We start from the raw sequence: 60948 nt of genomic DNA on the forward strand, positions 1-60948 counted from the left end.
ATGACATCGACCATGCCTCGATATGATCGATATTTGAATATCGATTTATCCAAGAATGACAACCTGAAAAACTTGGTGGATAGAAATGTGTTCCAATCCGATATCGTCTAAGGGCTTCTGATATCATCAAGATTTAAATTCCGAGGATATCTATGAGCTCATCGATATATCGAGGATTACATGATTTGCCTTAACAAAAGTTTGGACATATAGACCTGATATCGATTTTATCGAGTCTACTTCGATAGACTCGAGATTCAAATTTAGATGATATCAAACCGTCTATCGATACATCGATAATTTCGTCCAGAGATCTTTGTGGTTGCTGGACATTTTATGTCCTCATTTCAATAATATCGAGTGAGCTTTGAGGACATCGACAACTGGGTTTGATTTCATCGAACCACTTGTCAATAAATCGACAAAGGTAGAAAGCTTAAAGATTTTCCTATTTTTGAAAAAAGTTTTCTAGCGAAAAACCTTAGGTGTTCTATTCAATTTTTAGGGGTTTTAATTACCTAGTGTTTTGGGACATGGGATGTGAGGTTAAGATTTACCTATGACGAGTTCGGGCACACATCTAGTTAAGGCAAACGCTTGATCAATTCTTCTTATGGGGCTCCTCTGTCTGGCTGACTCAACACTCATGCTAATTGACAAATCAGGGCACTTTCAATTTCCCCCTTTGTCAATTGCGTGACAAAACACCAAAACACCCTAGAACAACTTCTAGACAAACACCCTAAATTGTGTGTACATGAATTTTACCCAATTTTACAAAGTTATCTAGTTTGCACATACACACATTCAGTAGATGCTCCCCCTAACAGCAATCTCCCCCTGTCAGCTTGCAGCTGCTCCCCCTAACACCTACACCACCATCCATAAGCAGATATGCACAATTTTCCTTCGTGGTGTGAATTTGTTCTCCCCCTTTTTATCAGTCATTGGCAAAGGATAGTGTAACAGTGAATATTGACTGAAGTTAAAGTATATGGAAGAACCAAAAGTTAGATAGAATGAGCATAACAGATAGATGTAAAAGAACATCTCATTACAGAAAACATGTACGCATATCAGGGCAAAGAAGAACAGTAAAATAAGAGATAATATGGAGATAAAGATCAAGCATCACAAACCATAGTCGATATAAGCCAGATAAAATAGGAAAACATCATTTGAAGTAGCTCACAGAAATAGGGCAGGAAGTATAGATGAATTATAAACAGCCATAACCCAAAATATCCTAAATATGTACTACTCAAGTTTAGTAGTAGCATAACCGTCATCCCAAAACAAAACAAAAAAAATCTAGCCTATCCATGGGCAAAAAGAAAGTATGTTCCTCACTCAGAGGATATCACAACCAAAAAGAACTTGTCCGACTTTGCAAGTTAGTAATTCATCACATACACTTATATGAGCGTAGGGCATTTAAAAAGATATTTTTGCCCTAAGCATTCCATGGAGACTTCAGGTATGTGATGAAAGGAAGGACGCACTACAGATAACGAAAGCATGGGTATGCTTAGAGATCAGGTAGGGAATCCAAAATTTGTTTTGTAGTACGTTACAGAGGCATCATCATGTGCTTAATCTCTGAAAGACAGGCTTCACAGTCGTCAAATTGTTTCATCGTGTGAGGTTGTCCATCCAGAAGGTGTTACACAATGTCTTGTTCTGTGAAAGCCTTAATGATATTGACGGAGTCGACGCTGTGCCCAGGATTGCCCTTGCCTAAGGTTGGATTGGTTTTTCCACCACGAAACACGCTGTCAATGATATTCAAGTTGCAAATGTCTTCATAGTTGAAACAGGCACACGGGTGCGAGAGATCATTAGTAGGAGGCGGCCTAATCTGTCGGGAAAGCTTGGACATAAGACATGGGAACGGAAGTGTAGTGATGTATTCTTCTGTAGTCACACGAATTAACTGTTGTAGAAGAAGAGTGGGTAGACACACTTAAATACCTTGATGAACATCATACAAAATATTGAGAATGTATGGAGAAAGCTTGTTGCTAGAAACTTCACAAGGATATACATTTGTGCTGAAGATGTTGTGAAGAATTTTATAGACAGAATTGAGATGCTTAACATGAAGAACATTCTTTGCATTTCTGGGTATTGTAGCACCATAATATAATGCTCGAGTAACTTCTCCCCATACTCCAAGACTGTTCATATTCTGTTCCGATATAGGTATCCGAGTGACTTCTACACCAACCAGATGACTTATCAGTCCAGGGGTGATGTGCTTAGTCCAATTTATGATAGCGACTGAAATGAGTGGTGGATTATTTTCAACGTTGTAGATTATGTTCAGAAACTGGTGCATAAGATCATACTGAAATCCTCCTCCAAAATTCATGATATTGCCCCTCCCAATTAGTTCCAAGAGATTGATGATCCCAAAGGGTTCAATGCACTTCCTATGAACAGCTCGTTCTGCCACGATTTCTAAGTTTAAAAATAAAGATGAGCCAATTGCATTTTTCTTACCTTTCTTACTCTCAGTTGAGGCACTTGGTAGAAGAACTAGACCTTTGTCTTTAGACATTTCTTCTTGGGAAGAAAGGAGATTTGGATTCTAGATATTGATAACTAGCCAAGATAAGGAAAACTATTTTGGGAGATGCAATGCCAAAATGAGGTCAACAAGTGAAACCGTTTTTCCGCTCTTCCGACTTTTATTGAGCAGTAACCTTCGATATCATCGAACATTGGTTCGATGATATCGATATACCCTAAACGATGTTTTTAATGAAGAGATTGAGCCAGACCAACTGACACGTCGTTTCAGATTCTCAAGAGGTCGTCGATGGAATCGAGTATTTGTCGATGTGATCGATAAATCATTTGATTCAACAAATTACTTATCGAGGAGAAAGATGGAATATGTTGACAATCTTCCATATATGTATAATTCAGTAAACATGCATATCATGTAACACCTGGTCCATTCGGTACTATTTTCCATACATATGTGTATGATGATCGATGTCTTTAGCTAGACCTGGATTGACGGTTCATAATACACACCCAACTGACCGGAACCCCAAGACCTCGAAACCTATCTCATATTGACTGCCCCGTCGCCATGATCGTAGAGGTACCACCCGTGCGTCGGTATGATACTCCGTTAGTGAGATACGCCGTGAAGAATAATAAGTGTATCATGTGCGCATGGCACCATGTATTTCATTCCACACATGTGCACAACACATGTCATGCACACATGTACATGCCACACATGGGTGAGAGAATCTCTACCCATGTGTGTAATGTCACATACCCATACCTCTTCTCTCTCATGTGCATGAAAGTCAACCTTTCTCCATGCCATACACTGTGCATGACATCACCACACCATGCCATCCCATGCTCCTTTAATCCACCATTAATTGCAAAGCATGAATTAAGTACCATAATCCTAGCCTAAGCTAATATTAATCACATTAGCTTAACTTAACCAAAATTTTATCCATTTCTTTATAAATACCCCTCCATCCCTTAGCATTTCACCATTTTTTTCCATAAGAAAGAGAGAGAGAGAGGAGTGATCTTGGTGGGCCATCAACTCCATCAATCCCATACCTTTCATCCATCTCAACCATCAATTTCATCCCTTCTATACATCTCAACCATCCATCTAATTCATCAAGGTGAGTACACCCACCCTACTCATTCTTATTTTATTTTTGTTGTGTTTATGTATGGTGGAGATGATGTTGATGATGATGTGATTAATGGTGTGGATGATGAAGATAGTATGATTGATGGTGATGATAATTGCAATAAATGTTAGGAATGGTGTGGATGATGAAAATAGTATGATTGATGGTAAAGAAAATTGTAATAATGATAAGATGTTATTGACGGTGTGGATGGATAGGAGAAAACATATAAAAATAAAATAAAATTTATTTATTATAGAGTTCATGTGGGACCCATTAATAGTGGGCCCCACAAAAATGTTTGTATGACATTCAAATCATCTAAGTGTGGCCATTAGGCTGGCCACACACTCTCACACACACACCCCCATGCACACATGTGCACAAATATATATATATATAAGGAAATAAATAAATAAATAAATTTAAAAAGAAAAATATACATAGGGAGTGAGACGCTACTGCCAGCGTCCAGCGGACGCTCTGCATTGTAAAGGGGCAGGGGCTGTGGGTCCACAACGGGCCTCACCCATAATGTATGTATCAAATCCACGCCGTCCATTCAATTCTTTAGATCATTTTAGGCGTTGAGCCAAAAAATGAAGCCAATCTAGTTCTCTGGTAGGCCACACCATCATAACTCATGTGAAAACATGCTAAAACATATAAAAGTACTTTCTGGGAGCCCATCTGAAATTTTGATATATCTGAAACTTGGAATGACCCCCTTAACCTAGTGGGACACACGCAATAGACTGACTGGATCGTCCCGTTGTGGGCCCCAAATATGAAAAACAAAAAAAAAAAGCAAAACAACACTGAAGCTGCTTGCTGCAGCGTCAGCGTCTGACGCTGGAAAGAGGTGGCCCCCACCACAAGCCCCACCATGATGTGTGTCGAACATCAGTCGCATGCACTTGATGAGTCCCGTTTAACAATGGGCCACCCCCAAATTTTAGCCATACACGGAACTCAGGTGGCCCACACCATCAAAAATCATGTAAAGACATGCTAAAATATACAAAAGTACTTGATGGGGCCCACCTAAAACTTTGATGCATCTAAAACTTGGACTCACCCCTCCATCAAGTGAGACACACACAATGGATGGACTGGATCTCTCAAGTGACCCACTTTGATGAGAAAATATACAAATAATAATAACAATAATATCAAAATAAAATAATGGTGTGAGGAAGTGACGTCCACATTTGGGGTAAAAAATTTTAGGCCGATCATGGCCACACCACAATGTATGTGCTAAATCCACACCATTCATCCATCTTACTAGTACCATTTATTGTATGGTCCCAAAAATCAAGCTGATTAGAAGTTCATGTAGGCCATGCCACTTGGACAGTGGAAATTGTACACAAAATACTTAGATTTTTTTTCTGGGGCCCACCCTGGTGATGAATGGTATATCTGGGCCATTCATTCACTCCTTTAGACCATTTTAAGTCATGAGTAAAAGAATGAGGTAGATTCACAACTTAGGTGGACCACACTATAAGAAACAGTAGGAATAAAATTCCCTACTATTAAATCATTTGAGTTCTACTGTGACGTGTGACTGCCACTAAAGTTGAGTTAGCCATTAGATCATGGAGCCAACTCGTTACATGTATTTTACATCCCAGTCATTCATCATTTAGACCATCCATGTGTCATAAGTCCCACTCGACGTATGTACCTTATATCCATGTCATTCATCTAGTGGGTGGTATCAGCTATGATGTTATTTGTTATATGAACTGTTCATGGGGTGAACCCCACCATGTCAATGAGACCCACAATTATACAAAATAATAATAATAATAAGGAAAGGGAATTGTATACTTACCAATGAAAGCTTCCCTAGACATAATGTGAAGCATGTGAAGCCCACCTAGGTGCATGTGTTGTATACCCGACACTGCCTATGTATTTTCCAGTCGCTTAGGAAGTGAGCCCACCTCTTGCCCGTACACATAAGATGAAGTAGAACTCAATTTTAGGTGGGCCAGGCCATGCTACAAGTAGAAAGTGTAATAACCATTAGAAATTCTTAGGCTCTAGTATGCCCTTATATGCTGGGATGCTTCCTTGGCCATGGACTCCACTTTGTAGTATGATGTAGATATATGCCTTTCATCGGTTTATCCTCATCATTTTAGGGTATGGTTCCATAGACTAGTCAGATCCAAATCTCATGCCACAGGAGCAATATTGATCACTTGTCCACCGTTAAATATTTCTTAGAGTTACAGTAATGTTTGTGAGAAATCTATCCATCTATTCCTTTTAATTGATCATGGACCACCTAATATACATGTTTTACCAGCCATTCATCTATTTTGATGAGATCATTTTAGAGTGTGGGGCTCCCTATATATTTGCGGCAATCTAAGTCATTTTCATGGTGCCTATTGTAATATTTATTTCTCATTTAGTTCGCCAATTGGTAGGAATCATGTCGATCACTACACTATAGGAATTTAGGATATTGGGTGGCCCAATTAGTAGTGTGGATTGGTGGAAGTTATGTGGACCACCACATGTGAGTGCTTGATTTTTTATAGCCCACCTAACTGTATGAAAATTGGGGCAATCGTGTGACTACTTGTTTAAGTAGATTTATGATTGTTGTGGTCATTAACCATATGATCACTGACGGGATGAGTGATAACTAGATTTGATAAAATGGTGTTAAATATGTAGCTCATAAATCTTGTGATCATGTGTGACGTGGATAGCCGTAAATCATGTGGGTATGTGGGGAATGTGTAACCCAACCATATGATCAAGTAGTGCTTCGGTGACTACTAAACTATGTGAAATTGTGGTACTGGCCGCCCGGCTACGTGAAAATTTAGTAAAGCGGTTGCCCCATTATGCGAAATATGGTATAATAATAATAATAATAATAATAAGTAACCATCTCACCTTAAGTCCCTTATTATGACAAGTAGAGTGACATTTGTGTGGCCACTCAACCATACGGACTTCTGATAATGGAGTGGCCATAAGACCATGTGGGCATATGAGAAATTGTGTGATTACTCAGACTCATGGACTATGCCGATGGTGTAACTTCCTGGGTACATGAACTTAGGACTTGTGACAAATTGATCATGGGCCCATTGAGATATATTTTCGGCCCATATGATGAGGCTCATTATGATGTATTTCCTGCCCATGTGATGTGGCCCTTGGTGATGTGAATTAGGCCCAGGTATGTGGCCTACTTGTGAAATAGATTTAAGGCTACTTGCAATGTATTTGAGACCCATGGGCATGGCTCATTGAGATGTATTTTAGGCCCATGGGCTGTGGCTCATTGTGATGTATTTGAGGCCCACGTTCACCTCTTGTGTGTTTCAAGCCCATGGGTCGTGAAGCCTGATGTGGTGTATTCATGGCCCATGTGACGAGGTCCATTGCGATATGTAAGGCCCATATGATACGGCCCAATATGATGTATATGCGGCCCATGAGTGAGGCCCAATGTGATGAATGTGCGGCCCTTGTGTGAGACCCAAAGCAATGTATCTAAGGACTGATGTGATTTGTGATTTCACCATGATGTATGTATTGATGTTTATGTGGGTCATTCCTTGTTGGTTAAATGTCCACATTGTCGAAGCCAATTGTTGAGGCCGGTTATTGATACTGATTATGAGTATGTGACAGCATAGCATCATTATACATGCCCATACGCATCATCTGATGCTTGTTATGAGATGTGGTTGACCATTGCATATGTCGTTGGGCAGATTGTTATGAGACTCCCTGATAGGCGGAAGTTATCTTACATGAGTGCATGGTATGCGCAGGATTGATGCATGACTGTATTGTATGACTCATGCATCTTGCATTGTGTGCCCTAGCGACATCAGGGCGGTAGCCTCCACAGGCATATTGTGGATGGCCAGATGGGATACCGAAAATATTTAGTTTTAGCATATAGGCGCCATAGATGTCCTTGGGTGAAAATCCCTAAACCTCCGAGGCCAAGAGACGCCCCAACGTCGAGACCGAGTGGATACATGAGTGCCCGAGTGCCGAATACCAGGAGGCCGCGTCTCCCACTGTGTCGTGGTCGGTTGGGAGGGGGTGTGGCCTTACCCGCCCGAGGGTAGGGGGTATTACTAGGCCGAGTTTGACTAGCTCGTAAATGGGTCCGCTATCGACGTGCCGGATAGGTATTGGCAGACTATTGGTCAGGCGGATAGTGAGGTTTCTTACGCTCACTTAGACTGTGCTGCTGGAGAGAGACAGTGCCATTTGGAGTGTACTAAACCCCAGTGATGATCCCAGAGATAAACTGTACTGATATGTGGACTTATTGAGTAGGAGTTGCATACTCATTCATTCATTCATTCACCATCCACTCGGGCTGGTGGTGCGCAACTATTTGTTACGTGTACCTTCGCAATGGCCAGGATTTCGGTTGGGGTGCGTGACTAACCTAAGATCAGGAGTTTACCACATTGAGTCTGACTATCCAAATTAGGTATGGGACTAGTTTGGATAAAAGTCCTTTGTGATAGACCCCATAGTCTGCGATACTACGTACTACCATCCCGACTTCACTCCAGCATAGTCATTTCATTCGCATCACATGTTGCATTGCATTAGTAACATTTAGCATTTTGGGTTACTATGTTTCAGTATTTAGATACGGCTGATGGTATTCTTGAACTCATCAGGAACTGTATATTGCATTGCATCCTCGATATTTGATATTTAGCTCTTTATCACTCCTTATTTACATGCTGATTTATATTGTGTACTCTAATATTGTATGACTCATGGACTTCTCAGTATTTTCGATATTGTATAATTATGGCATGACAATATGATAATGATGATGTGATTACGGATACATGTAATATGGTTATGGCTGTGGTATGATTTCCCTGTAGCATATTTATCTTGCCTGCATGTAAGATACACTGCACACACGTGTGTACTCACTAGGCTTTTTGTCTAAGCCTCCTATTTTCCATTTTTTTAGGGCAGGAGTAGCTTGGAAGACTTAGCTTTCTCGATGCATTGTATCTATTTTTCGATTTGGCAATGTTAACGTCGTGTACCCTTGGAAAGCATGGTACTTGTAACTATCAGGATTTATAATGGAGAGTTTTGCTTGGTATTTTGATCATGGATCTTCATGCTCAGGTATTATTACATGTATATACAAAAAAAAAATCAGTAAAAAATCTTCCTTGTGGTGCGCCGAACTCGGGACTTGTTGTATAGAAGTCGAGTGCCGGATTCGGGGCATCACGGAAGCTGTCCGTCCCCGGGTTTAGGGCGTGACATATCAGTCTGTAAGCACATCAAAATTTGTACCATCCAAACTTATAAACAACAGAATGTTTATAAAAAAAATTGAGGAGAGAGACCTCAAATATATCATGAAAATTCATCAAAATTGCATCATTTCAAACAACCTCCAGCTCTAGATGTATGACCTGGACATGTTTTCTATACTCAAATGTTACTAAGCATAAGGATCAACCTTTCCGTTGCCTTTAATGATATAGCAGTGGTCACTTGTACGATACCCTTTCATCACTGGTTTGCCTGATAGGTCTAGGATCTCACACTCTTGCTTGTTAAAGGTAACCATATGTTTGCTGTCACATATTTAAGAGATGCTTAAAAGATTATGAGCCAATCCTTTTATGCAAAAAGCATTCTCATTTTTGAGTAGTTCCATTCCTTTTATGGTTCCACATCCTATGACCTTAGCAGTGCTTCCATCTCCATAGGTACTATCTCATCATCAAGATTTGAATAACTTGTGAGGAGAGATTTGTCATCTGTGACATGTCTAGAGCATCCACTATCCAAGTACCACTTAGTATTATTGCCTGTTATCTGATTTGAGTGAGCAACGAGGCAATTATTCTTCTCTTTCACTACCTATTTCGTGACAGGATTTCGGACTTCGGTAGTCTGTGTTCCATTAATCAAGTTGGGTAACTGAATCATGTTTCCTTATTTTACAAATTCATTTGTTCTCTGATTCAATTCAGCTAACTGATTCAATAATTCCTTTATTCTTGGTGGTGATGAATGCATATTACTACTACCCATATTTTTAGGCGAACTCCTGACATTTTGTATTGTTCTTCTGGTTGGTCTGTATTTACCAGTATGTTTTGACTAGAATCGAGTTGAATCCTTGTAAAAGATATGCATTCAAATTCATAATGGTCACAATCTCCACATGAATGACAGACAGGAGTTGTCTTTGTTTTCCTTCTTGATGCAGCTGATTTTTCAAGTATTGGTGCTGCATTTCTGAATTTTTTCTTGGACTTGTTATATCCTAAACCACTCTTGTCTTTTCCAGGTCTTCCTCTTCCTATCCCTATGAGTTTTTTTAGTTTTTCACTACTCTGGGAGAATTTGTAACTTAGTTCAACTGACTTCCTGGATTGTTCTACATCAAACTTAAGTGTGTGATTTTCATTCTTTAGATGCTCAATTTCTTTTTCTAATAGATCAATCCGTTTAGTATGTTTTGATGATTTAGATTTTAGAGACTGAGTGATCCTTTCCAAATTATCATTTTCAGAGTGGTATTGCTGTAAATCATTTATCAAGTGTGTATTGATATCCAATGTTTTATCCAGATCTTTTTGCAACAATTCATTTTTATTTTCAGTTATTCCAAGTCTTTTAAGGATATTGATGCTATGAATGTAGAGTTGATTGTAAGCATCCTTTAGTTTATCCTATTCTTCTTCTTCGTTCTTAGTTTCCTCATCATCGGATGGAAATGATTTAGTGGCTTGTAGTTCTTCAACGTTCTCGGTTTCAATGGGAATGGTTGAGGCAGTGGAGACCATAAGAATTTTCAGAGATTTCTAGTCTCCATCGCTCTCTGAGTCGCTACATTCTGAGTTTAACTCTTCCGTGTCATCCCATGTGGCTGCCATGGCTTTTCCTTTGGTTTTTCTATTCGGGCATTCGGTAGACAGGTGTCCAAACTTTCGACAAGTATAACATTGTGGTTCCTTGGATATTTTACCAGATTTACCTGTGAAATGTTTGTTGTCCACTTGTCTTCCTTTAAATGGACAGCCTCAATTTTTCTAAAATAACTTTCTGAACCGTTGTGCCAACAAGGCCACTTTCTCATCTTCGTTTTCTCTTTCACTTTCAATGTCCTCATTTGTTGTATTCTTTAAAGTTTTGAGGACAATAGTTTTGGATTTAGGAGTTTGTTTGAAGTGTAGTTCAAATGTTTGTAGGGAACCTACTAGTTCTTTTACTTTCATTTCATCTATGTTTCTACACTCTTTAATGGTTATTACTTTAGGATTAAACCGTTTCGGTAATGATCTTAGTATTTTCCTACAGATTTTTGGGACTGGAACTTTCTCACCTAATCCACTCATGGAGTTGCAAATGATGTTCAGTTTTGTGAAAAACTCCATGAAGGTCTCATGCTCTTCCATTCTGAGACTTTCAAACTGTGATGTTAGAAGTTGCAATTTGGATCTCTTTACAGTACTTGTTCCTTCATGGGTTGTTTCCAACAGATCCCATGCTTCCTTGGCTGTCCCACACATACTGATTTGGTTGAAGACTTCTTGGAACACAACACAGTAGATTGCATTCATTGCTTTAGCCTCAGCAGTTTGGTTTTCTTTATCGAATGCTGTCCACTTTTCTTTGACTTTTGGTTTAGTGATAGTTGTGCCATTTTTAAGGACTATTTGATCAGTTGGTGGCGCATATCCTCTTTCTACAATATCCCAAATATCATGATCCAAAGATCTCAGAAAGTAATACATTCTAGCCTTCCAGTATGCATAATTTGAACCATCAAATACTAGAGGTCTAGTGACTGATGAGCCCTCTCCTTTGGCCATATTACCAACTTCAGTCAAGATCACTCTCTAAGCGGTAAAACCCTTAAGAGAGACCCGCTTTGATACCAATTGAAATTGTGGTAATGACCGCTTTAGTTGAAGTGGGAATATGCCAATATGTCCTAGAGGGGGGTGAATAGAAATTTTTAATATTTTATGGTTATTTAAAATCCTATCAATCTAATCCTGAGTAAATATGCATGCATCAGGATTTCTTCAGAGTAACTCTAATGGCTTCCAAGCCAAATAGAGGATCCAATCATAAAACTAATTGAAAGATGAACAAGATGCAAACATAGTTTATGATGGATGTGACTGTGTGTGAGATATGATCTCAGATAATCAAATATGAAAGTATTTGAGGAATTCACATAAGCAATGAAAGACAATAATAATCTTAAACATAGTCATTTTTATAGTGATTCGACTACTTGTCTACTCCACTTCCGGTGGACGCACTCAACCCTTGAGTGTACCGGATCTCACTAAAGGAGGTTTCACAACAAGTTCACCTCAAACCGGAGGTTTTAAATCAAATTCACCTCTAACCAGTACAACCTACACTTAGGCTGACACAACATGTCTACATGATACACTTTATGCTCTCATGAGCAAGGGTCAACACACCACCCGACTTTTAGGCCACACAGGTCAATGACCTATATAAGGACCTAAGAGTTTATGCTCTCCACAGAGTAAGGGTCAACACAAAGCACCCTCACATACACTCCCGCCAGAGGCCTCTTATGAGGACTTGCAAGGAGTGAGAAACACCTTAGACCCAATCCTACATAAGGAATGATCATAAGGGTCCTCTGGACTCTAATGACTTACAGATAAGTAGATGAGCCCCGCTTAGCGCGTTAATGAAGATCTTCTCCTTTAATGACGAAGAATTTTCAGCTTCCTTGAGCCACAATTCAGAAGATGTACCAATACATGGTGACGGGTTGGGTCAAGGTTATGATGAAATCCTACTCTATAAAATGTTTTCCTATAAGGGAGATAGAGCGATTCCAATCATCTATGCATTCAAGGCATCCCAGCTTAACGATCTGCCATTAAGATGGTAGCTGCAGGATCTTTGAATGTGGAAGTTCATTTCTCATTCCACTCTATTGAATGTCAATGATGAGGGTGGATTGGAGGATGAACTCCCATGAGAAAAAAGGCTTAGGGTATATGATCTAGGGTTAAACACACAAAAGCACTCTCTATTGTCTCTGTCCAACAACCAAGGGCAAGCTCTCATTAAATAGGCAAAATGTTTCAACGGATATAAAACGGTCACATTTTTGACAGAGTTCGATATCATCGAGCAGGGTCGATATCATCGAGCGTATACTCTCGATAGCATCGACTGGCCGCTCGATGACACGAACTCAAATGTCAAACGCTTTTGAAACTTTTTGCCAGTTGGTCGAGGAAATCGAACATGCGTCGATGTCATCGGATTTCAAACTCCGATTTTATCACACAAGGTTCAATTCCTCGACATTTGAAAATGTGAGAGACTAGCCTTTGAAGAATTTCAAGTAAAAAGATATGATCGAGCATCACTCGATATCATCGGAATTCGAATATCGATGATATCGAAGGCAGTGTCGATTCATCGATAATTCTCAGAAATTTTCCTTGTAAGCTTGCTGGATAGTTTGTGTCCATATTCGATGACATCGACCATGCCTCGATATGATCGATATTTAAATATCGATTTTATCGAGTAACCCTCGATCTAAGAAGGACAACCTGAAAAACTTACTGGATAGAAATGTGTCCCAATCTGATATCATCTAAGGGCTTCCGATATCATCGATATTTGAATTCCAAGGATATCGAGGAGCTCTTCAATATATCGAGGATTACATGATTTGCCTTAACAGAACTTTGGACACACAGACCTGATGTCGATTTTATCAAGTCTACTTCGATGGACTTGAGATTCAAATTTTGATGATATCAAACCGTCTATCGATACATCGATAATTCCATCCAGAGATCTTTGTGGTTGCTGGATATCTTATGTCCTCATTTCGATAATATCGAGTGAGCTTCGAGGACATCGACAACTGGGTTTGATTTCATCTAACCACTTGTCGATAAATCGATAAAGGTAAAAAACTTAAAGATTTTTCTGTTTTTGAAAAAAATTTTCTAGCCAAAAACCTTAGGTGTTCTATTCAATTTTTAGGGGTTTTAATTACCTAGTGTTTTGGGACATGGGATGTGAGGTTAAGATTTACCTGTGATGAGTTCGGGCACATATCTAGTTGAGGCAAACGCTTGATCAATTCTTCCTATGGGGCTCCTCTGTCTGGCTGACTCAACGCTCACACTAATTGACAAACCATGGCATTTTCAGCCCTAACCCTTATACACCCAACCGGACTCATATCCCTGACTTTGGCATTGGAGGGTCCCCGACATGAGCCAAAGTCTTCTTTGTTCGTTCTTCATGTAGGTTTCACGAGCTAGGGAGGGCGAGTCGAATTTCTGCATCAACAGTAGAGCTCACAAAACTTAGTAATGTCACTTTAGTAGCGAAGCTAGCTAGCGAAGACCTTAGTAATTAATCCACGTATTATCCAAGAAATGAAGAAGATTCAAAATATGAGGTGGCCACACTCTTGGAAGCAGTGGTGATCGGTGTCTTCCTATTAAAAGCTTCTTAAGGCATGCATTAACGATTCCTTAGTGTTTATTTTCCATTTGTTAATAAGGTCATATAAGCCTGAATGAAGGGAAAAAATAAATATGAGCTTGATCCAAAACTTATATGGCTCATTAATGGTAAATCAGCATTGTTTTCTATGGAATGGTCCACCTGCTTCATCAATTGGATACTGCCTTAAAATGAACTGGAAAAATGGAAGCACGGCGTGAACACAGAATACGTACATTGGACCACGGTAAGGGCTGCATTTTCCTGGGTGAGCCCGGCGTCTCACCCAATCCGCTCCCGTATGAATATCTCTCCCCGCGTCGGTCTGAATGCGTCGTTCCTACCATACCCGAGACTTATGGTGCTTGAGAACGACGGAGCATATCTCATCTAATAATTGACCATTATCCATGATAAGCGCAGGTTAAGGTCCTCGTGAGCATAGCATGCGCAAGTTAGTCAGATTCCGACAAGTCAAACAAACAGTAAGCCGTCGGACCTTCCTTGTTTCTTCGTTCCCAAACTCACTGCTCTTCCCAAATTATAAAAACACTCGCTACTCTCTCTCTCTCTCTCTCTCTCTCAAATACAAAACAAAGAGAGATGGATCCTCAGCAGCAGCAGCAGCAGCAGCTCACAGGAGTAGTTATAATCTCCCTCCCACCACCAGACAATCCCTCCCTCGGCAAAACCATCACTGCCTTCACTCTCTCTGACCCCATATATCCACCGTCGGATCATGCACCACCACCACCACCACCACCACCACCACTACCATCGTCACCACCACCATCATCACATGCCGACATCGCTGCCTCCTCTTTCGTCTCCACCTTCAACACTCCAAGAAGAGTTTTGACCCTCTTGGCTGCGGCTCTTCTTGTCCTCTTCTTGTACCAATGCCTCTTCTCAGATACCCATTTCAGTCTCCATAGCAGTTCGGAGAATGACAATCGGAACGACAGTGTCCATTCCTTCCTGTTCGATTTGTATCCGAAATCAGTTGGCGGGTTTTGGCCGGACGCGGAGGTGAAATTGGGAAGTTTCGTGAGGAGAGAGAGGGTGAAACGGTATCGGAAGAGCGCCAATGCAATCAATTCGTCAACGGTTTTTACTGTCGCAGGGAACGTTTATCCGGATGGGTATGTGGGTGATTCTGCGTTTTCATTTTTTTTTTTTCTAGTTCATGGATGAAAATGGGTGGAATTGTAAGGAATTACAGACTGCTGTTGTATTGGGGTGCTGGTACTGTCCAATTTCACTGTTTCTTAGAAGCAAGGCCCATGATTCAGTGATCTAGACTGTTGATTTGGTTGGCTTGCATTGCGTGGATAGGCAAAGATCCTGACCTGTTGATCTGTGGTCGACAAATAGGCAGTTAAGAAAAAGAAATCAGGACAAATATTGGATTGCTAGGATCTTCCAACTGGGAAGATTTTTGGGGCCTCCCCTATGAACTGTGGGGCCAATCAGATCAATGGTTTGGATCGCCAAATAATGGACTCCATTTGTATGAACTTCAGGAAGCAGGGTATTTTCATCTGGTGATGCTTCAGGACCTAATTCCTCTAGAATGGTATAAGATTTCAGGCACATTGGAGTATAGATAAATGAGCCCAAATGCTTGTGCAATTTTGGTAAATACACAGTGGGCTTGTATAGAATTATTCCCAACTGCAAAATGGGGGAATTTCCAGCATGAGTTTGTGCATAGAGGAATTACTGGGCTCCTGACTCTCAGAAAATATATGGTTTGTTGAGGAACCTCATTTTTGTTCATGTGGGACCCCCTTTTTTGGTCATCCAGATCTTCTAGGCTCCACAAAGTTGGTGGGTGGTCCCAAGTTTCTTCAGGATTGGAAGATCCCAACCCTTAGAACAATTGCCTGAATATGGACAGTTAACTGAAAATATAACAAAGGTTCAATTCAATGTAGGAAAAAAAGGCAAAATTTTGAAGGTTAGGATGTTTCACTCCATGAGGTTTTTGTGGAATTGCCCGTCCAAGTGTGGTCCATCCAGTCGACAGTTTGGATCACCAAACCACAAGCTCTACTTGTATGGAAATGAGCACCATGCCATTATGTTTGATGAGGGTCAGGACCTAATATCATAGTCAACCTTCTTCTTGCTTCTGTCATAACTCTCAGTGAAGCTACGATTTTAAAGCTTGGAGAGTACTAACCTTGGGATGCTATTTCTCTTTAACCTCTCCTTTTTTTTTTTTTTTGAAATGAATCTTTAACCTGTCCTGAACAACTTAATATTTTAAATCCCAAGCTTTGGGATCCATGAGTAGGATGTTGTTGCTTCAGAATACACTCCATTAACATTCTCTGAATAATGAGTTTATCTTCAAGAGATCTTAGTTGCGTGAAGCGGGAGTGGAATGGCAATTGCCCATTTTTTTTGAAGAAGAAGTTAGAAGTTCAAAGAATCTAGGAGTGATCTATAGTCTGCACCACACACACATGCACGCGCACACACACATTTGAAAGGTATATACTGTGTGCATGCGTGCACACACACACATTCACATTTGAAAGGTATATACATGCATGTGCATGCGTGTGTGTGCGTGCGTGTGTGTGGATATACTATGAATACATTGAATATTTAATTATTAAAAGATACACTTTTTCCTGTTCTTGTTTTTTATTTCTTGTACTTCTTTCTTTAGTTCCATTTCTCTTTAATTTGGACTCCGGAGAATATGGTGATGTCTTGGACTCTTGATTTTGGAAGATTGATGTCAGTATATAATAGTCATACATAGCAACCATATTTACAAAATTTGGGAAAAAAATTAAGATCACCATCACCATCACCATCACCATCTAAGCCTTATCCCAACTAATTGGGGTTGGCTACATGAGTCATTTTCCGCCATTCTACTCTATCAAGGGCCATGCTTTAGTTAGACTATAGGTCATCAAGTCTTTTCTTACTACCTCCACCAATGTCCATGGTATGCCAAATGGCCTTTACATAACGGTAATGGTTGTAACCGTTTTGCATTATAGGGTTGAAACGACCATTAAAGAAAAAAATGGCCCTTAAAATGGAATTTCCAAACATATATCGCATTGTCCCTAACCAAGCCATTTCGATAGCTGACTGTATTTCCTCATCTAATGGGAACCTGGTATGGAATGTGGAATGTAGAAGAAACTTACAGGACTGGGAGATTGTTGAGTATGCAGGCCTCCTTTAGCGCATTTCTAACAGCAATCTGGATATTTTATCTGAAGACAATCTTTGTTGGAGGGCAGATAAATCGGGTATTTTCTTTGTCAAATCTTTCTACAAATATTTGGACTCCCCCCTCCCTCCTGTGGCTGAATCCTTGACCAACCATATCTGGCGGTACCCGGCTCCTCCAAAGATAGTTTTTTTCGGATTACTGGTAGGTAAGGATAGAGTGCTCACTATCGACAATTTAAGGAGGAAAGGTATGATTCTCCCTAATGTTTGCCTCTACTACATGGCTGAAGAAGAGACAACCAACCATTTGTTCGTTCATTGTTCTTATATCAATCAGATTTGGCCTCACATCCTAACCTCTTTCGGCACCTCTTGGTGTTGTCGTAATTCCACCGGGTTGCTTCTAAAGGCCTGGCACGGTTCCAGGCTTGGTCATCAACGAACCCCAATTTCGAGACTGGCCCTTCTGGGAGTTTGGTGGACTGTGTGGGAAGAGAGAAACGGAAGATGCTTCAATAATGAATCTAATTCGGCAGAGTCCCATGTGCGCAGAATTAAGCAACTTATTGTAGAATGGGCCACAAACGTTGACAAGCTAAAGGGCTGTAATCTTATTTTCCAAGGAGTGTAATTGATTCACTTTCTCAGCGGATCTACTTCTTTTCTGCTTGTTTTCTTCTTTCATTTTTCTAATACAAATCTCGTGAGTATTCAAAAAGAAAAAGAAAAAATGGCCCTTCACAGTCTGAAACAGTTTCTCTCTCTCTCTCTCTCTCTCTCTCTCTCTCAAAAAAAAAAAAAAAAAAGAGAGGAAAAAAGACCGTAATGTAACAGTAATGGCTGCGGCTGTTACAACCACCGTTACCAGTATGGCATACCATACCCATGCCCTTTTGGGCCTTCCCCTTTCCCTTTAGAGCCTTCAACTTGTACCAACTCACTCCTAATTGGCGCATTTCTTGGTTTCCGTTGCACATGATCAAGCCATCCAAGTCTACTTTTTCTCATCTTATCACCTATTAGTAAATTCCCTAGAATGCATTCATTCTATTTCTATCCTTATCTTGCTACTCATCCATCTCAACATCCTCATTTCGGCTATACTAATCCTATGAACACATTGTTCCTTAACTGCCTGATTCCTTTTAAGTTTGAGTGTATACAGTGATTGCATAGACTATTAGACCATGCTTGATTGTAATAAATCTATGCAGGGCTGTCAACGGGCCAGGCCTGGGGTAGGTTTCCCCCAGATTTTGAACTGTTTCAGGCTGGACCTATTCAAAATTCTGATTTTTCAGGCCCAGGCCCGGCGCATTGACACCCCTAAACCTATGTAGAAGTCTATTACATTGTGGCCGAGTTTTATGCTCTCATCACTAGTCCCCAAATCGAGTAGGGTTGCGTCAGGTTGGCAGCTGGCGTCAAACTTGTGCCATAACTTCCAACATGAATCTGAACAAAAGAATAGAATCTTAAAGATAATATAGTAAAGTTAAATATCAGCATGATGTAGGAGACAAAATGGCAACCCCCAGTCCCCCACATGTATATAGGATATAAATAGCAATATATCTTGTCCAAGAAAGACAAAAAGGAATGTCTGTTCCTAGGAGTTGAAGCACGAATCTTTAGAGGGATAATTACAACTCAGAGAAAAATTTGAGTTGAAAGCACAAATCTACCATTTGAAGGAGCATTAGGTGAAATGGACAAAGTCCTCCAACTGTTCTCGAGACTGTGGGAAATCAATGGCAGCATGACAACATGCAGATGGCGAAGCATAAACGCCGCCAATCAACTTGCTTTAGAGTTGTTTTGGATGCAGACTGAGACCTAATGATTGGATTTATCGTTGGGATGGCGATTGTATTTTTCCCTATTGATTTTAACCTAATTTGCTTATATTAGTTGGTTTTGAAAGAACCTTCTTCATAAAATTTGTAGCAGGTTGAGAATGGTCGAATATCTTGATGGTTTTAGGTTACGATCTAGCTAACAAATAACTAATCGTTTAGATGGGTTGTGAGATCAAATTCCATATTACGACCTAGCCATGATGGATCCCCACTTCTCTTAGAAAACCCTAGAAGATGCACCCATCCTCCATATATGTTCCCCTTATATATAAAAAACACCATAAGAGAACGCACTTGGCGAACAACTTGTTTTGTATCGGTAACCGTGGCTGTAATGGTAAACATCATTACCGATATGGTGTATCGGCGTAACGGCCAATACAGGGGGGCATAACAGCCATTACGCCCCCAAATCACTTGAATTTTTTTCCTTTGAGAATTTTGAAATAATATCTACAAAATCCAAAAACTATAAATATTCCAAATATGCATTCATTTTTTGCTTTGAACATGTTTATGGTAGTGTAATGGTCCACTCTTTGGTGAGAGTGTTGTATTGGGTTGTCTGATGAATTTATGAACCTGCCAACTTGGGATTTACTACAAAACTTCTACATTTAATTTTCTAACTATATAATATCGATGCTAAATTTGTCATGTAGAGACCTTTCAGCTTTTTCCAAAGCTTTTCCACAAAATTTTCATTTATGATGTTATAAAGCACCTCATTTGTAAGACACAAGAGGATTGTGCTAACAACCTTCACGTTCAAATCTTCCCACTCATCGTCAATTAATGCTGTATTCTTCGATCTTCCCTTCAACTCGTGCACCTTGCTGAATTAGCAGATCATATTCCTTAACCTGCCATAGGTTGAATTATTCTTCCCATCGGACTTTTTCACCTCAAACTTTGCATTCTGCATCTTTGTAGCCATTACGCACCTTTAATAATCAATGGATTGCTAATCAAAAGCTTATAAACTAGAAAACCATGTATCGACCAAAATCAAACCAAAGCTTTGATGTTAGGTGTTCCGCAACTACACCTACAAATGTTCGATGCCAGCAATAGAAAACCCCAAAAGGAAATATCCAAAACCAAAAACCTAAAAGGCCAAATAAAAAACAAGAGATAAGAGGCATGAAGATTTACGTGGTTCGACAATATGCTTACTCCATAGGGTAACAATAAAGTTTTCTTCTTCACTAAGCCAAGAGAAATCAGAATTATAAGGCTCACCTCTCACTCTCACTCTTTCACTGCACAAGAAATATCTCACTTAAAAAACCCTAAAAGATGCTCTCACCCTCTACACATGTTCCCCTTGTATAAAAAAACACCACAATAGAGAGCACTTGACAAACTCTAGAGAAACTAGGCTTCACACACACACACACGCACACACACATGTACGGAGAGACGTAGGAGAGAGAGAGAGAGAGAGAGAGAGAGAGAGAGAGAGAGAGAGAGAGAGAGAGAGAGAGAGGACGTCTCATGTTGGGAGATAGGTAGACGTCTCCCACCAGCAGACGTTACTAACAAAACACCCTTCCCCTCCTTTGATATATATATATATAATAACCTGTTTTGGAAAAAATGCTGCTCTTTTTTATCCTCTCTCCCCTTATTGTCTTTCCCCATTAATAACATATTGTTATCCATCAGGAAATTCTATTAAGTCGTTTTGTTAGGTAATTTATAAATGTATCCTGTAAATGCCACATTGCTAAGGTATTCTATGAATGTATCCTGTAAATGCCACATTGCTAAGGTATTCTATGAATGTATCCTGTAATTGCCACATTGTTAAGGTATTCTATCAATGTATCCTTTATGATGAAAGTTTTCTATAGTGAACATCGGTTAGTTAATAGCTGTTCTACTCATTCTGGTACATTTCATCATCCGTTTATGATTAATCATCTCATCCTTATAATTCAAGAATCAGACTGACTTTTTGGTTTTTTGTTTTTTTTATAAATGTTTGTCTGTCTACTGTTACAGCTATTAGTAATTATTTATTTGTGAAAGTTCTCAATCAGTAACATATAAGAGCTTCTCTATTATGCACAGAGATTTTACTTATGGGGTCCAGGGATTAGGATCTAGATCATTGGTTTGAGGGGCCCCTTCATGTGTGGATAATGTTCCAAAAATATGCCCAATGGGACAATCATAACCTTTTTTATTCTTCGCCTGCAAATAGATGGTTCAGAAAAATAAATATTGGACGGAGGAAAGGCCAAACTAGGGTCTGCCAATTTGGGTAATTTTTTTACACAGTCCGTCCACAATGGGCCCCATCAGCTCAGCAGTCTGGATCAGTGAACCAGAGGCCCCAAATGAACAAAGGCTGTGTGCAATAGGAAAGCTCTATATTTGTTAGTAATGAAGAGCTCTGCCTTTATTTATAAGATTATGCGTCCTCTAATTTTCTGTTCTACACAAGATGACTCCCTTCTCATCTATTTCAACTTTTGAATACCTTATAAATAGGCATTGGATTGATTCTAACTAAATCTCCATTGTCTTAGACTTCATACAGACTGTATTATGCCTCCATTCTTGTTGGAAATCCTGCTAGACCTTATTATCTTGACATGGATACTGGGAGTGACTTAACATGGATTCAATGTGATGCCCCATGCACTAGCTGCGCCAAGGTACTCTTGAAATTTGATATCTGGAAAGGGCATTTTCTGCGCACACACATTTTTTTTTGGAAAGACATACACTGAGAGGATATTTTCCCTTTGTTATGTTAGGCTCGCACATGTATCTTTTCTATGCTTTTCTTCCCCTGTGAGAAATTTCAGCGTAACAAGGAAAGAGATATGGTATAAGGATGGGCGCTTCACTAAGTTCAATAAAGTGCCATTCCACTGTACATGTAGCAAGCATTATGGTTATTGGGACCTTTGATCTTGTGGGACACCATGTCGATGGGCTGCAGGTCAAAAATCATAGTGATTGGACAACTATGAACATTAGGTATTGTGAGTTTTGCCCATTTCATGTGGGCCATTGTTCATTTCTTTAATGTTAACCATCCCTTTCAAAGGCCAGTGTTCAACTACCAAGGTCCAATTGTTTTGAATTTTCTGGTATGGCCTGTCAACCTGGTGGCCCACTTAATTAGCAGTTATGACCACTGTACATGAATGCCACATACAGTAGAGATGTTTGGTGCATGTTTTAGAACGGAATGAAGCACGTGTTGTGGTGCTATGGTCTACTTGGCTCATTTCCTGGCTTATATTAAAGTAATATCTGTATAAGGTTCATGAGTTTCTTGGTAAATATGTTGTGGTAAACATATCTTATAGCAATAATCTATGTAGGGACCACATCCTTTCTACAAGCCTACTAAAGGGAAGCTAGTGACTGGTGAGGATTCTTTGTGCCAAGAAGTTCAAAGTAATCAGAATGACTGCAAATTTTGCCCACAATGTGATTATGAGATAGAATATGCTGATCAGAGCGCCTCCATGGGTGTTCTTGCAAGAGATGAAGTGGCTCTTAAGATGGAAAATGGAACATCTCTGAAGCCAAGTTTTGTTTTTGGGTATGTCATGTGTGATCTTTTTAGTTTTGTTATTATTATTAATTATTATTGTTGTTGTTATTGTTATTATTATTAATGTTATATGGCTGAATGAGACAAAGTGGACTATTGGGTCCTGGAGCATAAGGATAAGAATGGTATCATGATGTGCCAGTTCATATAGGCGGGGCAGATTGTTTGGTGATCAGACAATTGATCTGATGGGACCCACTGTGGATGTGGATGCCCTAAAACTTGACCTGATTGGAAGATCCTAACATCAATCAATTGAGTGCAAATGCACGGTGAAGAAAGAAAAAAAAAGGTTCAAAATATATGGAGAAGATTGAATAGCTAAGTTCTTCCAGTTTGGAATTTTTTCGGGGTTTCACCCATCCATGGTGGGGCCCACCTTATCAATGGTCTGGAGCACTGAACCTTGGGCCCCATTTTATGGACTGGATAGATGTAGACACCGTTCATGTGCCAATGCATCATGACCAATAATTCCTCTGGGACAATGGTTAATTATTGCATTTATTCTGAATGTTCATTTATAGGTGTGCATATGATCAGCAAGGCCAACTTTCAGTTTCTCCTGCAAATACAGATGGGATCCTTGGACTTAGCAGAGCTAAAGTTAGTCTTCCTTCTCAATTAGCAAGTCAGGGTATCATCAATAATGTGGTGGGCCATTGTATTACCAGTGATTTACATGGTGGTGGATATCTGTTCCTAGGTGACGACTTTACACCTCGTTGGGGCATGACTTGGGTTCCCATGCTCAATAGCCCTTATACGTGAGTAATAATTTTTTTAAGTTGCTTCCTGTTTTGTCGAATTTAACTTTAACACTGATTTTTATATCAAAAGATCCCAAATTGCATTTGTATATGAATCTTCTACAGTAATGTCCTCTTCCTATCATGGCACGTGGGTTGCCTCAAGTAATTGCTGCACTTATTTCTTTTCCGTACTCATATGACTTTCTCAAAATTTATAACCTCTGGGAATAGTTCTTGGTGTTGGTGCTCATTCTAGGGATATTTACGTGCAGATATGTGCATAGATGCACATATAATACATTTTTGTATTCATGCACAAGTTCATGCATTTGTTTTTTTGGAGACTCTTTGTAGTGGGAATGAGTTCTTACTTCCTTGATCTATCTCATCCTCAAATAAAATCTTTGTGATTTTCAATAAAAGAAAAGACGAGAACACTGCAACCATTATAGAAAAGAGTAAGGCTGAACAACCAGCTGCAGAAGACTCTAAAGACTACATTTTGACCGAGTAGGATAGAAAAAAGATGAGAAGATTCAAAGCCTTTTATGTAGAAACAAGTATTAAGTCTCTGTAAACTAATCAGTGTACATTTAAATCCATTATATAATAACATAAAAATAAACAGCATCACAAGTAACGGTGACCAAATTACAATGGAGACCAAGAACTGCGACAGTTAGGAGTGAGCTGTTACAAGTTGAAGGTTCTAGAAGGGCAAGGGGAAGGCCCAAAACACCTGGGTGGAGGTAGTAGGAAAAGTCTTGATGACCTATGGTCTAACTCATGTTATGGCTCTTGATAGAGTGGAATGGGGCCACAAGATTCATGTAGCCAACCCCAATTAATTGGGATAAGGCTAAGATGATGCTGATGATAAGATATTGTATCCTTAATATTGATTTGCCCATAACTTGATATGGATATTTGTTACTGAAGAGATGAGAAAGGAATTTATTCATACTTTTGACCAAGAAAACTTGATCTACTTAACCTTTCAGATCCTTTAGTATTTATTTAAATTAGTTGTTTAACAAATTTAATTGGAAAAAATAAGATTTTTAAAAGCCAAACCCAAATAGATGGACAAGGCTAATGTGATCTTGATTATCCTTAATATTGATTTGCCCATAACTTGATATGGATATTTGTTACTGAAGAGATGAGAAAGGAATTTATTCATACTTTTGACCAAGAAAACTTGATCTACTTAACCTTTCAGATCCTTTAGTATTTATTTAAATTAGTTGTTTAACAAATTTAATTGGAAAAAATAAGATTTTTAAAAGCCAAACCCAAATAGATGGACAAGGCTAATGTGATCATGATTTACAACTTAGCTACATCAAAATGTGCAAGCACTAAATTAGCTTTCCCTACAATATTGAACATATGCGTCGCACCTAAAACGAGTTGATTTATATTGGGTATATTGAAAAATTCAAATGAGTGGAAAGAAGAAAAAGGAGGGGAGAGAGCTTGAACACCTCCACACGCCCCCATGTTTCTCTTTTATTATTAGGTCAATCACTAATCATATGAAATTATAATTATATCCCCCTTGCCTAGAGATAATATAAAACAATGACATATTGGGCTAAAAGACTCTAACCCAAATATATGACCAATTCCAATATAAACCTAAACCTATATGTGGATCAGTGTTGTTAAAATCCTACAATTTATGATTTCACTATATGTGATTTGAGTCGAATCTTAAGCAAATGATTTGAATCCCACCTTGAATCCCTTTTTATATGAATCTATGATTCTATGATTTGAATCCTATGATTTACGATTCAAATCCCAATTTATGATTCAAATTATACTCATTCTCTACCATTTTAAGCTTCAATTGACTTTCATTTTATGTTTTTAAATTGGTGGGGGCTTCAAGAATTGTTTAGAAAAGGTAAATTATTCTATTTGTTCTTTATAAGAGATTAAATGATATATTCTCTACGCATTGGACTTGGCATTGTCTCCCAGAAGGACTGGGTACTCTGAGGTATTTGTTCTTTATGACATTTACCTAGAGAGTAGAGACTTTCCATCTCATTGATTAAACGCCATCTATGTTTCATCATGTGGGCCGAGTTAACAACTTTAGATGCCTAACTCCTAGGCCACCTCTCCTCAAATTCAGAGAACTCAAAGAAATGGAGATAACCCAGAGATCTTCTCGAAAACCCATTTCAATTCCACATAGACATAAGAAATCGAGAGATCATCAATCGAGAGGTCGTCAGTCGAGAGGAAGGAGTTCGTCGTGCTATCGCCATGGGGAAACAAGATAGATCCGTGGGAAATTTGGGATGGTGCAAGAGGTCGTCATCCCCAGTGTTAAGAGGGTCAACGAACATTGTGGATTCGCATTTGTAAGGATGGATGAAGATTCAGAGCTTTTGTGTGCCATTAAAGAGCTTCAAGGTTAGAAATTTTATGGCATGGAGATGAGGGTTAATATAGCTCACTTCGGCCCTGAGAGGGTTAATCTCGAACAAAGAAGTGGTGTTTCTCAGCTACAACTTGCTAGATCTGCCCCTTGAGTTCACTTCCAATCCTCGATTTAGGCGCCTCTGTAGAAGATGTTGGCGGTTCAGAGGACTCCCCTGTGTGGACCAGTGTTCCAAATATCGATACTATTGGCCAATATATCGGCCGATATTATCGTTATCGGCCCCTAGCGAGACGAAACCCGTCTGATAACACTAGGAAGATACAAAAAATCTCAAAATCCAGATAACGCACGATATATCGTCGATATCGCTGATGCATCGTGCAATATCGCACGATTCCTCCTCCATTATTGTCGGAAATCGACAAACAGACTCATTATTTGGAAAAAAAAAAATCTTTCAACAAGTAGATTTCGGTACCTGTAGAGGAGATCGCCTTGTATTTGAAGGGCCATTCGAATCGTAGCAACAAAATCTCTTATTTGGGAGAGATTTGGGTGAAATCTGTCAAAATCCAAAGAAATCGCGAAATTCAGAAAAATTCTCGTCGAAATCTGGAGATATTCTCGGCGAAATCCAGAGATATTCTCAGCGAAATGATGGATTTGGTAGAGATTTTAGGGTTCCGGAACACCAAAACCCTCTCTCCTTTGAAAAAAAAGGGCTCTGAGCCCTTTTTACGGGATGTAGATGGGTTGGCGTACCGCACACCACCGACGTGGATGATGTGTTGACGTCACCAAGTTCTGTAGGTCCCATCATGAGGTATATGTTATATCCAAACCGTTCGTCCAGCTGGCGAGGTCGTCATAAGGGTTAAGCAAAAAAATAAGACAAATTCAAAGATCAAGCGGACCACACTGGAAAAAGTAGCCGGATATTGAACGTCTACCATTGAAACCCTTTCGGGGGTCACAAAAGTTTTGGATCATATGATATTTGTTTTTCCTCTTCATCAAGGTCTTTGTGACCTCATGAATAGATTGGATGGAAAAAAACGTCATGGTGGACCGTACGAATGTTATAACGGTGAGAATCATTGTCCTCACTGTGATTTGTGGTGTGGTCCAATTGAGGTTTGGATGTGACTCATTTTTGGGCCCATGATCTAAAATGATCTCTCCAAATGGATGAACGGTGCGGATATAATAAATACATTATTGTGGGGCCCATGTAACTTTGATCTTCTTTGAACTGTTTGTACAATTGGAGGTGGCGCGCTACTTCGCATGAAGTTCATGCGCTGGAAACTTAGGTGGGGTCCACTGCGATGTTTGTGAGAAATCCACTCCGTCCATCTGTTTTTTGAGCACATTTTAAGACATAGGGCCGAAAAATGAGCCGGATCCAAGACTCAAGTGGGCTGAAAACGTGAGGACTGAAGGTTCACAGTTGAAATATTCGGGGGCCACAAGTTTTGAATTAGTCTAATATTTGGGTTTTCAATTCATCCCAGTAGTAATGACGTTATGAACGGTATGGATGGAATGTAAACATTACTGTCGACTCAGGAAGGTTTCAATCGTAGGAATTTACCTACCCACCTTTTTCTTTAGTGCGGCCCACTTGAGTCTTGGATCCTGCTCAATTTTTGCCTCAAGTCTTAAAATAAGCTCACAAAACTGATGGATGGAGTAGATTTCTCACAAACATCACGGTGTGCCCCACTCCCGCGAAAGGATTTAGTAGGAAATCTGCGTCCCATCTTCACACGACACATACCCATACCTCGCTGATGTGTGGTACACCAGCCAATCCACACCCTCCATCTATTTTCATAAGTAATTTTAAGTTATGAGCCCAAAAAGGAGATAGATGTAAGATCAAGTGTACCACACCACAAGAAAATGTGGTGGCAATGATGTCCACCATTGAAGCTTTTTAGGGCCCACCTTAATGTTTATTTATCATCCAATCTATTCATGAGGTTTGACAAACCTGGATGGGAAAACATAAATATTAGCTTTATCCAAAAAATTTATAGCCCCAAAAAAGTTTAATGGTGATCATTTAATGACCACTATTTTGTGTGGTGTGGTCCACCTCAGATTTGGATTTGCCTTATTTTTCAAGCCATGCCCTAAAATGATATGTTAAAATGAATTTCAATTGAGGTTTGGATATGACTCATTTTCATACATACATTTATACATTTATAAATGGTATGCATCATATTTAAATATATTTACCTTAGCTTAAACAGATAACGCATAACTTAGTACCTTATACAAAGGAAATTTATTATGTGCACTTCTTTTTTGATATTTTATAATTTAAAAGTGTGTATTAAGGTCTTTTTAAATAATCTATGAAGTTTCATAAAAAATTCAACCATTTTCCTAATGTTTCCCCATGTTTCCCAAAAAGTGCGATAAATTATGCGATACAAACGATATATCCCGTGTGATAACCGATACATATATGTATCCCAAGGTTGCGATACATTGCCCGATATCAATATTTCGAACACTGGTGTGGACCCATGCAAGATCAGACTCATTTTCTGTTTGCTCCTTCTACCGGTTCCTTGCTTCTAGCCGAGGTAGCCTTGGCAGTGGCCACAATGGAGTTTTGTGGAAGTACAGGATTCCCCAAAAAATTGTTTCTTTCTCATGGCTGGGGGGAAGGAAGAAAGTGTTGACGGTGGACAACCTTAGGAAAAGGGGGTTCCCGCTGACCAATATCTGTTTGTTGTGCTTCCATGATGTGGAGTTTATCTTTCATCTCTTTATCCTATGTCCATTTACTTATGAAATTTGGTACGTGTCCTCAACTTTGTTGAATTTTCTTAGGTGATGCCCTCGACTATTGACACCCTCTTGTGATCATAGCATGATGATTCAGGAGGTTCTTTGGGTAGGATAAATGGATGCTTCTTCTTCTAGCTACTCTTTGGGTTGTTTGGACAGAAAGAAATGGTTGCTGTTTTAGAAATAGCCAGGGTTTTATTGTGGGGGTTTTCAGTAGAGTGATTTATTTTAGAGACTGGGCCCCATAAATTATGGGTTTTCCCTCATTTGGTCTTTTAGTTGGCCCGGTTTTGAGTTTCTTCAGTGATGCAGGACAGTTAACCACTTGCTCTAAAAGCTCAAACTGATAGAGCGTGGCGAATTAATCCCTTTATCTCATAGCCCAAGCCTGTGGGCCCCACATCACATGGGTACCGCCTTACATGAGCCACCCAATTCACACGGGTGGGGTTCGCCTCACATGGGCTGCCCACCCTGAGTGTGCCCCTGCATCCCACAGGCCACCCCACTCGAGCCCAGTGTGAAAATGCCCCTGCATTAATCACCATCGGCGAGGAATCTTGAATACGAGACCTCCCACTCTGATACCACTTTAATGCAGGATAATTAACCACTTGCTCTAAAAGATCGAATTGATAGAGCGTGGCGAATTAATCCCTTTATCTCATATAGCTCAGGCCTCACATCCCATGGGTTAGGACCTTGGCCGAACCCCCATCGTGGGCCCCACATCACATGGGTACCGCCTCACACGAGCCACACACCTCAGTACCTCACACGGGTGGGGCCTGCCTCACACGAGCCACCCGCCTGACACGGGCTGCCCCCCCCCCCCTCTCGTGGGCCCCACATCACATCACATGGGCAAATTAATCCCTTTATCTCATAGCTCAGGCCTCACATCTCATGGGTTAGGATCTTAGCCGAACCCCCCTCGTACGCCCTACATCACATGGGTACCGCCTCACACGAGCCACCCGCCTGACACGGGTTGCCCCCCTGAGTGTGCCCTTGCATCCCATAGGCCACCCCACTCGGTGTGAAAATGCCCCTACATTATCTAGCCATGGGGCTATCTTTGTTTATATTTGGGGGTCTTCCTTTGGGTTGTATATTCTCTCCTTTCGCCTTTGTCTCTTCCTTCTGGCCCTACCTAATAAAATTCATTTTCATCTTTCAAAGAAAAGAGAGAAAGATATATTCTCTTCAACATTTAATCATGGAGCTTTTTTAATGATTTCTTACATCTTAAACGTTTGAAACACTAAATTGATGTATGACTTATCTAGAATGTTTTTATGGATGGTTGTGTTCATGTTGACTTATATGTATTGTGTAATGATGTTCAAAAATTAAAATATCTTTTTTCGTCAGTCTACAATATTAAATGCCACTTTTCCAACGTGATTCTATATTCAAGAAAGGTAATAAGAATATAAATTATTAAAGGATCCTTGTATGTTTTTTAGAGGAAATTTCTTGAAAGATAAAATAAATAAAGGAAAGATGAGAATCCTTTAACACTATCACGACGTGGTATTGCTTGGTGCATATTAATGGCAAAAGTATGATTGATGAGTTTTAAATTCTTTTCTGATTTATTTATATTTTTAATATTTTAAAGAAAATTGTAAAAAAATCTTACAATTTACAATAAGATTTGCAATTCGATACAATTTAACCCCTATTACAATTTGCGATATGATAACAATTTTGACAACATTGATGTGGACCACATGAGTGGCTGGTAGACCATACATAGCTATGGTGGCCCACACGCATGTGGTCATAATGCATCAACACTCCCCCTTACGCCGGGGCATACATATCATGAATGCCCAGCTTGACAAAGAATCTATCCAGATGGGCCCGACTTAAAGCCTTCGTAAATATGCCTGCCAACTTGATCTTGTAACGTGATAAACGGCATGTAATTTACTCATTAGCCACCTTCTCCCTAATAAAGTGATAATCAACTTCAATGTGCTTGGTTTTTATGTGATAAATTGGATTTTCTTGGCGATGTGATATGTTGCTTGATTATCACAGTACAATCTCATTGGAATATCCACTACAAATCCTAGCTCACACACTAACGTCTTTAGCCAAATAAGTTTGCATGTTGCATGGGCCATAGCCCTGTACTCCGCTTCTGCACTTGACCAAACAACAACACCTTGCTTTTCCATGTAACCAGATTTTTCCTTACGAATGTACAATAACATGTGGTAGACCACCTGTTAGAAGGAGAGCCAACCGAGTCTACATCAGAAAACGCTTCTACTCCAAGATGTCTATTTTGCCTTAGAGAATTCTACGAGTAGGAGCTCCCTTTAAATATCTAAGTATGTGAAGCACGGCTTCCATACGAGACATACGAGGAGCCTGCATAAACTGACTAACTACATTGACTGGATAAGTGATGTCCAATCATAAGCTGTTAAATAGATCAATTTGCTAACTAGCCGGTGATATCTTCCCATCTCATCAAATAGTTCCCTTCATCTATACTTGACTTTGATTTAATATCAATGGGAGTTTCAAATGGCTTAGCCCGCAACTTACCCGTCTCTTCAAATATATCCATCACATACTTTCACTGTGACAAGTTAATTCCCACCCTTGACCTTGCTACCTCAATACCCAGAAAGTATCGAAGACAACCGAAATCCTTTGTGCAAAAGTGTTGCTACAAGAACTTTAACTCAGAAATACCTGTACTATTGCTGCCAGTAACAATAATATCATCCACATATACAACTAACACGATAGTTTGCTCTGTCAAACAAAAACCCAATGTACCCATCTCTCTCTTCTAATATATCCATCACATACTTTCACTGGGAGAAGTTAATTCCCACCTTTGACCTTGTTACCGCAATACTCAGAAAGTATTGACGACAATCTAAATCCTTTGTGCAAAAGTGTTGCTGCAAGAACTTCTTTAACTCAAAAATACTCGGACAATCACTGCTAATAAAAGTGATATCAACCACATACAACTAACACAATAGCACCAGTTTTGCTCTGTCGAACAAAAACTGAATGATCTACTTGACCACGTTTCATACCAAACTGAAGCATCATCTTACTAAATTTGTTGAACCAAGCACGGGGAGATTGTTTTAATCCATAGATTGAGTTCTTTAAATGACAAACCTTATCTACCTCCCCTTGAGTAACAAATCTGGGTGGCTGCTCCATATACACCTCTTCAAGCAGATCCCCATATAGAAAGGCATTTTTCACATCGAGTTTTTATAGTAGCCGGTCTAAATTTGCAGTAATAGGGATCATCACCACATGCCATGTGTGGTCACAAAGAAAGCATGAAAATATTGATGTATCGAGGCCCTTGCTCTCCATTTTTCTTATCCAATTAGATCTAAGAGGCTGATTTGCATGCGTTTATTTGTTTAAGTACCTTTCCCTACCAACCTTGATAGAGTGGAATGGTGGAAAAGGATTCATGTAGCTGATCCTAATCAGTTGGGATGAGGCTTTGATGCTGATGACTCTTCCGTACCAAAACTCCTAATTGTTAGCAAAAGGAAAATTAAAGAAATGAGGGGAAAATGCAAAATAATCCCTGGAAATGTTGCCTCTAGTCCCATTCCTTTAAAGTACACACCACCACTCTCAGGATTGCCGTATGCCCAACTGCACTTAAAACCCTAGAAGCTTTGAGTATTGTGTGATTTGCATCTTGCGTGAGTTGGAGCACATCAGGCATGCTTTTCATTGAGGCATTTACTGAACCTTACCATTGAAATGCCTCTAGAAAAAACTGCACGGAGTCCATCCATTGTCTGTTAAATGAAAATTATATGGTTGTTGTCTCTAAAAGTCTTCATCCTTACTTGTGCCTACTGATGCACATCATTTGCAAGTACTTGTATGGAGAAGCAGAGTTCCCTTTCAAGAGCACCCTCTACCTAGAATATATCTATGGAGGACCCACCATGGATGTTTGTTACTCATGCTTGCTTTAATCCCTTTAGGCTCGACTACAAGGCTTAACGTTATGACATGAACTTAGTGATATATTGAAAATGGTTGTTTTCAGCAACTACCAATCCATTGTCTTGGTCCCTTTTAATCACATGTATCAAAGATGTATTGAAGATTGGTATGTGGGTGGAGGATCGCGTATACGTAGAATATGTATTCATGTATGCTATTTGATGTGTATGTGTGTGTAGTCTGAGCTGCTCCCCATAACCAATTAGTCATATGACAATTCAATGTTTAGCCATGCTATTTGGTTTTGTTGTCTCATAACCTCTTAAAGTGCTTGCTCCGGTGGTAGACTCTCAGGAGTTTCAACACCTAGTCAAGGGTTCGAGTATCCATAGGTGGTGAAATTCCACTACATTGGGAGAGTGTGGGGTGTGTGTGTGTGTGTAAAGTGACCAAATGCATGGTATGAGTTGACATTCATTTCCCATAACAATGGTGCTCAAATTCTCATTCAGTTTTTGAGAATCTGATGAACAATGAATTTTAATGAGACCAAATATAGATCGTTAGTCTTATGATGTTGTTAGTAAACTGTGTTTTCTATTTTACTTTCCACGCTTTTTCCATATGATTGCCTTTTTTCTAATTCTTGTGCCATATTGCTCATGCTTTTAATCCTGTGGCATAGCCTCACCTTGCAAGCAATGTTTCTGTTGTCAACGAAATATTGATATTATCAACGATAATATCGGTGTTGCTGCATTGGCAACATTGAAACCACAAATATTCATTTCTCTACCAAATATTGGCAAAATTTCGACGATAATTTCGATTTCTAGATAAATTGGGTTATCGTAGAATTTTCATGTTGCTAAACTTGCATGAATACAAAAAAAAATTGAAAAAAATCTTTTATTTCATTTTTTTAAAGATCTACATGAGAGAGTGATTTTCGGTACTTGTTGAAGCGGATTAGTTGATCATAAGTAGAATCTTGTGGGCTAATCGTGGATCAATCGACAACCGTCAACAGGTCTTCGATAGGTACAAAAAACCTCAAAATTTTCCCTTTTCTCTTTGACTGGATGATGGATTTGGTAAGAGACATGGATTTCGGTGAATATTTTGGAAAATTGGGAGGATTTTTATTTGATTTTGGTTGGAATTAAGGTTTTGAAACCCTTCGAAGAAACCGTCTTTCCGAAAATCCCTCCGTTTCGTTTTTAATGGGGATGAGGAGATGCAACCTGCAACTTGTGAGTATTGAGTGTCTATGGTCGGTGCTATGGGCCCCACCATGATGTAATATGTTTTATCCACGCTGTCCATCTATTTATCCAGATAATTTTAGGGCATGAGCCCAAAAATGAGGGAGATTCATATCTCAGGTGTACCACACAAAAGGAAGTAGTGGTGATTGAATGCCCACCATTAAAAACTTCCTAGGACAGGCATTCAATCACCACTGTTTCCTTTGGTGTGTTCCACTTGAGATGTGGATCTCCTTAAGTTTTTGGCTCATGCCTTCAAATTATCTACCAAAATGAATGGATGGTGTGAATAAAACATATACATCATGGTGGGGCGCACAAACCACCGACCATGCCCACACCCTACTCGCAAGGTCAATAGAGTATCCCCGTTCGGATGCAGATTGCCTGTGAAAGCCTTTCACAGGAACTTCCTAACATGGGAAGCTAAGGTGGCACCCCTTGTCATGCTTGTGAGAAATCCAACCCATCCATCCGTTTTGCCAGATTATGTTAGGACATGGGCCCAAAAATGAGGCAGATTCAAAACTCAAGTGGACCGCAACATAGGAAAAAGTGGGTAGGGAAATGCCTACCATTGAAACCTCCCTGGGGTCCACTGTGATGTTTATATGCCATTCATGACGTTCATAATGTCATTCTTACTGGGATGAACTGAAAACACAAAAATATTAGTCTAACTCTTATCCAAAACTTTTGTGGGCCCATAAATGTTAACGATGGATGTTTAATCTTCATCGTTTCCTGTCGTGCAACCCACTTGAATTTTGGATCTGCCTCATTTTTGGGCCATGTCCTAAAATGATTTGGCGAAATGGATGGACAGGGTGGTTTCTCACAAGCATGTTGGTGGGCCCCACCTAGCTTTTCTACGAAAGGCTTTCGGACACAACTTAACTATTGTACCCAATGTGGGTGGGAGTGGGACCAGAACCGTGGCACCCACCTCAATGTTTGTGTTGTATATCTATGTTATCTATTCATTTTGCCAGATCATTTTATGGCATGGACCCAAAAATGAAGCAAATCCTAATCTCAGGTGGCCACACCACAAGAAATAGTGGACGTTAAATGGTGGGAGTTAAATGAACACTGTTTCTAGTGGTGTGGTCCACCTTGGATTTTGATCCTCTTCTTTTTGGGCCCATGCCATTAAGATGATCTGGAAAAATGGATGGACGGCATAGATATACAACACATACATTATTTCCTTTGTGGCCTCCAATAAGTTTTTAATTTTTTTTTTAATTTTTTTTTTTTTAATGGTGGGTGTTCAATCACCATTGTTTCATGTGGTGTGGTCCACCTCATATTTGGATTTGCATATGTGGCATATAATAATTTCAATTCAACTGTCCACATTGTGGGGTTCAATTTAGATGGCTCATTAAATAGGAACTAGGTATATTTTATTATATTGAATGGTTAAAAATGAAAGATACCATATGGTTCTATTCATTAAGCAAGTGTCCACAGATGAGAGATTAGGATCATTTAACCATTGGGACTGTGAGTAAGCGACCATAGGTTCCACAATCCAGCTAGTGTAATTAAGTTAATGGAGGCTGCATGTACAATTTTTTAAGTGCCAGAGTATCAACCATCAACCTTCGGTGAGTATCAAATAACTCCCAATTCAAACTGGGGCACAATGGGACTGAATGTGGACGGCCCCATACACCAAAATACCCAAGATTAGGAGATCCTGGCCATCAAATATTTTCCATTTTCTGGTTGAATGTGGCTGTATTTGTTGGCTGCCAGCTGAAGGGATGGGATTTTTCCATGAGGGAGATTTTTGTTGCATGGGTCACCCATGTGCTGCCCATGGTTTCTCATGGGGACTGTACTAGCTGTTAAGTCAGAGTGTAATAGAGTGCTTGGCTTGTCTTAAATATTGTATGGTAGCTGCATTTGTATTATATAAACTTATTTTGGTTACTATCAGAGTGATTTCTTACAGCCGCATGCTTTTAGGCCTCCATTAAATGAAAACTTATTATGTATGTATTCTTTTTGCAATTTTTTATTTATTTATAAATATGCAAAAATGTTTATTTAGGCATCTCCCGAAGTTTCACTGAAAAATTCCACCATTTTCCCATGTTTCCCCCTGTTTTCCACACATTTCCGGTTATCGGCGATAACAATATTGTTTCTTTAACTGTAGCCAGCGAAACTTGTAGTGATAACGACAACTCAAACACTGCTTGCAAGGATCCTTATCCATAGTATTGCTTTTGCCATTTTCTTTTCCTAGTATGGTTATGGTGCTGTGATTTATATCAACTTCTGATTAATGATTTCTTTTTTGGAATGCTTCAGAAATTTCTATAATACAGAACTTACAAAAATAAGTCTAGGAGGTGAGCGACTCAGTGTGGGTGGACCAGGCAGCAATGCAGGACGAGTAATTTTCGACAGTGGAAGCTCATATACATATTTCACAAAGGAAGCATACACCAGTCTTATCACTTCTGTAAGTGTTTATTAGCATTAGCATTTCTAACCAGCACATGCTCCCACACTTGGTAACCTGGAAGCCGTGGACATCTGCTTTGTGCATCTGCTGGCCCACTGAATGGATGATATGGGCATCAGGCCAATTGCTTCATTAGGGGGACCACACATGTAAGAAAATAATTGACTCTTCTGAGATGGTTGATGGGTGGAGCAGCCTGATTTTTCTGCCTGTTCATCTATACTTGCCTAGTGATTGATAGTTCAGATGTCCCACGTGTGCCAGGTGCCACCATGCATAGGTGCATGTGGGATCAGCAAAATTCTTCTTAGTAGACGCATGAAAGAATCACTAATTAACTACATGCATCTTAATGGGTGCTATTATGTAATCTTATGGTAGCTCAAAGACTCGCTTGATGGACTCATTCAAGATGAATCAGATTCAACATTGCCAGTATGTTGGCGAGCTAATTTCCCAGTAGTCTGGTAAGTATTGTAAGGAATAATAACTGCTTGATTCTGTGGGGTGTGCTGTTCAGCAAATACTTGAATAATTCAGTAGTTGGATGTATTTGTGAATGCATATCTGGTTGAGATTCTAGGAAATATAGTGATGGATTGATGGTCATGGTGACATTCAATGAGCAATGTATCTATACAGCAAGGCAATTAGAAGCACAGTTTAAAAACTCAATAACTCGGCTCCACTTGATGATCATTTGGGTCAGGTTGACTCGAAGACTCGATAAACATAAATTAAACTTTTAGGATTAGCAAAAGAGTATTTAAAATAACTACATTTACAAGTATTAAAACATAGGAAACAAAGCTGCAAAGTTGTGCTTATTCTTGCTGGTTGGGATGCTTGTTCATTGATTGGAGGTCAGGGGCTTGGCCTCCCCTCCAGTTTTTGTTTTTTGTTGTTTTTGTTTTTTTTTTTTTTTGTTGTTTTTGTTTGTTTTTTTTTTTTTTTTGTTGTTGTTGTTTTTGTTTTTTGTTTTTTTTTTTTTTTTAAATAAAAATAATTACAAACAGTCTTCGCACGATGACAGACTCTGACTGAGTAACTGTGAGTCATGTCGAGTAGACCGAGTTATTTAGTCGACTCGACGAGTCTTTGCGAATCAGGGCTGAGTCAGTGCCAGAAACGAGTTTCCTAAAGACTTGGTTTGAAATCTCATCAAGTTGAGTTGACCCGGCTGAGTTTCAAGTTGAGTCAGCAAGTTTTCGAACTATGTTTACAAGGGGTATCATGGTATCCTGGACTAAATCAACTCACAGTTGAGGCCCATGTTTTGGTGATCTAGACTGTCCATCTGGTGGGACCCATTAAACCTCCTCCATCAAAGGATCTTAAACATTTATCCTATAATACACATTGGCTAGAAAGTTTTGATGGATCGTCTGGGTAAGTGTCCAACAAGGGGGATTATTGGGCCATGACCCATTCATTATGGGCGAACTGGATGAACATCCTAGATTACAAACAAGTGGGCCTGCCTGAATAGTTTCTGTTCAAATGAATAACACCCAATGAGAAATCCATTTATTTCGACCAAGGACTGTACATTTTCTCTAATTAGGAATTCCATTACCATTAGCAGCTAATTAAAGGGTTTCATTCCTGCAGGACTGTTAAAAATATGAAGCAATTCTTTAAGCCATTGACCCTTCACTTTGGAAACAGATGGTTGATTGGTCAGAAGACACTACAGATTCCTCCCGAGGGTTATTTGATCAGAAGCGTAATGATTTTATAGCCTTCCATAACTCTATTTATTTAAATTCATTTGTTCTGCCATTTTGTTTCAACAATAAACTTTCAACTGAGATTTATTTCTGGGGGCTTACAATTTACAATTATTTGATGTGTAGAATAAAGGCAACATTTGTTTGGGAATCCTTGATGGAAGTAAAGTACACGATGGATCAATGAATATACTTGGAGGTATGTCGTGTTTCTTTGGAGCTGTGTCGGAAAATGCCTGCTTCTAGAAAATGGTTTGTAATTCTTAGGTAGCATGTGTTTGTATTGCTGAATCGTGGATGCCAGGGCTTACCAAGTGTGCTTACTGCACTTGGTGTTTGGTAGAAACAAAACCATTGAGTTTCTTTCATTTCCACCCAAATCACTGGTGAGATGAGAATGAAATTAGTTGCATGAATTTTCCACCCAAGTTCAGCTCCATCTTCAAATCGCACTTCAGACTTGCATTTCCATTCTTGTTTCCTTGCTTTATGCTTGCTAATATTTTGAAGCAGATGCTTCCCCACTCTCGATCCTGATCTACTGCCACTGGCCTTCATGCTTCATGCAACTATAGAATGGACCACCATGATTTGATCGTTGTGCATCTGTTTGCCTTGGGAACCATGAATGCACATGATGTATTCTTAGCCATGACACAAGGAGCTAAAACAACAAAATTCCTTCTAGACCGGAGGGGCCTAGAATTAGAAGGAAGCCATGTGATCAGTACTGCCATACTAAACTTCGATGGTAGCTCATTACTGATTTGGCTGTGGATCATAGCTTGAGCATCATTAGGAATATGATATGAGCAAAATCATTGTTGCTTCTAGACTGGAGGGGCCTAGAACAACGAAATTCCTTCTAGACCGAAGGGGCCTAGAATTAGAAGGAAGCCCTTTGATCAGTACTACCATACTAAACTTTGATGCCAGCTCATTATTGATTTGGGTGTGGATCATAGCTTGAGCATCATTAGGAATATGATATGAGCAAAATCATTGTTGCTTATTCCAGCCCAACCTAGGATAAAGGATCACACGAGACAGAATGTAAGGGCTCTCTTGGAGGGTCCAAGTTCTATACATCTTCTATTGCGGGCTGACTTTTAATTGAGGGAGATGCGTCTGGGGCACTTCTTAGGCTTCGAGGACTTGCTTCCATTTTCTAAAGGAATTTGGGTATCATTTTCCGTTGATATCACTTTTGGTCCTTTAGGGAACGAGTGGGCGAATGCGTGTGCTATCCAGTGAGCAGATATAGACTCTTTGCATCCCTTACACTGCATTTGGATGCACTATTGATTTGAATTGCCGTAATTTGTTCAATGAAAGCAGACATGACCAAGCTGCATTTACCCTTATGTAGTGTTGTGGGCTAGGCTTTAAATTGCCATCAAATTACTTTCAAGTTGGACTTCAAAGTAAAACAACTGCCAGTTGGGGCTACTTCCTCATTGTTAATACCAGAGAAGGTAAATGTAGTTTGGTCATTTCCGCTCTATAAAGCACATTATCGAAGTTCAATTCATTTCAATAGTGTATCCAAACACCGTCTTAGATCATACTTCTTTCTTGTTTTAATGAAGTTATTATTTGATTTTTTTCCAAAAAAGGAACAAATCATTTATCCTCCTTTTGTTTTGCAGACATTTCATTAGGTGGACAATTGGTTGTGTACGACAATGTTAAGCGGAAGATTGGATGGGTTCAATCAGATTGCATCAAGCCCAGAAATTTTAAGAGCTTCTCCTTCTTTTGAGTCATTGCAACCTTATGCAAGTCCATGGATCTCTACTCATGGCTTAGTGGTAGATAGTCTGCGTTTCAACATTGAGGTCATGGGTTCGAGTGCCCATGCGGTGTGTGTGAGTGTGTGTGTGTGTAAAAAAATTAAAAAAAATTAAAAAAAAAAAAAAAACCCCTCATACGATTCCACAATCACATATGATATGCCTTGTATGTACCACTTCTTTTTTCTTTTTCTTTTTTTCCGTGATCTGTTGTATGCATTTACATGGACTGGTCTTTGTAATTTACTATACATTGAAGTGATGATGATGATGATGATGATACATCAAGGTTGAGTTCTCTCTTAAGAAGCCTTTGGATTGTTAGTTACATAAGATAAGCTACTTATGCCTTAAGTAGCTTATCTTAGTTTCTACTTGTTAAGCTAAAGTGATTAAGTACCTTTAAGTAAAAAAAAGTTACTTATAATTGATCTTGAACCAAGCTTACTTGTCTCAAATAAGTTACTTATCTACTGCTGTAAGTAGAAATAAGTTACTTATTTGGTGGTATCCAAACGGGCCCTTGGTGATTAATAGAGAGCTTCCCTATTGTACACATTTTTTTTTTTCTTTTAATCCGTGTGAGCCAATACTTGTGATCTAGACCATTGATCTAATTGTTCCAATCACGAATTATAGGTGAAAGATCAGTTTGCTAGGATCTTCCAATTTTTGAAAATTTGGGGTCTGGTAAATCTTTGGTGTATGTCACTGGATCAATGGTCTGTATCACTGAAGAATGTGCCCCACTCACAGAAACGAGAGTTGTGAAACTTGGTTTGGTTGACTCGAAAAACGGCTGATCCAGCTCGATTCAATGAGATTTCGGGCTGTCACTAGGAAATTCATTCGTCAGTGTGACTCGGTCTCAAATTGATGGGACTCAGCAAGTCAACACACGTAGTCTAATGGCACGAATGGCACGTATGACGCATGTTTACAAAATAACATACACCAGGGTGTGGTATAACGAATTGCTATTCAAGAGTTCAATACAACATTCACCGACGAACAGAAAACAACATAAAGCAGCGCGTATAAAACAATATTCGCAGGAGTGTACTATAATACATCTTATTTTGCAATAGTGTAAAAAGGTGCTGGCAAACTAGGGATAGAGCTTGTTATTTCATATAAGCTACGTGTAAAGAACTACTATATTCAAAAGGGACCGTAGTATTGCACCCTTTTTCTACTCCATAATTTAAGGACCGCATTAGCGTGGCTCACAGACTCAATTTGTCATTGCTCTGCCACGAGCACCGTAGAGATGTCTCTACCATATTTTGGTTCTCTCAGCTCTCCCATTATTTGATACCTAGTGCAATTATTGTTCAAAGTATTGTTGATATTATCAAATATCCCAGCTCTGCAATACTAATAGCATTAGAAGTGATACCGATAACATTTATAGTATCAAAATTTTTAGGTATGAGCAATGTATTGCTAAGTATCATCAATGTATCATCAATATTTTTTACTATATAAATTCTAGGTGTTGCTTGTATCGTCAATGTATTGATATTACAAATGCATGGTCAATATTTACAACTGTAAATTCTAGGTGAAAAGCAGAGCTTAAGAAGTCCTAGAAGAAGGGGTGAATAGGAATGTGCCAAATAATCGAATAAAGTGCTGAATAATAAATGAATTAGAGATCTCAATTGCCTTAATATTGAAATGTTGATTCAAACTAATTCGTAGGACAACCTTCACCGAAACAAGTTGAGGTAGGACAACCTTATTTCACGAATGTGATTAGAATCAAAACCCCAAACTAAGCAAGAGTAAATAAAATAAATATTACAATCATTCATCACTTGTACTAAAAAGAAATTACAATCATTCACCACATGAAAGATAAAAATATTCACCACAAACACCAAGATTTATAGTGGTTCGGTGTGTCAACAACTGTTCTCAGACAGTCACACCTACTCCACTCCCAAAATTACTCTCCACGTAATCTTGGCTTTCACTATAAATAAGTTTTTCTCAGGATCACCTTAAAACTTGATATAGTTGTAATTTTACCGGGCTATCACAAACAAAAACTCTCATTGAGATTTTTTGTCTATCTCAGAAAAATTAACACTGAGATTTTCTAGCTATCTCAGAAAAATCAAATACATAAAGTAAACAAATGTATACTTATCTTCACCGTAGAAGAAGCTGTAGCCGAAAAACTTCTTTTCTTGAATGTTGAATGTTCAATGTTCAGCTTGATAGAAAAAGTCTAGGGTTTTATTGATTTTTAATTAAGATTAAACCAATGGTTACTTGCATTAATTCCTTCAAACCTCAATAAGAAGAGTAATATCCACTCTTTTTAGAATCAGAATGACAGAGTCTGAGATTAAGGAATTAAAAAAGTAATTTATAAATACCATTCAATAGCTTGAATATAAATGGATCTTCTCTCTTACTTGCAGAAGGATTTTAATAGTCTTGAATGAATTTTCAGATTGAGAAAGAACCTCAATTTATGAGAAAAAAAGTTAGTTCTTCGACTGGCCTAAGCACTGGATTCAGTTCCAACGGATTTTCAAATTTGAGCAGGATAAGATTAAAAAAATCTTCGACTGGTCGAGGGTGGGCTTCGACTGGTCAAAGGTAGTTTTCGACTAGCCAAATGTGCCAAAATTCGAACTGATTTAGTTGCTGGACTTCGAGCCGAGAAACCTAGGGCTGGTCGAAGATTACCCTTCAATTGGTCGAGCGAGCCACTCGACTGGCCGAAAATGCAACAAATTTTCTGTTTTGCTTTAGTTTGTTCTAAGACTGGCCAAGTAAAACGTAGGCTAGTCGAGCCAAACCTTAGGCTGGTCGAAACTTAACCAAACACAAGCATAATAACCCAATTTTAAATAATTTTTGAAAGCACCTAAACCTAAGATCTTTCTAGGGTTTATAATACCTGAAATACTGAACTTCTTTGTCTTGAAGTAGACTAAAGACTTGAATTTCTTTATGGAGCTTGATCTTCTACTAGAACATCATTTGATCTTGACTTCATGTTACCTTTCGAGCTTGATCTTCTACTTGAACTTGAGCTTGATCTTCTATTAGAACTTGGACTTGGCTTGAACCTTGATCTTTAACCATACTTGAAGATTACTTGATAATATGTTTTGACTAAATAAAATTAGACAAACAAAGTGTCTTTAAACATTATAACACTTACAATCTCCCCCCTTGTCAATTTTGTGTCAAAGCACATAATATTACAATTATAAGAATGAAGCCTTGTACTCTTATACTCATGTTGTAGAAGATTGTTAAAGATTTCAAAATATTTTCTACTCCCCCTCAACTAATACTTCCCCTATATCATTTATAACATAAAACGCATTCCATAGCATATATAGCCTTCCAAGTAAGCATTCACATTCATGCATGCACCATCATTCTCCATATATAATCAATATGCAATCAATATGCATTCTTCAAATATTAACTAACTCTCCCCATTTTTGTCACAAGTTGACAAACGAAGAACTAGAAAACTATCAAGTAAGATAGATAGGAAAGTAAATAATTAGTAATTCAACTTGATAGAAGAAGAACTAAGCATATGTACCAAGGAGATAATAATCACATATGAAAGTGTTAAGGAAATACATTAAAGATGTTAAGAGAGAGTGTTAAGAAATTATCCAAAGAAACAAGTTAAATTTACAACACTAAAATAAAAAGTACTTAAAAAGATAAGATCTTAATCAAATCCAGATGATGAAGGAGCATGCATAAAAGGGTCAAGCTGATTCAAACTCCGGCTGATGCGATGGAAGTACTTCTTCATGTACTTCATTGTAGATTTTTGGGTTTGAACTACATTGTCCTGTGAGATCCGTAGTGCCTCAACCTTCTCCTCCAAAGATTTAAGACGACCATCTGCCTAAGAAGTTTGATAGTATGGATCTTCTGGATCATCAAACTCATCTAGCTCATCAAAAATATCTTCCATAGTAGTGTCTGCAGGTGCATATGCTTCCTTTTCTTCTTCAGTTTGGCAAGGAAGAGGTTTCAGGTTCATCTTAATCAGGTTGGTATTGTTAAATGGTAGTATAGATTCCAGTGCCTTAGATGAAGGAATTGTGACATTACAATGTAAAGCAATGCAAGTCATGAGATAAGCAAACGGAATTGAACCATGACCAGGATGTAAACGAAACTGAATAATGATGTAACATATTAATGAAGGAAGACAAACTTGAATACTAGACACTACAGAATGAAGAACTAGAGTCATAAAGGGAGTAAGTTCAGGCTTTTTCCTTGACCTAGGATAGACATTTGAAGTGAAAATTTTAGGTCATTTAAGGCTTTAGCATTAGCATTGCTTTCACTTTTCTGACATACAGTCCATAAATAGAATGCAGTTTCTCTCATAAATTGATCCATCCTCGGCGACTACTTCAGTCATAGGAGGTTTCCATTTAGTCACAGTGACTTACCACACAATTTCATATAAAGATTTTAGAAAAATCTTCATTCTGGCTTTCCAGTATGAATAATTAGAGTCATCAAAATGAGAGCTTAAGAAGTCCAAGAGGAGAGGGGGGTGAATAGGACTATGTAAAATAATCGAATAAAGTTCTGAATAATAAATGAATTAGAGATCTCAATTGCCTTAGTATTGAAATGTTGATTCCAACTGATTCATAGGACAACCTTCACCCAAACAAGTTTAAGTAGGACAACCTTATTTCATGAATGTGATTAGAATCAAAACCCTAAACTAAGCAATAGTAAATAAAATAAATATTACAATCATTCACTACTTGTACTGAAAAGAAATTACAACCATTCACCACATGAAAGATAAAAACATTCACTACAAACACAAAGAATTATAGTGGTTCGGTATGTCAACAACCATTCTCAAACAGCCACACCTATTCCACTCCCAAAATTACTCTCTACATAATTTTAGCTTTTACTATGAATAAGGTTTTATCAGGGTCACCTTAAAACTTGATACAATTATGATTTTACCGGGCTATCACAAACAAAAACCTTCACTGATATTTTCTAGCTATCTTAGAAAAACCAACATTGAGATTTTCTAGCAATCTCAGAAAAACCAAATACAGAAAGTAGACAAATGTATCCTTATCTTCATCGTAGAAGAAGTTGTAGCCGAAGAACTTCTTTTCTTGAATGTCGAATGTTCAACGTTCAGTTTGATAGAAAAGGTCCAGGTTCTATTGATTTTTAATTAAGATTAAACTTATGACTACTTGTATTAATTCCTTTAAATCTCAATAAGAAGAGTAATATCCACTCTTTTTAGAATCAGAATGACAGAGTCTGAGATTAAGGAATTAAAAAAGTAATTTATAAATACCGTTCAATAGCTTGAATATAAATGAAGCTTCTCTCTCACTTGCAGAAGGATTTGAATAGTCTTGAATGAATTTTCAGATTAAGAGAGAACCTTAATTTATAGGCAAAGAATTTGGTTCTTCGACTGGCCCAAGCACTGGATTCAGTTCCAATGGATTTTTAGATTTGAGCGGGATAAGATTTAATAAATCTTCGACTAGCTGAAGGTACCAAAATCCGAACTGATTCAGTTGCTAGACTTCGAGCTGAGAAACCTAGGGCTGGTCGAAGATTGCCCTTCGACTGGTTAAGCAGGCCACTCGACTGGCCGAAAATGCAACAAATTTTCTGTTTTGCTTCGGTTTGTTCTAGGACTGGCCGAGTAAAATTTAGGCTAGTCGAGCCAAACCTTAGGCCGGTCGAAACTTAACCAAACACAAGAATAAAAACCCAATTTTAAATAGTTTTTGAAAGCACTTAAACCTAAGGTCTTTCTAGGGTTTATAATACCTGAAATACTGAACTTCTTTGTCTTGAAGTAAATTAAAGACTTGAACTTCTTTATGGAACTTGATCTTCTACTAGAACATCATTTGATCTTGACTTCATGTTGTCTTTCGAGCTTAATCTTCTACTTGAACTTGGACTTGGCTTGAACCTTGATCTTTAGCCATACTTGAAGATTACTTAATAATATGTTTTGACTAAACAAAATTTGACAAACAAAGTATGCTTTAAACATTATAGCACTTACATTAGGTGTTGCTTATATCATCAGTATATTGTCAATATTTTGATAAAATTGTTGATGAATCGATATCGCAAAAAGTTTTCATAACAATTTTTTTTTTTTTTTTGGATATATGGTTCTATGCAATGTTCAATTTACTAACAATAATATCGCAATGTTATCATTATTGTAACATGAGTGTTATCAAGACCATGATCTTTCGCATCCTTTCTAGTTGTGGACAATTTCTAGGTGAAATATTGTGCGTTGTTGATATTCTGAAATATCGATGGGTGCTTGGATTGAAGGTTAGACGATTGGATAGATTTCTTACGACAGCAAATGCTTTTAGGACCCCACTACATAAAAACTTATGCATGTATTTTTTTAAAATAATTTTTATTCCTAAATATACAAATTTGTGTATTTTAGGATCTCCTAAATCTCAAAATCAAATTGGTTGAATTATCATTACCTCCTAGTTGTGGTCACTTAGTTGTTGAAATAAGATCCCTAGATTTTTCAATTTTTAAATTGTCCAATAAATGTCCACTAATCCAGAAGATAATTAAATAAGGAAAAGATGATATAACATAACGTACTATACTATAGTAGGACATGTAACACGTATGTTTCCAATCATCAAGAAGTAGCACATATATAGTCACTAATTAGATTTTTTTTTCTTTTTGCTTAAAATCGCTTTTAAGATGCCACAAGGCCTATTGTGATATGATGCATATCCTATTACAGTATAACATGTCGTATTGTATCATTTCCCTCAAATATGTATAATTTTTTATTCAGGATACATTGAACTAGGATAATTTGGATAGTTTAATGGAACTAATTGCATGCCACATGCAATTTCTAAGTACGCATCTTCCGTCAGACTATGCCGAAGTATTGAAGTTTTTCTCATGATTGACTTCTTTTGGTGGCTTTGGAAGTAGGAAACTCCAAGGCAAGAAGACAAGGAAAGTAAGGTATGCAGGTTTGAAGCTTGGATCTCTCTCTCATGGCCACGTGTCTCTATGCACTCAGGGCCAGATACCCTGATTTAAAACTTCAATGCTTTGCATACTGTTGAGGCATAAAAAGAACAGAAGGAGAAAAATAAATTTTCACACACTTTGGTTGTGCGGCGCGCAACAGAAGTTTCCATGGTTTCATTGTGTGCCGCACAATGAATATAAGCACACAATGAAAGTATGTGCACAATGGAACTAGCACACAATGGAGGTAACGCACAAAGAGTCTTTTGGCGACTTGTGTTGTGCGGATTGAAGGATTCGCACATGTGGGAGGCTATAAATACTCCGCCATCTTCTTCATTAGGGACGGACAAAAGATTTTGGAGCAGCAGAGGAGATTTTGGGCTTCAGAGGAATTCAAGTACTTAGAGTACCTGTTGTGCGGCGCACAACGGATGTCCCGCACAACAGATGTCTCGCACAATGGGCACCTCCGCATAGTAGGAATTTCCATACAATGGGGTTTTGCACAATGGGAGATTCCACACAATGAGAGGATTAGAGGATCTGTTGTCCGCACAACAAGTTTATTGCACGAACAGTAAATTTCAAGTGAAGATTATTCATCTTGAAAGCATTAAAAAGAGCTTGATCTAGATTGAAGAAGTCAAAGTATTTTAGGAGCGCAAAACCAATCAAGATGAATATCATTCCAGTACAATGATACCTCTAAACAAAAGATCATGATATGTCCGAAATACTGCCGAAATCAATATTATGGTTATTCAATACTTGTGTTTCAAACAAGAAACAAATGCATTCGATTTGGGGGAAATTATCTTATTCGAACATAACAAAGAGAGTATATGAAGAACGATCATTGTTTTATTCATGCTGAGTTCATTTACATCATTTAATATCCCTTGATTCTAAGATAGATCATTTGAAATGCATAAATTGAAATTAACAAAGTTCGAATGTCGAATCTCAAATTCGACAGCATTTCAACAGTTGCTTCGATCATCTCCTTAGGAGGAATGTTGTGCTGATTTTATCATTTGATTTTTCCCCTTTTTGAGCTTGTGCCTTATGCAAAAGGAGAGCTTGGAGCAACGAGGATCGAACTAGATGATTTCGACAGCACTTTGACCCTTTTTGTAACTGGCCATATGATGGCCTGGTTGTGCGACCCGCGCAACAAGTTGTTGATTGCGTGGCCCGCGCAAGCAATCCTTGGCTTCCCCTTCTCACCTTCAGTCTTCCTTCAGAGCTCTGCTCCTCTTTCAAAATTCTTCTCTCCCAAATGAGAGGGGGAGTGGGGTATTTATAAGCCTCTACACATGCGAACCCTTAATCTTTGTGCCATGAGGTCCACTTTGCATCAGATCTGACCGTCCATAATAATTTATATCTGATCTTGGTTGCGTGACCTACACAATAGGGAAGTCAGTTGCGTGACTAGCGCAATGGAGGAAATCCCTTGTGCGGCCGGTAAATGAATCAGGTTGTTTGCACGACCTGCGCAACTACTAACAGGGTGCTTGATTTTCTTCTTTCTTCCTCATTTTTCCAATTTCCTTCTGATCTTCTACCCTTTCAATCATTCTTTGTTATTTTTATGCTCCAACAGATGCCCCCTTGATCCTTTCTTTGTTTATTGGAATCAAAAGATTAGGATCAACCTTCAAATTTTTGGACTTCCTAAAGCAATTGCGTGACCCGTGCAACAGATGCCCGAGTACCGCACTTGGCCTTGTTCTCTATAAATAGTCGGTCCCAGTTCATTCTCTTACTTTCCACTTTTGCAGCGAAGCTCTTGCGAATTTTTTTTCTTCCCGCACAACCAGACTTGATTGCTCGACCCACGCAACGAACACTTCATTCGCACAAGGTAAAACACAATGCACAAACCTGCACAACGGTCTTAAGTTGCGATATCCATGCAACCGACCCTTTGTCATTTCCAGACTGAACAATTTTTCTTTAACTTTGTTCACTTTCCTGTACTAACTTTTTTCCAACTCCATTCTTTTCAGTACTTAACTTCTCTCATCATGGCTCGCACAAAGAGAACTTTCATTACCGTCGACCCTCCTACAGCTCATCCCTTGCATCAAGAATTACCAAACCCATCACCTTCTCAAGCTAGAGAATCTCCCTCACCTCCTGTTTAACCTTCGCGCAAGTGTTTTAAGACAATTGCTACGCGCCCCACCTATATTAAGGAGCCAGTACTCCCCACCTTTGACTTCATCGAACACATCAACACGTTGTCATCTCCTATCCATAGAGCCATTACAACGGGCGATCTCAAAAGACCTCCCAAACATGGCCGTGAATATGACTGGGAACAATGGCGGAAATCCACAGCACACCACTAGACCATCAGCCAGAAACCTCCCACTAAGGAGGATACTCCACCTCCTTTCCGACCGAAGAAAATCTGTCGGAATAAAGCCCAAGAATTTTAGGACAAAATCAAGGAGCATAATCGAAAGAAATTGCATAACTCCTGGGATTTAGTTTGTGCGATTGAAGGTGTCATAAAATTTGACAATCCTTACAAGCGAGGCATCGTAACGATTCCAATTAGCCTTCATCATCATCAGTCTATGCTAAATTGCGAACTTAGCAATCACCTGGATGGAGAAAGGCTAGCTTACATAGAATCTTGGTCATTCAGAGAACCAAGATTACTGGAAGGCATTCTGCAACCGAAGAAATTGAGAAAGCAAATCGGTGATATCCATTCCATGATCTTCCTCACCCCGTCTTATGATTCACACAGCCTATACCCGACATGTTTTTACGAGATGCTTCAGCAGCGTTTCAGCAATCGTCACCTTATCTGGAGTCCAAAAGAGTTCAGAATAAGGGGTCTCTTGACTCCCCGCAATTATTACTCTAAATGGGCCGCGGCAATTCTTACGAAGCATGCAAGGAGTTTGTCTCACGATCGAAGCAACATCACATCCTTTTTACAAGGAATCCTCCATTCTAAAGGCTTTTCTCAACTACCGGTGCCCTTCTACCAATTCTTTCCACCTTCCCGAAGGTGAAATGAGCATTACGCTCTGGGATGTCCATAGGATCATCGGTCTGCTGATAACTGGAAAAGTCTTTGATGAATTTGTCCCCACCAATGATGAGTTAGCCTTTGTCTCTTCGCCTGACCGTATTGCCTCTTTCTCGGAAACAACCACTGAACTCTTTAAGGAGATGTCCAAGTTTCCAAATATTCACAAGATTCACCCTATGCAATGGCTAGCCCATTTTAGTAGAGCTCTTCGGTAATTTTCCTTCTTCTCAAATTAACACTTTTATTGTGCCCTGATACATAATCTCGATTTCACTTGCTTCTCCTTTTTTCTTCCAGGTTTAACGGTAACCACTCACGAGAGCTGGAACATCTTCATCGGGGCATGAAAGATCGTGCTGAGTACTCTATTTATGGGGAACTTGCAGCATTTATTGCTTACTGGCTGAGCATAGTGGTTTTTCCCATCTCTAAGTCAGCAGATGTCATCCGCCCTTCATTGTTTGTAGTAGTCGGCGCCATGGCTAAAGGAATTAAATATTCCCTCGACCCTCCTGCTTTATGCTCAATTTACAGAGGTTTCAGAGAGATTGCTTCTCTCATAAAAAGTTCCTCCGTCGGCTCTGCTTCTACCTATATGGCATGGCATTACTTCCTTGGCTGGCTTGATGTCTATTTCCCTTGGACCTTCGAAGTGCCAGAGAAAGCTTACGTCCACCCTTCTCAGATTCCTCTCTGGTTTTTCCAAAAGAGAGCCATGGCGAAGACGTCCTATGACTGGGTGAAAGATGCCATCTCCTCCGACGCCAAGATTAATTACTTTCATTTCTGCCTACCACATTACATAATGAACACAGACAAGGTGGACACAGAATCACTCACTACAGGAGAAAGTGGATTCTTTTTATCGATTAGATCGTGTAGTCTTCCATTGAGGGAGGGAATGGAATTCTAGAGAGAACCGTACTATCCCAGCCGTTTTGCTCGTCAATTTGGCTTCGATCAGGTAATTCCAGAAGACTGCGGGCTTGTAACTCAAAGAATACGGAGTTATGGCACTGGCCCATTTAATTAGGCGATGGTCTGGAAACAACTGTTAGGTCGAGCTAATTCTTCTTTCATCATCCTAGGCTACAATTGTCATGCCCCAAACTCAGAAATCGGGCTCACAAAATTCCTGATCGCCGAATTCGGCGCCGACAGCCTTCGTAGAACCCCATTCTCGGCTCCCAGCGCCCATTCTCCAGATTCCGATCCTGGGATGCTATGAGGAGGATTTTCAACATTAGTTTGATTCGTAATAAGCATAACTAAAGGCATAACCCACAAACAACAACCAAAAACTCCATCACATTTTCACTATGATCAAAAACTTTACAAGTACAATGAGCATAAAGGGAAATACAATGATGGTGAACAAAAACTCTAAAATAATCTGCCACGTGCTCAAGCCTCATCGCTGCTGCGATCCAACGTCACCTGCACGCAACAGTCGTGCATAAGCTTATAGAAAGCTTAAAGGGTGATGAAAATGTGTGCTCAAGGTGGTAATGCAGTTATGCAGTATCAAAGTAATGCGGAATATGCTGATGAAAGCCAAGAATACCATTAGCCGTACCAAGGCCATGCGGTGCAAAGCATGAATGATGTCGGCCATACCAAGGCCATGCAGTGCGAAATGCAACTCAAACATATAAATTCTCATCTAAGTCCACCTGTCAATATGGCTCAAAATCTGGAATATCACCGGGGTCTAGTACACTCCAAGCTAGATTGTCGCCCCATCGTGCGTAATAAGGTGAGTGGAAAAGACCTCACTATCCGCCTGCCAATATTGGGCTCGACTCGTCAATAGCAGACCCATTCCTCGAGCTGGTCAGACTCAGCCTAGCATTGCCCCCTACTCTTGGGCGGGTAAGGCCGCACCCCCTTCCAACCGACCACGACACAGTGGAAAGTGCAACCGTCTGGTAATCGGCACTCGGCGCTCATGCACCTACTCGGTCTAGACGTTGGAGCAATCTCTTGGTACCATAAGGGTTTAGAGACTTTCACCCAAGGATATCTATAGCACCCTATGTAGAATAATATTTTCGGTATCTAATCCTGCCAACCACGATACATTAGTGGGGGCTACGGTCCTGATGTCGCTAGAGCGTACAGTAACCATATCACACAATGCAAATGCATGAATCATACTATCCAGTCATACAGCAATCCTGCGCGTATCATGCGCTCATGTAGGGCAACACCCCCCATCCGGGAGCCCCTAAACAATCTGCTCGAAGGCATATGCTATGATCAGTCATTTCTCATATCAAGCATACGTATGATGCATATGATCATGAATCATGAAACTAAACATGTTATATGGGATGGATGATGTTCATAACAAAGATGGGCCTAGATGGCCTACACATTACACGTACGAGCCTAACAATGGGCCTTAGGGGAAGTCATAATGCGGACATTTAACCAACACTATACTTGTAATGGGGACGTCAAACCGCCATTGCTCCCAAGGCATAACCCGTCGTAAACATCATTACATAAATCATGTTGGGATTGCACATTGCAATGGACCTTAGGTATATCCCATTGGGTCTTCAATACATCAAATAGGCCGTATCATATGGGCCTCATATTCATCAAGTGGGCCACATCAATGGGCCACACCAATGGGCCTTATGTTCATTGCAATGGGCCATAACCCGTGGGCCTTAGAATGCATCAAATGGGCCTAATCTCATGGGTCTTATGTGTACCAAATGAGCCACACCAATTGGGCCCCATATGTACATCAAATGGGCCTCAACCCATAGGCCCCAATACACCTTAATGGGCCTTAACCCATGCCAAGGTGGGGTCCACTTGGACTATGGATCTGGCTCATTCTATATACCCATGCCATAAAATAACCCTTTTAAAATGGATGGACAGATTGGATGCAGCACCTGCCTCATGGTTGGGGGAGGGGGGGGGGGGTCCACATGAAGGCCAACCATCACATATTTTATATATGTATATTATAATATATAATCCATATGATATATATATATATGTGTGTGTGTGTGTGTATATATATATATACATACATAAGCACACCCACCGTCCCACACGTGGGGAATGGGTCCCACCGTCCAGTGTAGAGGGTGCGGATAGAACACATCACGGTGGGGTCCAACCGAGTGGGCCAGGCGTGGATGAAACACACTGCAAGTGGGTTCCACCGTCCACAGCCGTGGATGGCAGGAAAAAAACACATACATCACTGTGGGCTCCACGTGGGGCCCACCATAATGTTTATACTTCGTCCAACCCGTTGATAAGGTCACGTGGACCTAAATGAAGGGTGAAAACAAATTTCACCCTGATCCAAAACTTCTGTGGACCCAAAAAGGGTCTCGAAGGTCACCGTTCAATCCCACTGTTTATTATGATGTGGGCCACCTGAGCCTTAGATCAGGCTGATTTTTGGAGTGGGCCCACTTCAGGGAGTGGCCCACCCGATGAACGGGTTAGATGACAGATAAACATCAAGGTGGGACCCACGGCTAGAGCCGTGGGTGCTGCCGTCCGCCCGACCGCTGGCAGCTACGCAGGCAGCGCCTGCTGCCTTCTGACACAGCAGCAGCGCCTGCTGCTGCTGTTATTATTATTTTTTATTTTCTGATTTATCTAAGGTTTTGCTCATGTGGGGCCCACATTAGGTGAATCCACCCCGTCCAATGGCCCTCCATGGCTCAAAACAAGCAAAACAAGCCCAATATTGGGCCTGTTTCGGTGTATAGAAACAATAGGGGATATTTCAACGGTAAACCCACTTTTTGCCATGTTATGGCCCGCCTGAAAGTCTGATCGGTCCCATCTTTCGGCTCAACGCCTAAAACGAGCTTGGGAAAGGAATGGACGGCGTGGATTAAATACATACATCAAGGTGGGGCCTACATGAGTGGGCCACCCCTAAGCTTGGAAACAAGCTGATATTTGCATTTTTCCTTGTTTGTCCAGCGTCCAGGGACGCTGGACTGCTTGCGTTACACATGCATTGAGGTGGGCCCTACTTAGGTGGGCCACCAAATTGATGGATGATATGGGTACTACACATATAAGGTGGGCTCCACTTGAAGATGGTTTGGATAGAATACATGTTTCAGGGTGGGGTCCATCCAAGTGGGCCATACAACCCTGCTATGATCACATAAAAAAATGAAAAAAAAGAGGGAGAGAGAGAGAGATAGAGAGTGGGACACGCATGATGGAGGGACCCCGGCACTATGGGCCCTCCCTTGCAACCAAACATACATCAAGTGGGTCCCATTACACATGGGCCCATTAAATCAAAATCCAACGGTGGAGATCCCTTCTCCACTAAAATAGACGGTCTAGATGACCCTAGGTATGCAAGGAAAATAAACATCATGATGGGGTCCATGGAGAATGGCCCCATCATGGAATGATCATGATGATCCAAGTGGGCCATCGGCCACATCTTAGGGTCCAAAGTGAGATCCAAACCATTGATCGGTTGGCCTCACTTGGCCCATCTTAAAAACATTAAAACTACCCTATCAAAGCACCCACCGCTTGATCTTCTTGCTCCCTTGGCTTCCTTAGCTCCTTGTGTTTCTCTTTGATGGAGGAAGATGAGAAATGGATGGCTAGGATGGGAGATCTAGGGATGGAAAGGTGGGCCTCACATATGCATTTTTCTCTCCATGGGAGGGCTTGGACGTGAGGAGTTCTTGGTTGCTTGGGAATGACTTTAAAAATGAAGGAGAGAGAGAGTTGTAAAGAGAGATGGGTGATGTGTGATGGAGTGATGGATGGGAGAGAGAGGGATGGGTGTGTAAGAGCTTTTTTGACTTTAGGGGTAAATGGTGTAAGAAAAGCATGGGTTTGTAAGAAACTTTTTGACTTTGGGGATTGCTTGGGAAAGGGTGAAAGGTGATTTATACTTGACATGATGGGATTGATGGGTTGATTGATTGATGTGACATCTTGTAGAGATTCTCTCAGAATTCGCCCGCGCGGCGTTTTCCTTGCACCGAACGCTGGCCTACATCTCCTGGCCAGAGCATCGCATCGGCGTGGGGAGTCGCGACATCGGAACCGCGGCGATGGCACGGTCGCTATGGTAAAGGTCTTGGGTTGAGTCGACTCGGGTTGACGGCATGAGAATCAAGGTCGTGCGCAAATACCGGTTAAGGGTCGAAAGTTGTCAAAATTCGACCGGAAAGACCACGGAAGCCTATGGAACGGTACGGTCTAGGATACGAGGCTTACAGCAACTGTATTCCTCAGGCTTCATATAACCATATGAGATGGTGGGTTCACCAGTCTTATCTGGTAAGGAAAGGTCTGCCAGTAGCTAAGCCCATCTGGCTTCCACCACCCAGGCTTAGGGGTCACATCATTGAAGAGGGAGTAGGCTTCATAGCGGAGACTAGTCATGCTCCTTTTGCTGGTCATCATTGTGTCAAAATATCTATAGATGAACCTATCCGTGAGAAAAAGCCTGACAATACCCTTGAAGGGTGGATAGCTTACGGTGTCATTTGTGAATTTGAAAAAGTTCCTCTCCACCTTTCAAGAAGAGAAGAAGTCACAGAAGCTGCTTCCCCCATGCCAGAGAACGCCACCAATCTTCAAGACCAGCCAACCTCCTCTACTCATCTTCAACATCAATCGACCTCTTCTCCTGCCCCCAGGACTGTCCATCCTAATCCTTCTTCACCCATGACACGATCTCGAACGTGTGCCCAAGCTTCTCCCTAAGAAAGGATCATTGCTTCTACTTCTCCGGTCTTAGCCAGCATAAATCTTCAATCAGAAAGCAACCAGTCTCTTCTTTCTAAAGGGAAACAGGTTGTTATTGAAGAATCCAGTGAAGGAGATTCGGAAAGTGAAGGTTCAACTTCTTCGTCTAGAAATACTATTTCTGATGAGCATGAGGTGGAAGAAGAGAATCAAGATGATGACTATGAAGAGAGGGAAGTTGATATTAGCGGCGTAGAAGACATCATTGCAGAAGATGTTCCTACTGATGAAGGACATATCCTTCCGACTTCCGAGGCTGTTCCTGTAAAGACTTCACCTATAGCAGGGGAAGAAGAGGACGAACCCCTAGACTACGGGGAATATGGTTATTCGCCATGTAAGCAATCTCGCTGTATATACTTTTTACTTATTTGCTTTCATTCCTTTCTCCTTTCTTCTCTGATGTATTTTATTTCAGGTGATCATGTTGCTAATACGGAAGCAAATAGCACTTCTCCCATAAGTTTACCTCCCATCATACCAGCAGCTTCACCGAGATTCTCTTTGCCTCCATGGGCAGTGGCATGTGAAATTGCTTTTCCGGTGGAATCAACTGATCTGCCAACTCCCACCACCATTGATTCGAGTACTGAAGCTAGGGCTCCATCTTTTACTGAGATGGTGGAACCCAATCCCCCTCTTGTTAAAGAGATGCAACTTCTCACTATTCTGGTACTAGTAGAAGGTATATCCTTTTCTTCATTCACATTTTCCATATCGTCTGCATTTATATTTTTGTTATAACTCTATATTTCTTATTTCTTAATAGGGAATTTACCTCAAAGTAGCACGGCAAGTTCTAGTTCTATTGGGACTTCATCAAATGTGCTATCCCTCGAAAAGATTTCTACGTATAAGTTGGCGTTGATTAGGAATTCCATATTAGCTATTGTCGAGATGTTCAAAGATCCTGATTAGTGGTCAAATCTGGCTGTTGCTTTAGATGTTTTGGATAGTACTGCACGAATGGCTAAAGTCAATGTTTCTTAGGTGCGCGATGCTCTCCTAAGATTCCATAATTAGATAACTATTCTGTCATCAGCTGAAACAGCGATTGTCCTGCCTGAAATTTTGGAGTACATGAAGTAGCTTACATACTCTAAGGAGAAAATTTCTCAGATTACCCCCATTGTCTCTCGTCAGGACCAGGAACAACTATCTTTGCGAGAGCAACTGAAGACTTTTACTGATAACAAGACGACTATTCAGAATCGTATCACTCTTTTGATGCAAGAGATTGATCAATTGGAGAAGCAAGGTCTGGAGGAAGATCTGAATATTGAAAGAGTGGAGGAAAAGATGTAATGTAGCCTTCATTCCGTGGATGCTGAAAAATCTGAGTTAGCTAAGAATGAAGAACTAATTGCCTCCTTGGAAGAAAAGCTAGCTGGTATCCCAGATCCTACCAAAATTATTTCAAATGCCAGACTGGAACATGCGGCTACTCAAGTTAATCTTCAAGAAAATTTGCAACAATACTTAGCAGCATTAAGAATTATAGGAGAACTATGAGATGTAAACTTTGATATTTTCTCTTTTATTACTACAAGTACTTTTAGAATTGCAAGTTATACAAGTATTTCATGATATTCCCGATAATGGTGCTCTTATTTTATTTATGTAATGTTTTGATTGATGTATTATGCCTCTTCTTTCTTCTTTCCCCTTTTCTTAAAATATTCTCTTGTGACTTCTTAGTAAGGGATTTCCTATATGATTCCTGTCTTAATTGGTGATGCTAAGTTTTAGTTTAGTCAGATAATCACACACAATTTATCCTCTTGAGTAGTGGATTCGGGTCTCATGTGATGGTCTCTGTAACTCTTAGGAGTTCACTGGACTTCTCACAGCCTGGTGAGTTCACAAAACACGATCCATCAGAGGGGCCCAGTGAAGCTACCGGGGCCATGAACTCGATTAGATTTATGCACAGGGTTGGTCGCGGTAACTCTCTAAAGTTCACGGGGATCACAAGGCAACCTTTGGGGCACCAAATGTAGGGCTGTTAGTCCATCAATGAGTAGGTTTAAGCCCTTTCTTATGAGTTAATACTGAAATCAAGCTAAAGATCTAGGGGGTCTTACACATGGTTGGCCTATCTATGGACATGGCCAAAGAACTCACATTGCAGCCTGCGTTTTCTTCATCTGTAAGGTTGGACCCATTCACGGGAGGGCATTTTCATCCGTTCACCATGACGTTGTCGGAAAGCTATACAGATAGCATTGGTCTAACGCGTGACTGGCCGCTAAGGAGTTTTGGCTTTTTAAGGCTTTTAGTCGCTGGCTCTATCCATTGCCCGCATGGATATGCATATGATGGCCTTCACGGGCTTTTTAGGGCCACTGGCTTCTCACTACTACCCGAATGGTGAAAATGATAGGTCTTATACATAGTTGGCCATTTTTTAGGGCTTGGCTAGGTTGCCTTCAAAGATAATAGTAGGTGGCCATTGTTGTCGCGAGAATGATAGATATCTCTGACTGAGATTGATACGTCACCTCTTCTGTTAATGTTTTCGACGATATTCATATGTTGTTCTCAATATATCAGCTTGGTGATGGTACTAATTTCAACAAAATTTTGTAGAGCTCACTTGATGATGATAACGACGATCACTTTCCTTTTATAACATTTGTTGGTACATAGTCTTAATGTGCTCACAAATTTCTTCTTTATTTATTCGTCTGACAGTATATAGCTATGGTCTTGTTTATTCTTGCCCCCTTTTGATACAGAATCAATATTCTGATAATATTCTGAATCAAAATCAGTATATCTTCAGGGACGATATCTTTTGATGAAGCAAGCATTGATCGGTATACTAATACCTTGTCCATCTTGAGCTATGAATTTGTACGCTCCATTGGAGTATACTTCTTTTATTATGTACGGCCCATCCCATTTGTGCTCAAATTTGCCCTCCGTTCTGTGGGTGACCACTATCGGTCTTTTCAATATCAGTACAATATCCTCTTTTTTGAAAGAGCAATATTTGCTCGTTTATCAAAGGTGGTCGATATCCTCGCCTAATATGACTGAAAACGCTGCTGAGCTGCCAAGTATTTCTCATTGAGCAAATCCAGTTCTTTGAGCCTTATTTTTACATTTTCATCATCTGTAATTGACTGATGTATTGCCACTCTAAGCGACGCTACTTGTATTTCAATCGGGATCACCACTTCTACACTATAAACCAGTGAATACGGTGTTGCTTTTGTTTTGTCTGATGGGTAGTTCTATATGCCCACAATACTTCTTGCAAGCTTTCGTCCTAATCACGCTTGTTTCCTGTCACTGTTTTCTTCAGTATTTTGACTATCATTTTATTAAATGCCTCTGTTAATCCATTGGCCGGTGGATAGTAAGGTGTTGAAAACAAATGATGAATACCAAATTTCTGACACAGCTTTTCCATGCCCTTGTTTTTAAAAGGAGTGCCATTGTCTGTGATAATTTTCTTTGGGATACAATGGCGGTATATGATTGCGTGTCGGATGAAATTGATCACATCTTTCTCCTTGACACTATGTAATGCAACTGCTTCTGTCCACTTGGAGAAATAATCTGTCGCTGCCAAAATATATTGTTTTCCTTTGGACGAAGGCGGCTTTGTAGGACCAATGATGTCAAGTCCCCAGGCAGAGAAAGGCCAGGAGGTAACCGACTGATGTAGGTCTTCTAGAGGAATATGTATAACATCTCTATGAATCTAGCATTCGTAAAATCACTTCGCATAATCTATCGCAACTTTTAACATGGAAGGCCAATAATACCCCATTCGATGTATCCGATGAAATAAATTTTGGCCAGCTTGATGTGCCCCACATTCTCCAGAGTGTGCCTCTCACAACATCTGGCCTGCTTCTTATTCATCTAGGCAGCATAGCAGCATTCCATTGTAGGATTTTCTGTATAGTACTTCGCTACATATGATGAATCTGCTCGACCTTTGCTTGATTTGCTGTCTCAGCACTAGCTCTTCTGGCAAGATATCATATTTGAGATGATCTATAAAAGGCTAACGACAATCATCTGTTGTTACCTCCAAACACGATATAGTAAGTGTTTTAACATTTTCATCAAAGACCTCTGAAGATGGTAAAAATCTCCTTTCTTCTATAGTCACCAGGAGAGGACTTCGATTTAGGCAGGACAGAGTTGCTTCTAGGTTGGCCAAAGCATATGCTTTTGCATTTTCGGACTGCGGTATATGCTTAATTTTGACATGATGGAACTACTCTAATAACTGTTGCGTTTTTCGGCGGTATGGCAAGAGCTCTTGTTTTCTTTTCTCAAATTCAGTCGTTAATTGATTTATGATCAACTTAGAATCCCCAAAAATATGCAACATTTTTATCTTCATTTCCTGAGCAATTTCCATTCCGATGATGAGAGATTTATATTTGGCTTCATTATTTCCAATGTGAAGGAGTAAGGTAATAAGTCACCTCAAGGTGTGATGAAAATAACTCCTGCACCCACTCCTGATGCTCGAGAAGCACCATTGAAATACATTTACCATGGGCTTTGCGACGCGGCCAACATAACCTGTTCATCGGGAAAATCTTCACTAATGGTCTCGCACTCTGCTACAGGGTGTGCTGCAAGGAAGTCCGCCACTGCTTGCCCCTTTACCGCTTTTGCTAGTTCATACCTAATATTATATTTTGAAAGTAGCATCATCCATTTGGCTAATCTCCTAGATAACATCAGCCTTGACATCAAAAACTTTATCGGATTTGCTCTTGAGATCAAAGTTATGTCATGAGAGAGACAATAATGTCTTAATTTCTGCACCGTAAATATCAGCGCCAGATATTCTTTCTCAATTGGAGAGTAGTTACATTCCGCGTCCATCAAAGTTTTACTTAAATAATAAAGAGCGGTCTCTTTCTCGAATTTATTTAACTGTGTCAACAAAGCTCCTAAAGAATTCTCGGCTACAGATATGTACAAAATAAGTGGTTTCCCTTTTACTGGAGCTGTCAATACCGGCGGCTGTT

The 60948-nt window shown here is 39.7% G+C and overlaps 2 protein-coding genes across 2 annotated transcripts; both read left to right on the forward strand.

Annotated features, from left to right (window-relative positions):
• The first annotated feature begins 14540 nt into the window (after positions 1-14540).
• LOC131227045 (aspartyl protease APCB1) lies at positions 14541-40134 on the forward strand. The gene is made up of 9 exons (XM_058222739.1): positions 14541-15355; positions 21825-21942; positions 22621-22844; positions 23384-23623; positions 36374-36527; positions 36912-36997; positions 38142-38256; positions 38387-38459; positions 39910-40134. The coding sequence occupies exons 1-9, from the start codon at positions 14817-14819 to the stop codon at positions 40020-40022; spliced, it is 1662 nt and encodes a 553-aa protein (XP_058078722.1). The 5' UTR covers positions 14541-14816; the 3' UTR covers positions 40023-40134.
• A 9885-nt stretch (positions 40135-50019) lies between these two features.
• On the forward strand, positions 50020-56860 carry LOC131226940 (uncharacterized). Its single transcript, XM_058222637.1, has 5 exons — positions 50020-50375; positions 50462-51015; positions 55902-56279; positions 56361-56627; positions 56712-56860. Exons 1-5 carry the CDS (start codon positions 50020-50022, stop codon positions 56858-56860), a joined length of 1704 nt encoding a protein of 567 aa, XP_058078620.1.
• The last annotated feature ends 4088 nt before the right edge of the window (positions 56861-60948 follow it).

This window comes from Magnolia sinica, chromosome 15 (assembly GCF_029962835.1).
Source record: "Magnolia sinica isolate HGM2019 chromosome 15, MsV1, whole genome shotgun sequence".
NCBI lineage: Eukaryota > Viridiplantae > Streptophyta > Magnoliopsida > Magnoliales > Magnoliaceae > Magnolia > Magnolia sinica.

Bases quoted from the DNA above. Each gene is read 5' to 3' on its own strand.
- LOC131227045 (XM_058222739.1), top strand. From the start codon at position 14,817: ATGGATCCTCAGCAGCAGCAGCAGCAGCAGCTCACAGGAGTAGTTATA. The intron at 15,356-21,824 runs GTATGTGGGTGA...GACTTCATACAG, and splicing joins GGGAACGTTTATCCGGATGG to ACTGTATTATGCCTCCATTC. The intron at 38,257-38,386 runs GTAATGATTTTA...TTTGATGTGTAG, and splicing joins AGGGTTATTTGATCAGAAGC to AATAAAGGCAACATTTGTTT.
- LOC131226940 (XM_058222637.1), top strand. From the start codon at position 50,020: ATGCAAGGAGTTTGTCTCACGATCGAAGCAACATCACATCCTTTTTAC. The intron at 50,376-50,461 runs GTAATTTTCCTT...TTTTTCTTCCAG, and splicing joins CATTTTAGTAGAGCTCTTCG to GTTTAACGGTAACCACTCAC. The intron at 56,628-56,711 runs GTATATCCTTTT...ATTTCTTAATAG, and splicing joins TATTCTGGTACTAGTAGAAG to GGAATTTACCTCAAAGTAGC.